Consider the following 60,948-nt stretch of genomic DNA (forward strand, 5'->3'; position numbering starts at 1 on the left):
CAACCAAATTTAGGTAAGACCAGCTCACCTACTTTTGATTACCTACCGACTAAAAGTCAGAAAAATTTGAAAGCGAGTGCATTCATTTGTTGTGTAGGTACCAAGTTTAAAAAAAAAGCTCTATAGCTCTGCACTCGATAGAGATAGAAATGTCATTTTTTTTAGCAAAATTGTTTATCTTTACATTTTCTATAACTTTGCCGAAGAAGTCACGTGTCTATCTACTAACACAAAAAAATGGACGTTATATATGCTCTATAGTTCAGCACTCGATAAAGATAGAAATTTTATTTCTTCAGCAAAGTTGCTTGTTTTTACAATATTTACAACTTTGCCAAAGAAACTATGTCTGTATTTCCTAACAAAAAAAATTATTTTTTTATTTTCATTATAGTAAGCGGTGACCGGACGAGAGCCATAAATACGATAGCCATACGGACGGTTGCCATACGTACGAATGCCATATAGACGATTGCCATAATGTATGTTTGCCATAATAGACGGAAGCCATACAGACGAATGCCATAATGTATGTTTGCCATAATGGACGGAAGCCATAATGTACGTTTGCCATAATTCATATTTTTTGGAATGGAGGCCCAGAACTACACTTCGACCAGTTCAAAGCTTAAAGGACCAGCGCGACCAAGTCGCAAGAGGCCTAACTGATTCAGATTAAAAAAGCGGCTTTGCGAATAGACTTAGACAGATGTGATTTCTGCGGGGGCTGCCCCCCCGCAGTGGCCGGCACTTCCGACGGGAGCCATAATGTACGTTTGTCATAATCCATATATTTAACGTTTCCTAGATGATTCAGGGCGAGCCGGCCGCAGGCAACGGCGAGTGTTCGCTGGTGACCCGCCGTCGGAAGCGCCGGCCACTGCGGGGGGGCAGCCCCCCCGCAGAAATCACATCTGTCTAGGTCTATTCGTTTTCCTAGGTTTACCGTCCTCTAGTTAGTTTTCCCTAGTCCTCGCGTCGAGATACACTTTTATAAAATAAAAGCGGCAAAGCCGCTTTTTTTTTGACTGAATATTGTGCGCGCATTCCCTTACTGGACACGACGGTTGAAACAGTCGTGTTTCTGAACGGTCGTAAAAAGGGTCGTTTGTAGCTTTTGACAGATAAAATGTCAAATTGTGTCATCATCGCTATTTCATTATAGGGCTTTTGCTACACACACATGCAAGACATCTGTTGGGCACACATTGCATATTTTCCTATTCGATGCAGCAAAAACGTGCTGGATCAAATTATCATTTTTTCTAAAATTATTTATCATTTTAAAGCAACTAATAGTCAAAGTAACCGACAAATGTTCCCTGAAATATATGCTGACTTTTGGTAACTAGGATTTCGGTGAATTCGCGTTAAATCGGTGTCCCAAATATACTGTTTTTGTAGCAATATGCGGCATAGGCCAAGTTGAAAGTAACGGAATATAAAATTGGTTTTAGCATAATAAATTACTTTCTTAGCCGAAAGCAACTGCTGGCTATTGATATTTGTTTAATTTTATCCCGCTAACTTAGGTCATAGTTACATTTTTGATCATTGCTACCGCGTCTTAGCTTATTTGTTGAAAATAATTTTTTTATTTAGTAAACAGATATATTACCTTGTCATATGTATGAAGCAATTTGTAATTTCTGTTTTAAATGAAGAAAATAAATCATTTAAAAAATTTTGCTCTTCCCAGCCCGTGTGTTTTATATGGAGCTGTCACTTTTGCCTGCCCAACAGATCTCCAATACAAATGCACTCTGCAAACACCCTATTGGAACCAATCGAGCAAAGTAAATAAACCTAGGAATTACCGTTCTATCAGAAGAAACGGAACGAAATTTAGCATGAAATGAATTTGTATTTTCAACGCCGGTTTGCCGAAATTTTATAGTGAATAAAGCGTAGTTTATCCTTCATTATCCAAACAAGCAATAACAAAGCAATAACGTTCGTATTCGAAAACAATTTGTTTAATGCTTTTGTATGATTAACACGAAGTCACGATCAAGGTTGCGACAGAAACGCAATGAGTCTGTGCTGCCAGTTATGGCGATAAAACATTACGAGCTGTTATGCCAATTTAGTCATTTTTTTACCTTTGGAACGTTTGAAACAGTACCTGAACTCTCCTCGGAATCCATCGATCAAGTAAATGCACAATAAATTGTTCGGTGTTAAGTCAGACCGAACCAAGCCGCAAAATTTAAAACAATGGGTTAATGACACCAAACGACTGACAATTTCCCAAGCTACATTTTACTCTAATCAGATTACATAAATATTACAGCCAGAGATATGAGATGATTTCGAAATATTGAAAACCAAAAACAATGCAGAGTAGCAAACGTTAAATTCGTTCTCAAAATCAGAAATTTGTTACTTGGTAGAATTGGCACTGGGCACCGATCAACTAGGCCTCTAGCGATATGCTCATGCTGGTTCTTAAAACTTTGAACTGGTCGAAATGCTCTGGGCCATCATACCAAAAAAGCCGAATATATGAATTATGGCAAACGTACATTATGGCTCCCGTCCATTATGGCAAACATACATTATGGCATTCGTCTTTATGGCATTCGTCTTTATGGCTTCCGTCCATTATGGCAAACATACATTATGGCATTCGTCTTTATGGCATTCGTACGTATGGCAACCGTCCGTATGGCTATCGTATTTATGGCTAATGGGGTGTCGTCATAGTAAGCGATGACAGTTTTAGATTAAGGAGGATATTCCTACTAACAAAAGTGTTGAAAACCATAAATAATAAAATGGAAGCAAAAGACACTAGGAAAAAAGTTCCGCTTTTCCCCCTTTTGGACCACTGCACTGTAGCACAGTACATATCGTATTTCTATAACTTTTTGGGCTCAATTACGGAAATGAAAAGTGCAAATACTCGTTGTGGAAGTAGCAGGGGTGAAATTATAGGAATTCTCTGCCATGCCGGTGCAACAGTAGCGTTGTGAGGCATCCAATTTTTTAAAAGAATCTTTTGGCCTGGAAAATCGAGCGATTGTAGGGTGGCGAATCTATTGTTATTTACCACAAAAATACTCCAAACTTACGGATGCAACTAGATTTAGAATCAAATTTCGGGTTCGAAACTAGATTTGGAACTGTACGGGAAATGAGAGCTGAACTTGACAAAGGGCATTAAATTAGACTTGAATTTGTACTTCAACTTGTAGTAATTTGGTTGGACATGAAATCGCACTTAAAAGAGGATTTGAAGTTTCTTACTTGAAATTTGAATTCGATTGAAAGTTCACTAAAATTGAAGATGAAATTGGATTGGATTCGAAATCAAGCTAAAAATTGAACTTACAATTGGATTTCAATTAGACTTGAATTTGGATATGGACACGAAATTAGAAACGAAGTTTTAATTGAAATTAGTCGACTCTCTGACACGTATTACCTCTTTTTTGTTCCTTTTTCTTTTTCCTGTCCCATTTTTCTATTTTTTATTTTTTCTATCCCATTGTCTCATCTGTTTTCTATTTCATTACTCCGTTTTTCTTCGTTCACTGTCCCATTTTTCATTCCCAGTTTTACGTTTAACTCGAATACCTAATTGCTAATATTCGTTCAATAAACATCAAAATTACTGTTTCTCCACAGGGATGTACCGTGACCGCACATAATTGCGATCAGCTCCTAATTCCGATCACTCAACCTAAATGGTCAATGGTCGTAATAAGTAAAGCCGTTCTAATTTTCATCATTTGTTGGATGGATTTAATAAATACTCCAAAAGTTTTTGTGCTGATTTGACTAAAACATACTTACCTTCCGATCCGTGAACTTTGAAATCACTGAAAAGCGACTATTAAAGCATATTATTGAAATTAGGCAACTGACTTTATTGCTAAAATTCGTCGTACCGTTTTAAAATCCGTCCATCAAAATTTTTCATCGTCCGAACGAAAAATTCACAACAATGTTTACGAAGCTAACGCGTAGGTATTTATGTAGGACGGCATGACAAATGTTATTCTGCAAATTTTCTGCAGGTCAGGCAAGTTTTTCTGGCTGTAGAATAACGACAATGCCTTGCGTGAGTTATTTTCATTTATGAATGACGGAAATTAAAACGATTAGTCGACATTGTCTTCTTCGTCGCACGAAAAAACGTAGGAAATTTGGCTGGTAGGGCTTCTTTAATGATAAAAAGCATTTAAATAGATCTCAGCTCACTTTGATTGATCGCGTATGATAGACAACAAAGTAAATTATTGGGGAATAACTAGTTTTGCGTTGTGTGTCATAAAAATGCTGATATTTTTAATAATTTGTGTTGGATAGGACGGGAATAGGCAATTACGACGATGTAGCAACATACCCTACTAACACAAAAAAATGGACGAGTGTCGTGCCTTTAGCGAATGCGAAACACATAAAACATATGCTTGCCGTACTCTTATTTGGGTGGTTGGGGACAAGCGGAGCCCGTACAAGTTTATAGTACTCGACTTAAGCTTTAAGATGAAGCGGTGATTTCATACAAAAGTGCTGAAGACCATAAAAAATGTTGACACTAGGAAAAAAGTTCCTCGTTTCGCCCATTTGGACTACTGTGCATTGGGCTCTAAGCTAGGTAGATTTTACGAAATCAGCGAGTTGTCATCGTTCAGTCCAGGTCACCGCGATTATGGTGTTGGTACGTACTCTCGAACATGGCATTCTCAGAGGCATTTGGGTACTGGTGGGAGCTTTGAGCGTGTCGGACGAACGAAGATTCTCGGGGTCATCTTGACATGGTGCTTCTCTCTTTATCGGATGTCGTCCCTTCGTGTCTCGTAATGGCGTTTCCGCGACTTATTGGCTGCACATCCAGGCCTCGTCGGTTATGGTGATTGAAATTTGCCACATTTGCTGTATCCTCGGGTTGTCGTCTACCGGTATGACCAGCTCTCGACACTCTCGACACTCTCTACTCCCTAATACTAATACCACGTCTCGGTTCTTCTAACGTTGAGCCCGTTGCTGTTTAGCGCGAGAATTCGCCCCAGTTTACTCTTAAGTCCTACCGACCTCAAATAAATCTAGTTGCTTATAAATGTATTTACCTGGTCGTAAATTCCGGTTGATTCGTTTTATAGGAAATCGGTCATCTTGATACAACGTAAATCATTTTTTTCTGAGTAATGTTTATGGGAAATTCGCTGTCGATGTGGAGCTATACAAACTGTTGAATGCAAATCAAATGTTGTAATTGTTTCTAGCAAACTCGTCACATGTAATTTTTGTTGCTACCTGATGTTTTATATAACAGGAAAAGCTAATAAAAGTAATGAAATTCTAGATCGCACCTTGTAAAAATGCATTAAGCCGTATGAATAAAAATGAGCATTTACTCAGATTTGCTAAATTAGAGCAGTCGAGTAGTCGCCAAAAGTATTTGCTCAAGTTGATATGATAAAAGTCTTTGCTCTGACAGCTATTTTCTCCGTGGTAGAGTTTACTTTTCGAACATCGGATTCCGTATGAATAAAACAAGTTACTCGGAGTAAATTCTCAGCAAATCCTTAGTAAAGCTCATAAAATCTAAAGCATGCTCGGTAGCATGCTCAATCGAGTGAAATTTTTTAGAATTGTTAAATTTTGCAAGTAAATAAAAAAATTGTAATTTTTTAGTATTTCTAGTGCAAAATAAATGAAAAGTGTTCTGCTTTAGCTTTTCGATTAGGACTGTCGTCTGAATAAAACTATGTGCACATTCGGCGATTCGAACGCCTTTCTGTATCTTAAGCGGAACTTCTGCAGGCGTGCCATCTGACCGGGCATTTTATCTCTAGCCAACATTATTGCAGATTACAAAAAAAAATCCTCACATAGCGGTTATCTTGATTGTTGAACCAAACCATCATAAGATCGCCGCAGAACTGATTTCGGTAATTAAATGCACGCAAATTTACTAAATCAATTATTTTTCATCAAAACCATACTACTAAACCGTTTTTTTGTAGAACTGCAAACTATAAAACCTAAATGTTATAGTTTAATTTTTGCCAGGAAGAAAAAGGAGGATCGAGCTCCCCTTAAAGTAGTCAGGAAAAAGAGGAGCAAAAGCGATGCCGTTATCCTCAAAACCGAGGGGCCGAAATATTCGGAAGTTTTGAAGGCCATGAGAGGGGATGATTAGTTGAAGGGCCTTGGCGCGGATGTGCGGAATATCCACCGCTCTCGCACGGGTGACATGATCCTTGAGCTCAAAAAGAATGCCACTGAAAAGGGTTCTACCTACAAAGTGCTGTCCGCTTTTACACAGGTCTCGTCGTCCATAACGTAGCAGTGTGGTTTTGTCAGCTTTTGATCGTATAACTTCCGGGCACGGCTTTTCGCGATCGTATGCGGTTTTTCGTCACGGTTTGAGACCTTCTGTACCTTGAATGTACGGAATCCAGCTCCAGTTCAATCAAACGGCAGCGATCCGGGTAAAGGGGAAGATTGGTAGGATCTCGCCAGGGTAAATCGCGCTGGTGCGGGGCCCAAACCACAAATACATTTTCCAGTACAGTCACCTAAGTGACCCCCCTCACCTGGGTGACTGTACAAATCAAACGGGGAGCTGTTAGGTGAGGTGAGCTGACTGTAAGAATAGGGCGCGTGAGAGAAGTAAGGTGAGGTGAAGTGACTGTGAGAATAAGGCCCCAGCTTTCTGTCAAGAATGACGCCAAGATCATTAAAATGATCCACTCTGTTTAAAGCTTGCCCATTAATAGCATACTCGAAGACACCCTTTAGGTGTTCCCCGTCAATTAAAATGCATATATCGAATACGTAAAGTATACTAAATTGAGATAGGTTGAGCTGTTAAGTCGACCTTTATGTCGATACTTTATTAAGGTTTGTTTGCATCAATATAAGCATAAAATATACGTAGCTTTTATTTTAAGTTCTAGTTCAGTATCTTTAAGACATATTTGCAGCATACTAATAATAATTGCCCTAAAATGGCCTTGAAAGAAATCATGTAGCAGCAAATAAGCTAAGAAAATAGTCTTGAAGATGTGAATTAAGTTATCAAATTTCTTGTCTACACGGTGATTCGGGCATTTCTACGGCACGCTTGTTTCATCTGCTTTAGATTTGTGTAGAAAATATTCAAGTGAAATCTCGTTGTTTGAAGAGTAAAGTGTTCAATTTCACCACTCGTTCGTAGAACTTAATCTCCAACGTTTTGCCACCTAGATTGTTACCGCAAATAATAAACAAAATTATATTTTCAGTGTTACATCTAAGTAAAACTTAGGAAATAACTAACCTATAGAATTAAGGTATTCCGAATTTGCAAGATTCCCAGCTATTTCACCGAAATAACTAGCGTAACGGTTTTTTTCTACTAGTTTACTCTAATTTATTATAAATGCAAATTACTTGTTTGGAAGCTCTTTGGTAAATGACAGCGTTTTGACAGAGTGAACTCTATGTTCGAAAGTTCGAACTTACTATGATTCTTGTTGAGTAAAGTAAACGTTTATTCATACGGAATTGAGTAAATGCTCTGAAACTTTATTTTACTCTGATTCGAGGTGAGTAAAAGTTTGCAGAGTAAATGCTCATTTTTATTCATACTGCTTATTATGACCAAAAGTGACAGCGATGAAAAGTGGGACTTTTGCTTGCTGCGATGATGGGCGTCGCATACTATGATGGTAGGTACATCCTTGTCAAATTGTACTATTTATGATAATACAAGCAAACAATCTTAGATTTCGCTTACTTCAATCTATTTTTATATTCCGACAATACATAGTTCCTGACTTCATATCCTAAGACACAAACAGTAAATTATGCCACCGATTTGTATAATTATCCCAATTATATTCGGCCATAAAACCGGCCGAATTTGATTCGATTTAATTTATACGCCTAAGTGAGAAATACAAACCATGCCGTGCACCGCTCGCTTCCATCACCTCCCGCCCCCCGGGCGGCGCCGCGCCAAGTGCCTCCTTCTTCGCTGGGAGGCAGTCAAAAGCCGGGTGCTTCAAAAATTTCGCTACTTGTAAAATTAATCGCAGCTCACTTATCAACGAGCCCTCAAGAAACCAATTTCGTTCACTTTGTACTATCGTCGCCCCGTTGCGCCGCCACCGAGTCGCCACCACCCCCACCACGGTCGTCGGCGTCGTCGTCGTCATCGTCGTCCACAACCATTTTCCACGGAGGAAAGCACTTTCGCTATTCGTTTCGTGCCATCCTTTTGCTGAGGGACCGCATAATCCATCCGCCGGATGAATGTGCCTCTCAGCGAAGGGCCCTTGTCTTGCCTTTCGTTCGCCACCCGACGACGACGACGAGGACGACGAGAGCAGATAGTAGAACAAGGATCAGCAAATGAGAGGACACATTGCCTGGTGCGGAACAGATGCGAAAAACGGAAGCGGATTTTCTTCTCTCGCCATTGACTTGATTCCAGCGGTGCACGAATGCATGCAATGTGCCAGTAAATAGCACGAATGTAAAACCGTAGTGAAACAAAAGCGGCATTCGCAAATCCCTCCCTCCCGCGGCCGTTTTGCACAACTTGTTAGTGTTGTTGAAGCATTTGTGAAGCGCTGCGTTGCACCGACGAAGATGCATAAATTTTATAAGCTTTATCTCATCATCATTAACCACATCCCTTGGAATATTTTATAAGCCCAGAAGCCACGTAAACCATCATCGACATCATCATAATCATCATCAATTGTCATTCACAAAAAAGGGTGCAGCAGGGTTGCTTTGATGGGCTTTCGGCATGCAACGTCGCCGTCACTATCACGCCGGTGGGGTTGGTCAAATGTTGTGCAGTTGCACGCAGGGGTGCACAAACAAAATACCTACCTACTTGCTTGCCGGGTTCAATGCAGCTCTGCGTGGTTATTGTTCTGCATGATTCCACGAACGAGTGCGAGAGGGGATCGAAAAAAAGGACTCGAAAATTATAGGCCATGCATTTTCTTCGTAATTTACTGACTAATGAGTCTGGCATGAGCCTACTACCTAGATGAGCGTATCGGCTGGGTGGTGTCTGCAATGCAAACGTGGTTGTTCTCGTAAATGTCCGTTTGAATGGTCGTTTACTGTCAGTTCGATGGTACTTGGTACTACTGTGCGATGATCAAGTATCGGTTCGCCAGTTTCTTTTGTCCATTACGCATGGCACGCACGCGGCGCGATAGGATAGGACGGGATAGGATGCAAAATCGATTTCATGGCGTGCTGAATTGCATCTAGTCAGCATAGCACAGCACACGTCGCGCTGCACGCGATCGGAATAGCATGGCCTGCTCGACGGGAAAAGGGCGATTTTGTTACCTATCGGCTATCATCACCGTCGGTCGCTGGCAGTGGTGCCGGGGGATATTTCCATTTTCGTGATTGTAGTTTTTGTTTTGGTAAACTAGGTTTATGGTGCTGTTAAAGTATGGAATAATAACTATTCGTGCAGACACACCGGTGAGGCATTTGATTGCGCTTCAAAATAGTTCTATTCGAACAGGGACTTGGGTTACCTTAGGCCGAAATATCACTGATTTTGTTTTCAGATTTTGGTTCCACAGACTCTTCCGCTTGTTTTGATACTCACGACCGTGGGAGATGGATGAAATGGATGTGCGGCATAATCGTCGTTTCTGTAGAAACATCCCAAGAAACATTTATGCGCTGAATAAACATTTTAGCAGCCATTATTATTCAGCCATAGCTGAAAATGCATCGAATAAAATTTATGTAAACAACTGTACAATACTTATTCAGCCGAAATTGGAGAACTTATACAACCTATTTTATTCGAGGCGGAAAAACACTTACTAAGCAGTTGAATCGCCTCTCTGCACCTTGTTTCCAGCATTGCGCAAATTGGTTATTAAAAAACGCACAAAACCCTCTATTAAGCTACATTACAGCTTCAAAGCAGCTATTAGCAAGCCCGAAGCTTTACTTAGATGTTTAAGAGCTGAAAAAAAGTTTTTATTTCTAATACTAAACCATAGTTCAGCCTCAGGTTGAATAAATTCAGCTAAAAAACGTTTGATCAGCCTGGAATTGTTACTTGGGTAGCTGTTTTCAAAGCTGCAATGTAGCTTAATAGAGGCTTTTACGCGTTTTTTAATAACCATTTTGCGCAAAGCTGGAACCAAGGCGCACAGAGGTTATATAAAGGGCGATATAATAACTTAACAAGTGTTTTTTCTGCCTCAAACGAAATAGGTTGTATAAGTTCTCCAATTTCGGCTGGAAATGGGACCTAAAATTGGATTGGATAAAAACTGAATTTAAATTGGGAATAATTGGGACTGAGGGTTTTACTTGTAATTAGACGTAAAATCGGACTTGAGTTAAATTTGAAATTAAAGTTAAAATTGGGCATGAAACTGGTTTTAATATTATTGTGGAAATTGAACTCAAAATTGAAATTCGACGTAAATTGGAGTTAAATAGGACTTGAGCTGAAACAGCACTTTGAAATTAGGCTTCAAATTGGAACTATGAGAAATCAGTTTACCGCACCGAAAGTGCTATCAACATATTCGATTCGTTTGAAATCGCGCGCGGTCAGTTATTAAATACCGATTGACATTTGTTGCTATGGACGAAAGCTGTCTTGAGACAAACGTGTCTATTTGGCTATTCATCAAAAACATTGACTGCACGAAATACCTTTTGGCTTCCTTCGATCGTAGAACTTGCTTAAAAACTCTGACTACTTGATTAGGGAGCTGTATAAAAGCTATCAAGCTTTTGATATTGGATAATCATATAATAGAAATAACGCGCGATTTTCCTAAGTAACCGATGTCTCGATTAAAATGCACGTTTATAAGATTTCAGTAAAAGTTCCGGTTAGTAATCACACCATTGCTAAGTGTGCTCAAATGAATTCAAAATGGCCGCTGTCGGAAAACTGCATCGAGCGAGACACGAAAGCAAACGATGCTGATTACCATACGAAACGATTCTCAGCATGTAAGCATCGGTTGTATGAGACTAACCGGATTATTCGGAAATTTTCTCGTAAAGTCAGTATAATTAAGAACATTAAGATCAAGGATACACGTTATAAATGAAATATAATGGTAATGGTACTACATAATGAACCATAGTTTGAAAATTTATATCGAGAAATATTATGCACATGCGGGGTTTACGGTGGCTCGAAAACCTCCTGACAAACTTAAATTTATTATTCAGGTAAATTAAAAAATCACGTGACATCGAGCATGCAACTCGACTTAAAATTGAATTTGACATTGGACATTAAATTAGACTTGAATAAGGACGGAATTTTACTCAAAATTATGATTTAGATATTTCTCACAAGTTTTACTTCTATTCTGTTTCTATTTTTCTCTTGTCCAGTCCCGTTTTCTTTACTTTTTGCCCCGTTTCTTCTTCTTTTCTGTTTTTGCTATAACTTTTCTACTCTTTCTCTTATGTTGCATTTTTTATATCCCGTGTTTTCTGTTTGATTTTTCTGTTTTTGTATTGTTCTCTGTCCAATTTTATTATGTTTTTCTGATGTTCCTCTTGTTTTGCACTATTTTTTTATATTTCGCTTTTTTCTAACTCTCCTCTTTCTCGTAATTCGTCTTCGTCTGTTATGTTTTCCCTCTTTTAGAAGCCCCGTTTTTTCTTCTTTTAGGTCACCTTGACTCTGTTTTGCCGCCCTTTTTCCCTCTGCTCTCCGGTTTTCCTTTTTTTCGTTCGTTTTTCGACGTTTTCTTTACAGTTTTATGTTGTTTCTTTAACACGTTTACCTTGCTTTTCGTTTCTTCTATTTCTGTCTCATTTTCCCTTCCAATTTCCACTTCTCATTCCCATTTTATTCCATATTTCTCGTTTATATATCCCGTTTGACCTCTCTTAACCATTTTTTTTTGTTTCCTCAATCGGGTTTCTTTTTTCTCTCTTGCGAATCTTGTTTGGCTTCTCTTGTTTTCTGCTCCGTTTTCTTCCTCTTTCCGTTTTTTTTCTTTTCCGTCACGTTTCTTGTCTGTTTCTGTTTCTTCTTCCTCCTATTTGTCTCGCTTTTCCCTGCTCTTCCGGCTTCTCGCTGTCTCCCACTTCCTCTTTGCAAATCGATTTGAAATTAAGCTTGACGTTGGACATTAAATTAAACTTTTTTTTGTTAGATTATAGTCACTTCAACAGCATGGGTCATTCGTGACTTCTGCGGGGTTGGGATTTGAACCCGGGTCCTCGGCCGGAGAGGCGTGAATGCTAACCACTACACCGGGACTGACCGCACTTAAATTAGACTTGAATTGGGACTTGGACATGAAATTTTACTTGAAATTATAATTGACATATTTCGTCTGACTGTTTAACATGTTTTACCTGTTAAAGTAGTGTTTTGTTTATTTTTGTACCGTTTTCTTACGTTTTTTCCCTCTTTTTCTGTTGTTTTTCTCAAGTTTTGTTTTTTTTGTGTCCACTTCTTTGTTCCGTTTTTGACGTAGGACTACGTCTTACGGCAAGTTTTGAGACAGGGTGTCATTTCAAAAAATCGAAAAATGCGAGCGTCACGAAAAATGAAAGGTTTTGAGCGCTAATAGCTCAGTGGTTTTCCGATCGATTTTCAATATTCTTACACCAATCGATCGGAAAATCTTCTAAGAATTGACCCAAATGAAAAAAAGCATGGATTCTTGATGTTGAACTATTGAAAAATTGAAAATAATGAACCTATGTTTTACCAGAATTCTCGCTTTGTGATTGGTTGGAAGATTCTTTACGATGATCTAAACCTATACAAATTTGATATCTGTGCTTGGGAAGTAAGCCAAAACAAGTGACAAAGTTTTCTCATTTCAACAAGATTTCTTAACACCGCGGTTAAACCTAGACCGTTTTGATGTCCTTGCTTGGGAAGTATGCCAGAAAGAGTGACAAGGCCCCCTCGTACCAACAAATTACTTACGAAAGCGATTAAACTTAGACCAATTTGATGTCTGTGTTAGGGAAGTGCGCCAGAAAAAATGACACAAGTTCATTGTCCTAACAGATCGCAAATTCTTTACTGCGAGACGATTAAACCTCGGCGAATTTGATATCTGTGTTGGAAAAATGTGCTACAGCTGTAGTGTTCGGTTATAATACGACTCTGTATGAATACGCATGCTTGCCATTCCATTAGAAGTGTAGTGAAAAGATATGCTGTTGATAAAATAGGATTGAATTGGTAAAATCCCTTCAACGTGGGGAATCATGGGTAATAAAAACAATCTTTAATTTCAGTAAGGCAGCAGGAAAGCAATAGTTTGTGTTTTTGATTTTGTTAAATTGTTTTCAAATGTACAATCTTTTGAGAATTGAACGTATGCAATGTTACTACTTTGATAAATGTTACATACAACGCATGTAGCATGTATATATGTTGCATATAGCATGTATACATGAAGAATCGAATCATTACAAGCATGAATACATGCTACTATCACTACAAAGACACTTACGTAGTCCTGCGTCACCTGTATATGCGGTCGTGTCTTGTACACAACCCCTCTGATTTTTCTTCGTTTGCTGTTCCATATTTTCTCGTTTTTCATCTTCGTCTTTAAATTCTACTATGTATATTTATTCGTGACCGATACGTATTTCGCCTACGACTTGCAGGCTTCATCAGTGTCTTCGAAAACAGAATATTTTGTAGGCGAAATATGCATCTGTGAAGAATTATTTGTACATTTTTTCATTTTTTGTTTTGTTCTTCGGTTTTTCTCGTGATTCGTCTCCAGTTTGACCATTCTTTTCTGCCCCTTTTTCCCATCCCATTTTGTTCATCTTTCTCCGTTTATCTCCCGTTCAACCTCGTTTGCCCGTCTACGTTAATTTCTTCTATCGGTTTTCTTTTTTTTATTTCGCTCGGCTTTTTCCTTTGGGTTTTTTAAGTTTTACATACCTTTTCCCTTTTTTCTGGTATTGTGTTCTACCTTTCTTTTTTTTCTGTTCCATTTTCTATTCTATCTCGTTTGACTTCTGTTTTCATTTTTTTTCTCAAGAAAAATTGGAAATTTTTTGTTCTTGTTCCACAATTGGTGTGTTTTCGTTTCCGTAATTTCTACTTTTCTTAAAAATAAAAAAGGAAAAATGGAATATGAAAATTAAAACTAAAAAACCTCACAGAACGGGAGTAATAACGGAGCATGAAAAGAGAAAAAAGTGGAAAAAAGTAAATGGGAGAAGGGGAGAGGGAAAAGTGGCAAAAAAGAAGATAGCAAAAAGAAAAGAAAAGAAATAAAAACGAGGACAGAAAAAATGGATAGAAAAAAAACTAGGAGCAGGAGAAATGAGAACAGATTGCGAAAAAATTTCAAATTGAGAGAAAATATGAAAAAGGAAGACAAAAGAAAATGGAAAAGAAAACGTGACAAAAAAGAGTATAAGGAGGGAACGAAAAATAGAAAAAGGGAAAAAAGACGAAGCAAGATTCAAAATGAGAGAAAAATCGAAAAGAAAAGATCAAAAACTAGGGGAAAAGAGTAATAGAAAAAAAGACAAGAGAAAAAGAGGAAACAGCGGACAGAAAAAAGAAGAAACAAGAGAAAAAGAAGGGAAAACGAGACGGAATAAAGTACTGAAAGAGAAAAACGAGAGGAATAAAGTACTGAAAGAGAAAAAATAATGTTAGAAAATATAACAAAACTGGTAAGAAAAAGTGACAAGAAAGGGAAAACGAAACCGAAAACAAGTGAAACCAAATGAGAAAAGAATAGCGAAAGAGAGAAAGAAAAAAAATGAGGAAGCGAGGAAAACGGGAAAGAGATGCCAAAGGGGATATACCGTGACCGCTCCTAATTCTGCGCATTTTTCTTTACATAAGTATTTTTTAACATTGTGCATTGTGATCATTGCGTTTTTTATAAATGTCTGTTGAATATTACGCCATTATTCACAAACGGGACATAATATTTGAGAGCGAAATAATTTAACGTGAAACTGAAAGTATTTTATATGGCAGAAAACATCGTCGTTAGCAACAACGCTAAGAAAATTAACAAATTTATGATCTAAATTCTTTGCAATGATCAAATTACCCAGCATAATTAAAAAGAATAATTAGTTTTAGTCATGTTTTAGAAAAAAAGAGTGATTGCATGCATTGCTTTCCTTAGAAAAATGCGATGTAATTATGCGCAGATTTAGGCACAAATTTTTTATTTATGTTCCAAATTCTGAGCAGTAATGTATCCTACGAAGAAATCGCGAAAGAATACGCAACCTCACCCAAATGGTTGAGGTATAGAGGCGTGAAAATTCAAGTAGAATCTTTAACTTGCATTGATTGGCATCCTGTGCTGTGTCTCGGGGTCCGAACCTACGTGCGCTAATTCATGCAACCATGTCTGCTATTTTTTTAAATGTCCAACCTCATGGGGCTGTCAGAGAGTGGGGAAGTGGTTTCTATATGAAAACACAATTTTTAGTATTAGTCTACAGCGTAATGTTCAGTATGCAGAAAACCCGAATCAATTCGCCCTTCACGTTATCGAGAATAAAATATTTAAAATGAGGCAATCAAACTGATAACAATATTCCTTTGCCACCCGGACAGCACAAGAAGGCCGGATCATGGATTTAATTATGGTAATGGCTAATGCCGGATTTTTTGGTGTGCTTTCCGCGTATAAAGACATAAACAGCATGGCAGGAGTATTTATTTTCTTTTTTTGGGTGCGGAGCAAACATGCGCAAAATTAGGAACATGGGCGAGAAAGTGCGCTGAATTAGGCACCGTGGATAAGTTTACAAAACGAAAAATATGTTCAATTGTTGGCCGACTTATAATTCCCATATTTTTTACCAGATATTATAGACCGTAGCACTACACGTTGCTGCTATCCACGTTGTTAATTTAAATCTAGAATACTTAGAATAGCGGAAGAATCATAAAAATGTCTTAACTGCGCAAAATATGGTACGTTCACGGTATTTCGTCTGACGCTTTGACAGATTTTACTTCTGTTTTGTTAGGTTTTTCTTCTTTTTTGTACCGCTATCTCGGTGCTCTCACTTTCCTTGTGTTTTTCCTCTTTTCGTGTTGTTTTGCGCTCGTTTTGTTTTTTTCTGTCCTGTGTTTTCTGCTTCATTGTCCCGTTTTTCTTCGTTTGCTGTCCCATATTTTCAATACTGTATTTCCCTTTGTTTTTCACTCTTTTTTCCATTTTCTGTCTTATTTCTTCCGCATTTCCTTTTTTCGTTTCCACTTTTCGTCTTTTTTAACGCTTTTCTTTCTCGTTTTTCGTTTTCGTTTTTTGTTCTTTTAGATGTCTCGTTTTTTTTCTTTTCTGTCACGTTTTTTTCTGTTTTTGGCTCCCATTTTTCGTTTCCTACTTTGCTTTTTATTTTCCGTGGTACGTCACCAGTTTGAACTCTTCTTCGATTCGTTTTTCCTGTTGTTTTTTCCTTTTTTTCCCATTTGGCTCTATCGGTTTTCTTTTTCCTCTCTGGCTTCCCTCTTTTTGTCTTGTTTTCCATCCTTTTCTCTTTCGTTTATTTTTGTCTGTTCTGTTAAGCCCTTTGCAAATATTTTTTTATTCGTCTGTTCTGTCCTCTTATTGTGTTTTGCCCTTTTTTCTTTTAAGCCACATTTTCTATTTTATTTCGTTTGTCTTCCGTTTTCATTTTTTTTCCAGAAAAAGTGGAAATTTTCAGTTCTCGTTTCTCAATTTCACTGCTTCCTGCTTTTTTTTTCTACTTTTCTATTCTTTATTTTCTTTTTTGTTCTCTCTCCTCTGTTCAGTTTCTTGTGTTCCTTCCTTTGTCTCATTTTTCTTCTTTTCTTTCATTTCTCATTCGTTCTTTTTCTGTCTAGTCCAGAGAGAGTGAGAGAGAGAGAAACAATAGTGAAAAATGGTATAAAAAGCAAAAAACGTAACAGAATGAGAAAAAAGGGGCATAGAAAGAGAAAAAAGTGGAAAGCATTATTAAATGGGAGAAAAAAGACGGAAGAAGTGGCAAAAATCGTAGGTTGGAAAAAAGAAAACAAAATAAACGAAAAAAGAAAATGAGGGAATAAAAATGGGATAGAAAAGGAAGAAAAAGAGCAGGAGAAATGGGAAGAGAACCAAAGTGAGTTAATGCTGTGAACGATAAGATGGTGGCAGAATGCAAGGAAAAACAGGACGCTCTTTGATGAATAGATCCAATCCCAATCCCAAAACGCGAATTATCTAACTTGCTTCCAGAAGATTTACGGCTGATCTCCCTAGCGTGTTGTAACAGTAAGTTTTTAGAAAAAATGGTTAATCGGCGACCAGTCTACTGGTTACAAAACACCGATTGTTTGGACTACAACCAACACGTCTTTCCCGGCTGTGGAACGGGAGCTTATTTTGCCACTCTAGTACAGGCCCTAAATGAGAGCCTTGACAACGGCCACATTGTGACAGCAACGTTGGACTTTGCCAGAGCGAGTTTGAACACCGCTAATCAGCGCTCGCATGTTAAAAAATGTGGAGGTTTCGAAATACGAATTTGGATGTCCAACTCACCGGCAGTAGTAGCTGCGCTAGACGGAAAAGAAACCAAGGAAAAGAACCCGAGCATTGGAGAAGCAGACACAACTGAAAAAGTGCTCGGAATGTGGTGGGATGCCACAACGCAACGGACTGCTTTACGTACAAGCTATCGTCCTGCCATGAAGCTGACCTGCTGTCTGGACGTAAATGGCCTACAAAGCGCGAATCTGCTGACGGTCTTCGACCCGCTCGGGCTAATCCGTCACTTTCTGATGTTTCTTAGAAGCCTACTGTAGGAGACCTGGAGAGCAAGCGATTGGGATAAACAGATTCACGACTTCTACTTCGAAAAGTGGCTCACATGGCTACGAGTCCTCCCACGAGTCTTGAAATTTGTTTCCCTAGCACACTCTGAACTACAAGTGGTCATTCTTGGAGTCAGACTGGCGGGCCCAATCCTAGGATCCCACTATACTTGGACAGGTTCCAGGCATGTCTCATACTGGATGCACTCAAATCATCGGTGCTACAGCCAGTATATGGGCGCACGGATCAACTAGATCCTTGAAACGACGAATCTACGAGAATGGCAATGGGTTCCTACCAAGTTGAACGCGACTGACGACCGAACCAAATGGAAGAGTACTCCTGACCTGAGCAACTCTAGCCGATGGTTTCGTGGACCTGATTTCCTTTGGAAGACACAAAAGGAATGTCCAGGAACGCCGCAATCCATCAAAGTCACCGATACGGACCTTCGACCACACCTTCACATTCGCTTCAAGGTTTTCAAGCCGACCATCAATAATGAACCGCTTCAGTAAATGGTTTGTCCTATTGAAGACTACAGCGTGCGTGTTCCAAGCTATGAGCAACATGCGGCGAACAATGTGAAAGACTTCCAAAGCCTGCGGAACACTGCAGAGCTGCTACCTGATAGCACAAAGGACCGCGTGCTGGGAGCTGGTAATCCTATCTTCACTTCAAAAATCACGTAGAATGAAAATCCCTAAGAGCAGCCCTCTGTTCCACCTCTGTCCGTTTATGGACGAGTAGGGACTCCTTGAGATTCGTGAACGAACCAACTCTTGCCAGTTCATCGACGGTAGCACCGCTAATCCCATTATCCTTCCTCGGGAGCACAGCATCATCAGACTCGTCGTGCTGGCGGTTCCTGCACCAGAACCATGAGACCATTCTAAATGAGCATTTCAGAATGAAAGCAAAAAAGGCAAAGCCTTAGGTTTATGGCGTCTTTAGAGATCCTACTGACTCTATCTAGCAAGCAATGAAATCAAGACCTGCCCAAACGAACAAGTTCGTTCAGAAGGGCCGTTGATAAGTGATTTGCCACCGTTACGCCTCGCAGCCTACAGCTACAACATATTCCACCAATCTACCGACAGACCACAGCCAGTCAACCACATGGGGGTGGATTACTTCGGCCCAATGACAGTATCCATTGGACGTAGAGTGGAAAACGCTGAGAGATCTTATTCAGAATGCAACTCGCTGCAGATGACTTGGAGTTTCATTCCTCTCATGTCTCCTCACATGGGTGGATCTTGGGAGAGGTTGATTCACACCGTTAAACAGAACCTACAGAAACTACAACCCTAACGATTGCCATCCGATGGAACACTGCAGATTTCATCTATTCAAGTGGAAAACATCGTGGACTCGAGGCCTTTGACTGATATTACCATCGAACTGCCACCGACCATCGGAGGGTTCGGATGTCTAAATGACGTTTCAGTAATACAAACCGAAACAGAACAAATTGAACACTAGTGAAACTAGTGCTAAAGTTTGTAACTCCTACTTAAATATAAAAGAATAACTATATTAATGTTCATCTTTTTCTCTTTTTACTCAAATAATTGGTAAGGCATCTACAGTTAAATTAAATCTATCGAAAATTATGTATTACTAGAAGACCCGGCAAACTTCGTACTGCCACAAATTGGGCTAAATATACGATATGTAAACTTCAGATGAACTCCTGCTGCGTTTTAGAAAAAGGGATATTTTCTAGGTATAAGTTCAGTTTTGCCGTTGTCTAAGGAGTTCTGCGTTTGGTTTATTAAACGCTGGGATTTCAGAGAATGTCTAAATTTAACAACTGTATTAAGTCATTAGTAAGAAATGCATATCGCTGTAAAAGTTGGTTAGCCAATCCCCGCAATTTACCTGTCCTGTTTGTGGTAGTTGCATTGAGTCTTGTTTTATAAACTCTGCTGGTTAAAAATAGTAATACTGGATGTTAATATATTTGTTGTAAAATTTGGTACGACGGCTAATATCGTCTGCTGCAACTTTGGAATTTCTTGATAATTTAAGGGCCAATTTTATATTCTGATATGTATTCAATATCAATAGTTATCAGATTTTTATTTTTTTTGATTCATAAATCTATTGATAAGAATTACCCAAAGGAATTGCATCGCTGAATCTCGATAACTGTTATTCTCAATTCTCAAAACAAACTAAATTTTATTATTCCACAAAATCAATTGATCGCTGTATTGTTCCTTTGGTAATTCACGCACTAAAACAATTTAACATAAAAGCGTCATTTTATAAACCTTTTTACACTTCTAAAGAGTCTAATACGAAATGAAATCGACTGAAAGTTAAATACGATTGTTTTTTGTTTTGATTATAGTCACTTTAACCAGCTTGGGTCATTCGTGACTTCTGCGGGGTTGGGATTTGAACCCGGGTCCTCGGCGTGAAAGGCGTGAATGCTAACCACTACGCCGGGACTGATCCCTTAAATACGATGTATAATAGTTGCTTCGTTCACTTTTTTTTAAATGCTCTTACTGTTGATTTATTAGCTTGATATTCAGTTAAACCGAATATGCTCATAATCCGTTAACATATGCAAAATGTATTCTTCATTTGACAATTGGGAAGTGGCAATTTAGTGAATTTAGTGCTTAAACCTTTTGTTAACCTGCATCTTCTGGCTACGCATCCGATGTAAAAAGGAATAAAAATGATTCGTGTTTGTTTCATAAATTTGATATGAATGAACGAACGAATGAAATTAACGAACTTTATTGCTGACACTTTAGGCTTGAGTTTAGGTTGATTAATAAGTTGGACCTATTGATTGGTTATTTTCTGAAATTGTAAACCTCCAAAATGTTTAATAGCATTGTTAGATGTGGCGATTCCAATAAAGGTAACCACGTGTTTGTTTGAATACGACAACGGTGCTGCAAAAAATCGTACGATGATCATAGCAGCCAACGACATGGCGCATACAATGCGTAGCGGGTTTTATATGGAAAACTAATTTTTCGAGTTTTCCTATCTTCCGAGTAAATTTTTCAACTTTTCTCGCCGTAAAAACATAGCGGTGGTGGAAACGAACACAATAAAAAAAAGACGGCTCAAATCGGACGCTCCGTTCTCAAGTGATGCGCGGTCGAACTTTTTCACTTCCATTTTTATATATAAGCTAACTACTTAAAAACTAAGAATCGCTGAAAATTTGAAAATTAGAGGACCTGCCCAATGTGGTACCATATGCAAATCATAAAAAACTGCTAAATGTTATTGTTTCTGCATTGATCAGGAAAAGGTCTCTCTAGCAAATTGTACAGCGGTAGCGAAGAATCTATTACAGTAAAACCCACGTTAGAAGATTTTATAGTTCAACGGAACTTTAGAGCTAAACAAAGCAATAAAACCTGATTAAAATCATCATCAAGTTTATAACCAATAATCAGGTGCCGTATCCGGCAACACTGATGCGAAAAAACCAACCTTACACTAACACACTTCAATCAATCCGCTCACGGCAGGCATCGAATACGGCTAGACATCTATTTTTTCCAAATCGCATGACTGCCTCCGAAAAAAAAACGAAGCAACCCGAGGGTCGCGTGTCGGACGATGAAATCCCCTAATGGTGTACACCAATTTCGGCACTGTCCGCGCTGGCACCCACACCCACCCACAAGCATCTGTAAAAATTGCCATCGCGTAATGACGGTCTGGTCTGGGTTGGTCTGGTGATGCCGGCGACTGCCTAGCCTACGGTCCCTGATAATTTTGTTTACGTTCGCTGCTTGCTCGTCGTCCGACAGGGGGTTTCCCCTACTGGATTTAGGGCTACTCGCGTAACCATCAGAATGCGGTGCGGTGCAACATACAAACGCACTCCTGCTGCTTAGTAGGCCGGAAAACAGTCCGGATGCAGACAAGAGTTCCGTTTCGTTTTTCCTGTAGCAATGTAGCACAACACAACGCAGCAGCGGTTACAATGTGCCGAGTGCCGCATCGCTACGCAAAGCAGTTTGCAAGCTGATGTTGAGAGTTTTGTTTTTATCTTCTGTGTTACACCTTGTTTCCTTTACCACCTGTACCGCCCGGCATCTTTGCGTCTGTCCTCCTTTGTGATGCTAATATGCAGAAAAGTTCCGATTGTTGTCTCCGTATCCGCACTCGACTACTTCACCGCGGGGATCTAAGTAGGCGATTTCATTTAATTTGACTCTCTTGTTGCTTGTTGTTGTTGCTTCTCGTGATGAAGATGAAAGCAATAGCTCTGCCGAGGGGCTCTAGAATAGTTATTTTCCCGAATGGTTCGCAGAAGAATTGAAATAGATTCTCCGGATGCACACGGACGAGCACAGGTGCATGGGATGATTAGTTGCATCCTCCGCTTTGGTTGCAGAACTATGCCATACTCTGGTACGTACCAGATTCCGTTCTTCTCGTCGCACTATGGGGCAGAACCCGAAAAAGCTCGGACAAAACCTCAAAATTTTTATTTGAGATATTCTATCAAACTTAATATTCTACGTATAGTAGACACATAATCTATAAGAAATATACATAAATTGTTTTAATAAGTAGTTTTTCAATAGGCATTAAAGAAGGTGAAACACAGTGTAAAAAAATTTTGATAAATGAAAAAATAAATATCATTTAATCTTTTAGTATCTGGCTACCATGCTGCTTAAAATTCTATACTTTTAAAGGACAATTCACATTAAAGGGATTATAAACTAATAGTTTAGGTGATATTAAGACAGATTTTTTACTAGTAGGCTTTGTTCTGACGAAGTGTTTTAGAACAAAATATTTGTTATTTTTGTCAATTTTCAATAGCGTGTAGAAAAAGATTTCCACAGATTTCCGCTCTGACACTACCATAAAATCAACATTCAGGGTGTTAACTAGTAACAAGCAAAAAATTAGCTGCTACTAGTTGCGATGTTCGGAGATATTCAAGTTTTTCGAATGCATGTTTTCCGGCATTTTAGGCTACAAATTAGTAAATGCGCGCACCAGTGCGAAGTTCATTCCTGCTGTACGTTAAATAGTCATGCTTGTGTATGTAAGACATAGCATTATTATCGTTATGAGATACATCGGAATCGATAAGGGGAATTCAGGACATTGTAAAGGCGACTACTTAACAAATTTTTCCCAATTAGCTCTGTTTCAAGTCAAGTTGGCAGTAGAATATGTTCGATTGGACTTTCAGCTCGATTCAGCTAGCCTCCATTTTGTTTATTTAGAGTCGAACATGTTGATACGTGTTTGCAGGATAAACGGATTGCTACACTCTGTCAGTTACTCGTTATTTTTTATGCCTTCTGCCAGGATTTGGCTGAGGCCGATGACAGCCTATTTCGCCACTCATATCCTTTTGCTGCGTATGGCCAAACTAATGAATTAAAAAAATTACATGAATGCACTAAAGCAGGTAGTAGGGTAAGTTAACCTATATAGTAAACCCTCTACCTGTAATGGACACTCGGATAAAATTTTGGTATTTATTAGCTTATACTTCTTATTTCTGAGGATATATAACATGAAACAGAACGTACTAAACATAACACACATTTGAGTTGATAAAATTTTGGCTGCATTTCAGTATTAATGCTTTAAAATTGACGTTTTCAACAAGTGGGTCCATTATATACAATGAAAAAAATGTCGCCATTACCGGACTCTCTCCATGCAAAATACACTAAAATTCCTATAATGGATCCGGTCGTTATTCTATTGTAAACCGCAAGGGTCCATAAAAGGAAAATGGACATTCAAATCTGTTTTAAAAAATCTGTAAAATATAGATTTGCATCAGAAATTGATATATTTAGGCTTATTCGAAAGTTACTAATATTGTAAGTGCCATTGGTTGGGTGTTTAGCGTAACGAGTTCAAAATAATGTATAGAAAGGTCCACAAATGGTTGATTTACCCTATACCAGAATAATAATACTAAATTACTCTTGATATACAGATTGTGATAATTTGTATAGGAGGTCGTCAGACTACCAATTTCGACTAAAAAAATGTGTTTGAGTATTTAAAATATTTATAACTTGATTCTCGTAAGTCCTACAATTTTGGTATGTTCAGTAACTTTACGTAACTTTACAGGACAAACAACTTTTCTGAAGACACAATATTTCTAAAGTCATTATTTAAAAAGTTAGATCTCAACGCCATCTATAGGAATAAAAATACAACTACTTAAAATTTACAGAAAGATGCGCAATTTTATTACAAACAATGTTGCTGAAGACAATAAAGCTTTACGAAGCATATGAAAGAAGTTATGAGGTTTTGTCCGAGCGCCGGATCAATCTGCCCCACTGTGCGTCGTCGCTGTATGTGGGCATATTATCTCGTGAATCTCGAAGTCAACAAACGAGGAAAATCATGACGCGTGCTGTGATAACATCCAATCTTTTCCTTCAATTCAGAACATGCTGGAAGCGCTGGCAGGGGCTGGTTGGCGGCGAATGAAAGCGGTGAAATCAAGCAATGAACTGCACGAGGAAGAGACTCCGAGTGTGGAAGCATCCCGACCGCTCGCCCTCCCCTGTGCACAGTTGTCAGTCGTGGTTTATATTTTCAACAAGCACTGGTCGCACGTGACGGTGCGATGAAGACTGGATGGATGGAAATAGTGTGTTGTGTGGAAAACAACCGGCCTACTGTGGGGTGCAGCAAGCAATAGCTCACTTCAGCTACAGGGTAAAATGGAAGCAGTCAATTTCGAGGGGGAGTTTACTCCGTATCGTAACGAAGACAACGGCTAGGGAGACGAAATGACAATCTACCGTAACGCAATATTTGTGTTAATTCTGATCCTAAATTAATAATTTATTGCATTCGGCTGGCTGGTTGGTTGGTTGGTTGGTGATTTGGGAGGTTGAAGCCCAAAGTTGGGGGCTACAGAAACGACCGTCGCCAGCCGACGCCGATGATGACGCCGTTGCTGTGGAATATAGCACAGGATGCACAGGATCAATCTCATGCTTGTGGCTTTTCGAGTGTAAGGATATCCCCCACAAGAAAATTACATTAGAGCCAATGTCTAGCCTAGCTAACCTTGCTACGGGGGACCGTCGTCGACTGGATGAAGATGTGTTGCCTGAAACAACGTAAGCAAATTGATACACATCGGCAGACTCGCTTCGTAAGGTTGTTGTTTTAACTTGGGACAAAAAAAGTTTTCGGATGTAGGGAAAGCGATTCCAAAACGCACTGCTATGGAATAACAGTCTATTGTTTAGTTATTTCACCATTAAATGACAAGAACACTTCTGTATGAATCTCAGTAAGCCTTTCTTAACATAACTTGATTTAAATTCGGTAAAAGGGTCGACAATTTACCGGAATGATTAATGTACACCGAGTCAGGATTTATCATCACTGTACTAAATTCAAGCCCGAAAATATACATTCGCAAACATATTAGTCAGGAAAAGCGGAATATTTATTTTATTTGTGCGCTTTCGGCGCTGTGTCCTCCGTTCCCGAAGCACCCCAGCTCAGCTGTAGGATATAGCTTGATCCTGAGCGAACGATACGGTACGTCCGGAGACGCTAAAAGCTTTCTGGTACCGAGGCGAAATGGGTACATAAAACCGACGGAATTAACACTTTTGCGAAACACCGTCGGTCGTCGGCCGTCGGTCCTCGGTGGTGCGCGGGTGATGGTGGAAGCACGAAGAGATGCGAAAAATTTTTAACACAAAAGACACCGCTTTTTTTCCTCCGTTTGCCACCGTGTCGATTTCGGTGAACGGAAGGAAATGAACTGAATTCCAACACACAACCTGAATATCTCTGAATGCCCTATCTAGGTGGTAGATTGCTGCTTGTGCGAGGCGATAATTCGTGCTACTTCTTTTATAGGGCCGCTATAAAAAGAAATGTCTGAATTTGTCACAAGCTCCTCGGCACTGGTACTGTACTGGCACTGGCGCTGGCACTTTTCACCCTCTACTACTCTTAGAGCAAACACAAAAACCCACTTCCGAGCCCGCTTTGTAATTTCGCTTCCCAAGAATCTCAATTCCGGCCCATAAATTAAATCCAAGCAAACATTATTGTTTGTTGATCACTGTTCCAAGGCCTCCTGCGGGGTGGCATACTCACCGTTAGCGTTCCCAGACACTAATAAAAGGAGGGGCCCCCGACTTTTCAGAAAAAATAAAACCGATTTCATAATCGAACTTGAAATTTTACTTGGAATTGGATTTTAAATTATGCTCAAAATTGAACGTAAAATTGGATTTGAAATTGGATTTAAATTGGGAATTTGACTGGGAATTCAAATTTTTCTAGAAATAAGACTTGAATCTTACGTAATTGAAGTTAAGACTTGAAATCGAAGTTTAAATTTGACTTAAAGAGCAAAACCTGGGACTTAACCGTCTTTCAAAGACTTGACACTTCTTTATCGGCACAGGCCGGCTGTTATAGTACAGGACAATTACGAGGCTAGTACAATGATCTAACTGATTCTATCTAGCAGTACCGCTCAGCCGTGATTCGAACATGCGACGACTGGTTTGTTTAAACAGTATCGTACCGTACCGTACCAGCTAGCTGGGGTTTGTCTTAAAATTAGAATGAAACTAGACTTGAAATCGGGCTTAAAATTAAAAACCCAATTGGCCTTGAAATTGAACTTGACATTGGATATTCAATTAGACTTAACTTTGGAATGGGACACAAAGTTTGACTTGCAATTAGGATAGCTTGATCCTGTTTTACCTCTTTTCGGTTCCCTTTTTTTCTCTTTTCCAGTCCCAATTTTATACTTTTCGTTCCGTTTTTTCTTCTGTTTTGAACCATTTTCTTAATTTTTGCTCTCACTTTCCTTTCGTTTTCGTCTTTTTTCTCGTTTTTCTTTTTTTATGTCCCGCGTTTTCCATCTTTTCTTCTCCCTTTCTTCTGTTCTCGTTTCCAATTTTCGTCTTTTTTCTAACTCTCCTTCTCGTTTTTCGTCTTCGTTTGTTCTGTTTTCCCTTTTTTAGTTGCCTCGTTTTTCTTCTTTTCTGTTACGTGTGTTCTGTTTTTGGTCCACGTGTGTTCTGTTTAGATGACAATTATATAAACCTTTGCACGGTGCCTAACCTCAACTCTGGTTTGAAGTTTTTGTGTGGTTTGTTTTGATTCCCTTTGTAACCTAAATTTATTGCTAGTGGGGTTATTACTAGTAATTCGTACCACTTGTTTGCGGAAACCGGAAATGTCCGGACTTTTCCGAAGCAGAAAAATGATTTCAGTTCTGCACAACATATATTTTTGTAATTTTTGCAGTTTTTTGCTTCTGGGTCTTGCGAATAAGTAACAAACCCCACAACACTGTCAAACCTGGGACGAAAAGACACACTGACATCTGCGTGCAATGCTTTATTAACGAAGCTAATTCTTGCGCTTAATTCTTGACATTTCGGAAGCGTTGCCAGAAAATTGAATTCTAAAACACGCTAAACCTACATATACCGGAAGGTTGGTTCACATAAAGTTCACATAAGGTGTACTACACATTTTTTCCGTTCTCTTTTAAAAAAAAGCAGAGCCTAGGTGTTACATTCCGTTATCGAAAATTTCTGTTTTTATACGACAGACTTCGCAGTCAGCCAGTAGAGTACAGGACAATTGCAGAGCCAGTTGCAACGATCCTATTGACTCTAACAGCCTCTCCCAGCCGAGAGTCGAACATACGACCTGGCTTATTAGGCCAGCCATCATACCTCGAGGTATGAACTGGGAGGCATAAGAGGCATTCTTTTCTTCTAATTCTGTCCAATTTTCTCGTCCCATTCCCATTTAGTCTCGTCTATCGCCTTTTATATCCTTTCAGATCCTCTTATTCCAGTTTTCCTCATTTTTGCTGTCTGTATTCTTTTTTCTCTATTACTCTATCACGTATTAAGAATACTTTTCCCGTTTGGTTTCTCTTGATATCTTTTCCGTTTTCCCTTTCATTTCTGTTTTTCATGTCTGTTTTCTTCTCTTTTTCACTCGCGTTTTCCTATTATTCTAACCCGTTTGTCCAATTTTCGTAACGATTTTCCGTCGTTTCTTTTTTTTTGAGGAGCAGCAAGATCCATCGATAATCAATCTATGAATATGCTAAGACAACAAATTATCATGAAAATTTTATTAGTAGATGCTCCAGTAGTTGTGGTAGTACCAGTAGTGGTGGAACGCGAAATATTGCATTTTTGAAGATTTTGGTACAAGTTTGATACTTACCAAATGATACTGATATTGGTATTTTGATACTTATCAAACTTCTACCAAAATCTGCAAAAAATAATGGAATAATTCGAGTTTCCACCTCTACTGGTACTATCACAACTACTGGACCTATTAAAAAATTAGAAATGGACAAATAAGGAAAAAATATTTCAAAAAATTTCCATGTGACAGAACCAGGAGGTTTCCAACAGTTTTGATTATCACTTTCCTTTGAAAAATGTTTGTTTATTGTTTATTGTTTATTTATTGTACATCATCTGACATAAAAGTCTTAATGAAGCGACTAAAATGAATTACTATTAGCTAATCTATTTTTAACCGTTATGTGTGCGACAAAAAAAACACCTTTAGCAGGGCGACAAGGGTACCCGGGTACCCAAAATTGATATTGTTATAACATCAACAATTTTAAACCGATTTCGACGAAATAGGTGTCATTTGATTCGTTTATTTATCTAGTTTTGAATCATTTGGCCATTTGGCCACTAAAAGACATACGGGGCCCGAAAATCCGGAATTCCGACAGAGTGTCCGCTGTGAGGAAGAGAAATGATTGTATTGCAGGAAAATCAGTCATGCGGATATAAAAACTCTAAAAATTCATACAATGTACTATTTCATATAATGAGATGAATCAGGTTGACCATTCCGGAGTAGGTTCCTGTGGGGTCATGGGTGGCCAGTCCAGGATTGGAGGTAAAACCTAGCAATATGGGTATCAAAGTTCTTGGAATTAATTCGGTAGGTGATATTTTTTACATTTCGATGTATTTTGATTGGTTATTTCGAAAATGGCTTCTACGGGGTCACAGATGATACCGCAGGATTCAAGATAATGCTTAGCATTATCAGAACCGTTCAAAACGTAGAACCATCCGTTATACATTTGGAACCAGTTCCGAAATTATCAATCAGTACTAAACTGACCATTTCAGTTCAAAACATCTAAAAGATCCGCTAAACCAATTCTAATATTGGATTAGGCACCCAACTCGCCATCTGTATCCCTACAGGAACCAAATTCAGGAGTGGCCAATGCGATCTAAAGTCACCAATTTATATAATTAGATTAAAAAAGGGTCCACAGTGTCAAGTTCAAAGCTAATAGGTTTACTGAAAGCTGATATTCTTTCAAAACATGCGGCTTCCCACGTTTTACCGGATGTTGCTCCGGAACTACCGATTCCCGGGAACTACTTGTCATTTGATGGCCAAACGCTTTATCTAATCAAAACTAGATAAATGTACGAATCAAATGCCACCGGTTTCATCCAAATCGGTTCAACATAACTAAAGTTATGAAGATAGCAAATCATGGGTACCCGGGTACCCTTGTCGCCCTCCTACGTAATAAAAAAATTCAAGTGACTCTCATTGCTAAACCCCTTTATGGATATGCACCAAAAAAACCTCAATTACTTAAGATCAACGAGTTTTACGATGTCGCAAAATTTCAATGACGTATGTTTTAAATTGAATGAGTTATAACTATTTTAAAACTGAAAAGGTACCCGGGTACCCTGTCGCACACATAACGGTTAAACATATAAATGGGTTCGCCAAATTCGAAGAGATGTTCAACATTATTAAAAATTCTCACACAAAACGCTGTTGGTTCAAAATAACCGAAGTTCGTCCGGTGAAACTGGTTTACAAGCATCGAGGATGGTCGCAGCACACGTTGTGAAGCACGGAAGTTCATCATAGACAGCAGTTTTGGGGAGTCTATTTCACCGTTAAGCACTTTCACCACGAGTAAGGCCTGTTGTAATTTGCGACGTCGTTCAAGTGTGTCCAAACCAATTAAACGGCAATGATCCGGGTAAGAGGGCAGGTTGGCAGGATCTCGCCAGGGTAAATCCCTCAACGCTAAACGAACGAATCTTCTCTGCACACGCTCAATCCGCAAGTTCCAATCGAGCTGGTGCGGGGTTCAAACCGCACATACATTTCCCAGTATCGGCCGTACAAGAAAGCAGTACAAGGCTTTCAGGCAATGAGGATCCTTGAAGTCCCGTCCTATTCTAGCGATGAACCCTAATTGTCTACTCGCTTTAGACACGATCGCCGTGCGGTGCCTGTCGAATGTCAGCTTTCTGTCAAGAATAACACCAAGGTCATTCACGTGATCCACTCTCTTGAGCGCTTGCCCATTAATCGCATACTCGAAGAGAATCGGCGCTTGAGTTCGGTAAAAAGTAATTACTTCACATTTAGCAGTGCTTATAAGCATGGAATTCAGTTTACACCACGTCGTAAATTTATCTATTAAAAGCTGCAGACGATAACAATCTTCTAAGCTACGAATCGTCAAGTAGATTTTGAAGTCATCGGTGTAAACAAGTCGACATCCATTGTCTATAGCATGAGCTGCGTCATTGAAAACTATAATAAAGAGAAGTGGGCCAAGAATGCTACCCTGCGGTACTCCAGATTCGTTTGTGAATGCAGGTGATAAATCCGATCCAAGCTTGACTTGTAAAACTCTATTACACAGGAATGATTTCAGCCACGTGACAAACTGCTGAGTAGCACCCAAGCGCAAAATTTTAGTGCAGTGTAAGGTGATCAATAGGGTCAAACGCTGCTTTCAAATCCGTATATATTACGTCAACTTGTGCTTTACGTTCGGTTTCCAATATACAGTTCGACACGAAATCCAAAAAGTTTGTAGTCACGGAACGACCAGGTACAAATCCATGCTGATCGGGATCTATGTAGTTCTTAGTGGTACTCATTATAACTGTGCTAACAACTATTTCAAATAATTTGGAAGCAGCCGATAAGTTAGTTATGCCACGGTAATTCTTTACATTCCGACGGTCACCACTCTTGAAGATCGGGAACATATAAGAATATTTCCAGATATTCGGGAATTTGCCCTGCATGAACGATTTGTTGAAAATGCAGCAGAGAGGAGCAACTAGAGTTTCAATGCAACGACACAAAATAACAGCCGGAATCCCATCCGGGCCAGCCGAATACGAACATTTCAATTTTCTCGCAGCAGTAGTAATCATTTGTGGTGTAATTTCAACTATATCAAGATCAATAAGGTCAGCAGGAACGTTTTCAGCAGCACGCAAAGTACTATCATCTGAAGCAGACTCAGCGGCGAATACCGAAGAAAAAACCTTGCGAAAAGCTCACACGCAGCAGATCCCGAGCATGATTCCTCATCATCGAGGTACACATCAGTAGGAGTTGAGCGGCATTTTCGTTTTGAATTTACAAAATTCCAAAATTTTTTCGGATTCCAGCGCAAATCTGTTTGGATTCTCAAAACATATGATTTGTAAAGACTGGAATTCAACCTACGGTATTCATCGCTAGAACGCTTAAAATCATTTTTTGTCGCTGCAGATTTCCAACGACGAAACTTGCGCAAGCATGCGTTTCGCTTCCGTTTCAGTACTCTCAAAAGACGGTTACTCCACGCAGGAGGGTGCGGCTGTCTAACAACTGGCACGTTGTCACTAAGCCATGAACGAATAATTTCACAAAAACGTTCGGCCATCCAGTCAACATTGTCGCTGTGCAGTAAATCAAACCAGTCTATACTAGTGATATATGCAGAAAAGGCAACCAAATCGATCCTGCGGTAATTCAACTCACGCATCACAGAAATAGCATAAGAACGAGCAGCATCATGGTGTATACCAGACGGAAGCGAAATAGTCAGCGGGGGATGGTGTAAGTCCACTGGCAGCAACGGAGCAACACACCTATCGACTGTGACATCACACTCGGAAGAGTGAAATATTAAATCCAACACACGACCAAGATGATTGCGGTGTAAATTAGCCTGGTTCAAATTCAGGAAATCTATGCCGTCGAAAAGTGCGGCGCTCGCAGTGGAGAGTGTCGTGGAATTATAATGCCTAATAGCACCATCGCTGTAGTTCCAAACAATACGGGGTTGGTTGTAATCACCGCAAACTAATGTAGTACAATGATCATCGCAGCACTCACAAAAATCGCGGACAGAAGCGACGTGTGCATCGATGATTGCTTTATCATTACTCTTGTCCGGGGGAATATATATAGCACACAGCTTCAAACCGTTGATAGTTGCTCGTACGCAAATTTGCTCCAGACATCTACCGTGGGCACTTTCGAAGATCGTGCTCGTGTGTTGTCGTGCGACGGCAATCAAAACACCACCAAAAGAACGTTTATTTCTGTTCGATGAACTGCGATCGCAACGAAGGACGTTGAAGCCACTACCAAAGAACTGCACTGAAAGGATGTTATCGTCGAACCCGGTTTCAGTAAACATGATGACGTCGAAGTTACAGTCGTTGATCGCCAAGAAAGCATCATCAATTTTAGTTCTCAATCCGCATTCACGCCTCTCACGCCGAGGACCCGGGTTCAAATCCCAAGTTGCCTTAAATGCTACTTAAATGCTATTTTGGCAAAATATGCGGCTACTTTACTGCTAGCCCTCTTATAGTGCTGACAATGCTTATTTGCAGCTAGTTACCAACAAGAAGAATTTAAATAGAATTGTGGATGCCAATTTACAACAGTTATGCAGTCAAAAACAACAACCTGCAGTATAAAACGCCAGGGATGCTAATAAACGACTGATTTACTGCTTATTTTAATGCTTATTGGTTACCTGGGAAGTTCTGCGTGTTGCTTTTTTGTTTATATTTCTGGTGATTAAACCAGCAGAACCTGAAACCATTGGAGATTAATTTTTATTTCACTTGAATAAATTTAATCCTCGCACATTTCTAATTACAAATATAAATTAGAATGTAATGCTCTTCATTATTGTGTTGTGTAGCATATGCTGTCGGTATCTCACTACTACAGTTAATTGCCTGGTTCCAAACTTTATGTTCTATAATTAACTCGCGCTGCATAAAGCTGCTGCAAGTTCTAAATCGAACTTTTAATTAACAACTCATTGGCAAAATTCACATCGCTTGTATACGACAAAGGTGACGCAGTGGATCGGTATAGGTTTACAACGCGGGGCACCCGGGTTCAAACCCAACAGCAGGCAAATGCAACGAATATAGAAGTTAGGTAGAAGTATAAAAATAGAACATAGAAGTGCTGCGAAATTTGTTTTTTCTTAGTTTTTGACAGTTTATTTCGAAGCTGCTTAGCGTTCTATGCAGTGAACCCAAGACAGCTTGAAAGTTCGGTTAATTACTTAAAAGTGACGCTGCTTAGCAAGTTATAGATTGATATACATAAAGCTGTTTAACCCTTGTTAGACACCATTATTCGAACTCTTGGTTACTTGGGTCTGGCTAGCTGCTGGATTTTCACTTTATGAATCACATAACGACGTCTTTATGTGTGTTGAGCGGTGTCGAAAAAAGCTAAACTAGAGCCGGTAGTTTTGCTCTCGTAGGAGTACAGTGCCACCCGATCACCACTCCTCGAACTCGACGGTCCGCAGTAAATCTCAAAGTTCCACCTCGGCACCGACCGCAATCGTTTGCGAGACGGAGGCTTCCTCGTCGGATGCCTGCGACAAGCGTTGGTTATCGGTTCGGGTGGAACTAGCCGAAGTGTCCACCGTGCATTCGTTCGAGCCAAATGTGCCCGTGGATGCGTTGGTGCTCGCGCTGTTGTTGCTGCCTGCACTACTACTGCTACTTCCGGTGGAGGCAGTAGAAGTGTTCTGCCGGTCAGATTTCTTATCCGATTCAGTCGACTGACGTTTAGCTGCATTTATGAGCGATGCGATCGTGCAACGCTCTTCGCTGTCACTACCGTCGTCTTCGGAAGAGACCTCTGAAAAAGACGGTGAACCAGGCGGCTTTTCTGCTGCCTCCTCCGGAGGAGTCGGCAGCAGTTCGCTAACGGCTACCGATGCTGAAACGATGGGTGGTTCTTCTTCAGCGGAAAAGTCTGTACTGGAGATTAGTTCCGAACAGATGGGCACTTTGCGTCGCTTTTTCGGAACCGGTTGAACGCTAGTTTCCGGTTTTACGACGGCACTTCGCAGCTTTCGCTTTCTCGGTGAATCATTTAACCTTAGCTTAGGTGATGTATTGCTTCCACTGGGCAGAGATTCCGGCAAGGGAACGCTAGCAGTCCGCTGTTCGATTGAGCTGTTTGCCGATTTGGACGCCGTTTTCGAACGTTTACGACTGGTCCTGCTAGGGAGGGATTTCTGCTTTTTCACTTTGGATCACTTCTTCAATTTGCTTTGACGACGCTTGGAGGAACTGCTGCGCAGCTGGCGAAGTTTCGTTTTGGAGGTTCGGTTTTTTACGGCCACTTTGGTGGTTCGTCGAACTTTGAAGTCACTCTCGCTGCCGCTGTCCGAGCTCCAGCTAGAACTGGTAATTGGAAAACTACTACTACTGTTGGGAGAAATTTCCACGTCAGAAGTTGAACTCTGGTCACTGCTTTCGTCACTGGTTTGCGCAGACGTTACCGGACGTCGTTTGGTAGCTTTTCTCCTGCGATCCGCGGCTGCGGCTTTGCTACGGCTATTGTGTTTTTCTTCTGCGTGACTAGACGAATCGGAATCGGCTTGCGTGCACGAATTTTCACTTTTTTCGACGATTCACTTGCTTCGTAAATACTCTTGAGGCCCTGGCCATTCGAAGGTCGGTTGAGGTCGGTTCCAAACCCTGTTGATCCACTGGAACAATCACCAATGGTACTGGTTCTTCTCTACGATTTACGTCGTCGTTCACAAACACCACGTCACTGTCACTTACAGACTCAAGACTAACTATTGCTCCGTCATCTAAACGGCTTACAGGGGCCGGTGCTGGCAATGACGTTAACGGATGCATACGGCTTAAATCTGGGAAACCAGAGCTGCTACTACCACCTCCAACATTATCATTCGTTTGCGTGCCAGACGTCGAAACCGACACAATTCCGCTGACTCCTGCCCCACCGACGGACCCTGTCATTAATACGGTTTGATCGGAAGATCTCGTCTCGATGGTGAACTGCGTTCTGCCTCTTCTGCTGCTGCCACTCGGACCACCGGTCGATTCAACCGTTCTAGACGTCCCGGGAACTAGTTTCATTATTCTAACCACATCATCCTCTCCATCGGAACCCTCGGACACGGACGACGTAGAAGATCCCGAAGACGACGACGAGGACGAAAGCACGACAACACTATTGTAGTAGGGATCGTACTGAACGCTTCGATCGTAACCGATCATGTCGTACGGTGAGCGTGCGAAATTCAACAGTTCATGGATAAAGTGGACGGTTCTGCTGCGGCCCCAGTAGGAGACTCGTTCACGAAACGTCGTCGATGTGATGTCATGCGTCATTAGAAGATTGGGGAAATCTTCCATAATCAAAGTAATTTGTGACGGATTCCCACGGCACAACGCAATCAACTCCCGATTAATCCACGGCATCAGTCGGTGAATTTGAGCTGGGTTTTCCCTATAACAGGCCGCACTGCATTTCCGCAACCGACCGTTGATATCGGGCAGTGGCCTAGCGTGCAGCCTTCGATGGTAACGCTGTACATCTCCCGACTGATGCAAAAACAGTTGCTGCAGCCGTTCGCTTTAACTCGGCTGAACCCGCAGCGTTGCACTGTAGGTGAACCGGGGCGACTGCGAGAGGGTAAAATCCAACCGGTGGTAAACCTGAGGCGCTCGTACTGCACCGGAACCACCGACCGATCCATCCCGGCTAGAGGCTAACGGGGGCGATCCCGGTGGGACAATTCCGACGATTTGCTCCTCGTAGCGGTCGAACATTTTCTGCTTATAGATGATGGACCGGAAGACCTGCTTGCACAGTGGACATTCGGCTTTGATCTTACTCCACTCGAGCAGACAGCGATAGCAAAATTGATGACGACACGAGTCAGTGTAGCACTTTTGACGGCACTTGCCCAGGCAAATTGCGCACTTGGGCGGTGGCGAACTGCGGCCACTTTCGGCCGTTCGTTCCTCGGTTCGCGTGGAATAACCGACGTCCACCTTTTCGGCCGACAAAGAGCTGTCCAGCATGTCCAGCAGCGAACTGGACGGTGGAGTGCTAGAAGGTAGGAGAATCTCCGGAGTCGGAGGACAATCGATTACTTGAACTTCTTCCATTGCGTTCGGCATTCGTTGTCCGGTTTTTACGTAAAAAATTAAACACTGAGCACACTACTTTAAATCACGGTAAACGAAAAGAAAAGTCATATTTCGGTCATAAATCATCGCGCTCCTTTGGTATTTTACGCCATTAGGGTGCAATCGTCTGAAGGAAAACTTTGACCTTTTTTCTCGACTTTTGATCAATTTCTCCAAACGCAACTAAACTAAACCACCGTTTCACTGAATATCGATACCAAAGAACATAAACCACATTTCGGCAGCAGCAGTTCGAATCCTAAATGGGTATGAATCAGAGCAAATTGTTTTTCAAAACCAACACCATTTTCTTCGCATTCCCTTTTTCTTCTACAGAAATGTCCGCTACCAGCAAAACCAGCAAAACCTCCAGTCGGGTGACTGTGAAAATCGCGAATTGTCACCTCACCTGAAAAATTTAGGTGAGGTGACTGTGAGAATAGGGCCCTCTGTTTTTATACGACAGACTTCGCAGTCAGCCATTAGAGTACAGGACAATTGCAGAGCCAGTTGCTACGATCCTATTGACTCTAACAGCCTCTTCCAGCCGAGACTCAAACATACGACCTGGCTTATTTGGCCGGCATCATACCTCGAGGCCAACTGGGAGGCATAAGAGGCATTCTTTTCTTCTAATTCTGCCCGATATTCCCATCCCATTCCCATTTAATCTCGTCTTTCGCCTTTTATATCCTATCAGATCCTCCTATTCCAGTTTTCCTCATTTGTACTGTTTGTCTTCTTCATGTATTAAGGATACTTTTCCCTTTCGGTTTCTCTTGATATCTTTTCCGCTCAAAGTGAAGGTTTTCTGACTCAAAGTCGTCGGCTTCTGTCTGGTTTAGTGTTCGATATTGGATAACCGGACCGGACCGGAACCCGGACTTCAATTTCCGTTCCGATGTCGAACACTAGTGGGGTTTCCTGCTGAATATTGTTTTAGCTAGTCTCTCATCCGGCATCCTTGCTACGTGGCCTGCCGTATTTTATCCGTCTCACAATATACGCATCTTTGCATACTTGGCATATATTATGATTCATTCGCCTGCGCCACACCCATACTTCTAATAAGCCGCCAAGAATTGATCTTAGGATCTTACGCTCAAAACACCAAAAGTCACTAACGTGCCATGGGAAACAAATTTGACGACCTCTTCAAAAATATCTCCATCTATCACTGCCACCCGAAGGCTACCACGCTCTCTACCAGCCACCAAATACTTTGTTTTGGCATTTTTCACTACCACTTAACTTAAAATAGGACTTAAAATTTAAAATGAAATAAACGTCTTTTGAATTGAACTTGGAACTGTGTTCGAAATCGGTCTTGAAGTTGAACTTGAAACCATTTAAAATTGGACATGAAATCGGACTTGAAGCTGTTGAAGTACAGCACTCGTGCGCTAATTGCACGTCCGCTAACTGCACGATCGTGCAACTAAAAAGCAGTTATCTGTCAAACTACACGTGGTTTCCCAGGTGGTTGCTATAAACAAAAATGCAGCGTTGCCGAATGCAAACTCTCTATCTCTGCATTACGTAGATACATTACAAACAAATTCATGCAAATTTGGCTAAACTTTGACTAATTAAACACATTTTCATTAGGCTTTTAGTTCGTTTGTAAAAATTTAAATGTTTTTCCCAAAATTTAGCCTACGTGTGAATGCATGTGAAGAGTTCTTTACAGTGATAACGCATCACGTTTTACAATAAATATTGGCAACCATCGTGCAATTAAAAAACGAAATTCGCTAATTCGCGTTGACGAACGTAAGCTGCTGCCACCTCCAAAAGTTTACTGTAGGGGTGAAGCGGAATAGGGATTTCTTAAAGAGCGCAAGAGTTCGAAACATTTTGGCAGATTTTCACCCACACGTACATACGGGCATTTCTATGAGTGTGCAAGAGATCGTTTAATGCCGTCAACGCGAATCGCATCGCCGCATTCGTGCTGTACTTACTGGTCGGACTTGATTATACAGTACCGCCCCGCTAATCCGACAAATTTATAGCCGGATTAGCGAACTTTAACTCGATATTCCGACAGTCAAACTGACGTCAGCGTGAGTTTGAAATGTGGTTTTGTTTACATCCATACGTAAACAACTCCGGAAATTTTTGAAAATATTTGTCGTAAGTACGCAATAACTATGTTTTATACTCGGTAATACTCAATTTCGTCAACAAAATACTTTAAAATTCTTAGTTAGTGTCGAAATAAGCGCAAGCACATCAGTCTATTGAGAATAGCAATGAAAATATTATAGCCATGGCAAAAGTGAACGTAGTTAGAAGCAGCACCATGTACCATTTCCATTTAGTTAGAAAGAGTGCCATTCTGACTTTAACGGAGACGCCAAACGAAGGTAGTGTTCGATTGAAAGAAGTCAAGTACAATACGTTTTAATTCGGAATTTTCCGGATTAGCGAGATCCGGACTATCGAGTCGTCGGATTATTGGGTGTCGGATTAGCGGGGGGATACTGTATAGAGACTCGATTATAAACAGACTTGATTATATCAAGGTGAGTTAAAATAGGTGATCTAGTTTTCACAGTTTGTAGAACAGAAGTGCGCGGAACGATTGGTTAGCAACCATCGACGCTGTTTATACATTCAACAGTTTCCGCTTTGAAAATTTCGGTGATCGTCAAGGGTAACCCAGCGGGGGTGAAAAACAAATTTGAACATCAGAAAACCTATCTTGACTAACCTTGGATTATATATACAGGTATACCTCGATAGTACGTACACCCGCCAGTGTTACCAGGTCGATTGCCCATTTTCCCGCTGCCCAGAGGTTGATTTCCCGCTGAAATCCCGCTGTCTAGAGTCTATTTCCCTCTAGAAATCCCGCTGAATCAAAAGTCACATTATTCTTTCGTTTCTGGTACAGAATTAAAATTATTCAAAAAAATTCAAAATCAATTCAAAAAAATATTCATTTCAGTAAGGCTTGCATTTGAAATCAAGATGATCTGCTGAAATTGAGCGGTTTCAATTGAATGAACATTATGCAAATTTGCTGCATTTATGTTGACGAAGCTTCAGGAAACAGAAAAAGAAATATCTTGTTTTTCTTCATTGACACCGCTATTCTATATTTCGAACGAATTGGTTATTCGAACGAAATTTCCGCCAGCAAAATCAAATGGGCAAAACATCTCGTTCGAAACAAGTCGAACGAAATAAAGGTTTGTTCGAAACACAGAATAGGGGTTATAATGACAATTTAGTACGAAATTTCGTAAGAATTATAACACTAAGGAGTCTAAGAACACATGCGAAAATTTCGAAAGAAGCTTTTAGCACAAATTCTCTTTCTTTGTCTAGCTATGATAAAATCATGCAAAATTTCAGCAACTCTGGCAAATGGTTATGGTTTTTGGTGACAAAAAAAGACATGTTTCAATTTTTATAAGCAGCCAAAGTTCAAAAATATCTGTAAAACGCATCGGCTCTTTGTTCTCGCTGATGTTTTGTTTTAGCAAAAATGTACCGATTTGTCTTTTAGACTTCGGTTTTATCGGCTCATCAGTCGATTTGTTTTGGTTTTGTTATCATACAAATGCTGCGGTATATAGCAAACTATGATGTATATAGATACATAAGTTGTTTGTGTTGTTTTGTTTCCAATTCATGAATCAGTTGGATTTTGCCATTCGCAACGAATTAATTTGTGAAAAAATTAGGAATACGCAAAACGGATTGGTTTGGGGCTTTTCAGTAAGTTCTAATGAGTATTTGTCAGAACTGATTCCATTCTAGGTAAAAAACACGGAGTTTTCTAAACAACAGAATATACTGAACTATCTGCCAATACACGAGCAGACATTAGAGTGTCAATAAACGAAGTTTTTTGCTGTCAACCTCTCTTTCAGCACTCTTTTTGCCTACCAAATATCACTAAATCGAGATCCCGCTAAAATCCCGCTGAGTTATTTAAAAAACCGCTAGATTCCCGCTAGCCGCTGTTTGGTTAATAAGTCCCGCTATCCGACTTGAAATCCCGCTAAATCTAGCGGGAAAACCGCTGATCTGGCATTGCTGACACCCGCGCATCGTTTAGCGTACGTACTATCGAAACGTACGTAATATCGAATCACAATTTTTAATGTAAAGTATTATTGTTATTATGCTAAATATTGTCTAAAATTTCCGAATTTTAATATATTATAAAATAAATAATTATTTTGGGAGCGTGTAGGGCGCTATATCTTTACATATTTGCGTTGGTAAGAGGAAATGCTTATCAACTTAGGGACCAATTGCTTCAAGAAATGGTTAATTGGTTTCACTGTTCCTGGTTTTTGCTGTCAGGTATTGTGACCAGTTAGCAATGTGTGATTATCTACGTCTTCATTAAAATTGCCAAGAATTTGGAATGGTTTCGCAATGGTCAATGTTCCTAATTTAATTCTAATGATTATTGAAGCAAATTTTTATTCTCAGTTTTCGTTAATAGTGTTTGAGGTGTTCAAGTTCGGAATATTTTATTGCAAGGGATCAGCATCGCTTGCTTTCGTGTCTCGTTTGTTGTAAAACTGTGACAACAAAATTTTTTCGGAGCCGTGACAATTACCCAGTTTTAAATTCGAGCCAACTTTGGAATAGTAGTTTGCATTGTAATTTACAATAATATTTGACTCAGGTGTTTTTAATAATTATTGAAGCATATTTTTATTCTCAGTTTTCGTTAATAGTGCTGAGGTGTTCAAGTTGAGTGTTTTATTGCAAGGGATCAGCATCGCTTGCTTTCGTGTCTCGTTCGTTGCAAAAACTTTGACAGGTAAATTTTTTCGAAGCCGTGACAATTACCCAGTTTTAAGGTCGGTCGTGGTGGCGGTAAATTCGTGGGGTAGAAAATTTTTATATGTAACGGTTTGTAAACGAATTAGAACGCGTGATTTCGATGACCACCTCGATGTCGCTATCTTAATTTTGCGAGAAACCTCATCCTCATCTAACAAGACGGATGCAATATTATTCGCCCACACAGTGGATTCGCGCGGGACTAGTTTATGTTTTGTTTACGGAAATAAATGTCCAAGGCATAATATTCATATCATCGAAACGAATTCAGGCCCGAATACGTCGCTAACGCTTTCTAAACGACTAGTTATTTGCAATGATGATCGTGAAAAGTTGAGATGAAATGTAAATGTAAATGTTCGTTGGACATATCATCTACCAAGATGAACCCTGATCTGTACCTTCCCATACTAACATAAATCCTCTCCCGTGATACTTGTGGAGATGCAGTGGTACCCGCGGTCTCTGGCAACAACAAGTATCGGACTAATATTCCTTCCTTTTCCCATATAGTACAGCCTTTTGGTCGTGGCCGGCGGCATTATTGGTCAATTTTCAAAGTATTGAATCAGTAGAAGTTGCACAACGAGTATGTCATGCTACTCCCAAGCACCATTCAATTGGTTCTTTGTGCAATCTTACTGGTTCGGCCAATCACGGAGTGCAACTACGGGTAGTCTACCTAAGCTAAGCTAATTATAAAATAAATAATTATCTTGGTAAAATTATTTTAGAAAAAACACTACAAATGTCAAAAAATATTTGAAAAGTAAAGCAAAAGGAATCCAAAAAACATTTAGTTTTTTGCAAAATTCTCTCTCAAATTGAAAATTTACATATTTTAATCGAATAAATCTAGGTAAAGGTTTGGTACATAGTTGTCAATATAACCCTCTAACGGGCAACATCGTAAAAACGATGCGATCAAGCTAAAGACTGTTTTATCATGAAAGTACACTCAAAAGAACCTTAAGTTCTGATTTTCATGCAAAAATAATTATCTGGAGGAGCGCCAGGTTAGAAAAAGTCCAATTTCTCTTATTCGTTTTTCATGTCTAATGCTCTACCCAGATATTTTTTCAATTCAAATACATTGCAAAATTGATATAAAGCATGAAGTTTACTCATAGAAAAATTTTAAGGTCAATCATTTCGTTCTAGATGTGCTTTTTGATCAAAAGTAAAAAAGGAAATATTCGTGCATTAATTATTTTCGAAATTTTTCGGAATTTTTGTTTTTGAAAAATGATAACTTTTGTATGCATAGTCAGAATGTTGTGATATTAATATCAAAATGTCAAGAAATCTGTTCTGAACACATTTTGCATATTGTCAATTTAAAACAAATTTCGTATGCGGCTCTGGAGCTGCAAAAACGAAGGCCGTCTACAGACGGCCTTACCCGTTAGAGGGATAAGCTGAAATGCTCGCATCTCGGCTAGGCGGTGCTGCTAGATAGAGTCAGTAGGATTGGTGCACTAGCCCCGTAACTGTCCTGTACTTTAACAGCCGGCTGCGAAGTCTGTCGATAAAGAAGGGTCAAATCTTAGAAAGATGTGTAAGCCCAAGGCTATGCTTTATGGGACAGACGTGCTTTTATTTAGCAACTTGCGCTTGTAAATAAAAGCTTAACTGACCAATCTTCGAAATTTAAAAAAAAATATGCATTTGAGTTTAACTTTACAACAAAGTTAATATGGATAGTTTAATTACTAGCGCAACGTGATTTTTCCTCCAAAGAAAGTAAAATAATTCTCGTATAATAATGCACAACATATATTTATAAATTAGTTAGTTGCTTACAGTCTCATTTTTCCACACTTCACTTTTGTCCACATGGGACAGTTACGCTTTTATAAGTAGTAATCATATTACACGTATTTGACAAAAACCAGTATCTGCAAACAAACGAATATAACATTGCCTGCTGTTCCCCCCATCGCAGTTGGAAAGATTGTGAATCACAGAAAAGGTTAATTCCCTGAGCAGAAATCTGCAAAATCAGAATGCTAAAAAATAACTGTTATTTAGAACGTATATTTGATTAATTTACTATTTAGGAACTGTTTTTAATTTTAAAATAATGGTTGTTACATAACAGAAATAACTGATATTCAAATATTTAGAATTATTGAATACGTATTTGCTTGTATTGACTCATAAATATTCATAAAAAAGATTCTGCTTTAAATAGAAAGTAAAAAAAATCATTGCTGGAAAATGTACGTACTATCGAGGCAAAATGTACGTATTATGGAGGGTACGTATTATCGAGGGTACGTACTAACGAGGGTACGTACTATGGAGGTATACCTGTATTTATATAGTAGTAAGATCAGCGCAGGATAGAGAGCAGGTGTAAACGATCAGTGAAACCACTTCTTGTAAGTAACAAGTAATTAATTTCTAAATTTAATTTGATGAAAAAATATATATTACAGTTTGAGCATTACCGAAAAATAATCGGTTGCTACAAAAAACTGGTTCATATCCGAACACAATTTATTTTTCTTCAGTTTCAATATAACACATTGATGTGTTCTGCAAAGTTTTGCTGAAGACAGTAACCTTCTATCTTTTCACCAAAGAGAGAAAAATCCTATTTCTCATAAATGAAAAATCACTATAAAAATACCCCAATTTTGACCCCGAATTACTCGCAAGAAGGCATCATTTTATTCAAAAACTTTCCCCAGAGAATCAAAATAGTTTCAAGCAGGCTGAAAAGTTTTATAAATTATGTTTAAAAGCACTGAAGCTGAACAAAATTTACAGGCTGACAAAATCGAGATAAAAAGCTGATAAAATCGGGGGTAGACAAAATCGAGAGCTGACAAAATAGGAACATTACTGTATTACCTGCCTTCCTTCATCATTACTTTTGAACTACAGGACTGATTTAAAACGTTGACGCAGCAAATGAAAGCTATTTTAATAGGCTTTCTAGAAAAAAAAATTCAGGTAGGAAGGTTAGTCAAAATCGCGTTTTATGAGACCGCTCTAACTCAAAAAGAGTCACACTAGGCGCCAAATAAAAAAGTACGAATCTTATTATTTTCAAAAGGGAAAAAGTACAGCGAGTTTGAAGAAAATCGGGTCAATTTTATTTCGATAGTACTTTTCTGCGGAATTGTTGTATATTCATATTCATTTTTAATGTGTAGAAAGGTATATTCTGGCTTTAAGGTGAGAGCCAAAAATAAAATTTTTCTTTTACGTTAAAAAAACACAAAATTATGTATATAAAACTATGAAAAAATTTTTTTTTCTTGTTTCGATTATATATGGTAACAAGGGGTAAGAAGGCCCGGCGGGGTAAGAGGGACCACATCGATTTCTCCAAGAAATCCTTAAATTTTCTACAAATGCCCCAGTATGTTTTGTTTATTAGACTATCTAAACACTTTCGAGACAACCTGTGGCACTCGGCCGTATGAAACGTCAAAACTAGAATCAAAACAAACTATTCGTTCGCAGTGTCTTCATGCGATATAATTTCAGCAGCAACAAATTTAAGGTTTTCAGCAAAAAAAAGCTATGTATTTTGTCGTTTCTGTTACCACTGACTTTAATTGGACAATTCTTGTTCTGCGTATGGCGGAAAAGGTATATAAATAGTACGGATTGAGAGATAAAAGTAAAATAATGTAAATTGTTAACTAGGGGTAAGACGGGCTATTTTTCACGGGGTAAAAGGGCCATACTTCATAGTGCTCATAATTGCCTAAAGTTCTTCCTTTTAGTGTCTTAATAGATTTTAAAAATATTGAATGAAAAAAACAACTTTTTTCCTGTTGAATTTGACTAACTTTTTTATTATTCTGACAGATACGCATTTCGTTTACGACTTGCAGGCTTCATCAGTGTCTTTTTCGAAATACCTGTAATAAAAATTATTCCTGAATCTGAGATCATCCTGTCTAAGACAGAGCCTCCCACGTCAAAAGAAGCCAACAAGTGCCATTCGAATAACAAAATCAATGTAAATTTGGATCTAACGGAATCAAAATTCGATGATCCCAAGTCACTTAACGGCTCATTTAATGTGTTGCCTTCTTTGCCTTCACCTAAAGTGAAGCGTATTCAAAGAGTAAAGGTCTTGCTGACAAATCAACAAAATAACGCCAAGAAAAGAGTAAATAAAAACCAGTGGAGTAAAATAACGTCTACTCTTATTTTCAAAATTGAACTAGTAGTAAAATTCCTTCTTTTAGCAGGTCTCTAAATTAAACTATACCTTCTTTTAGCATGTACCTAAAACCCCTTAAGAACTTGTTCTTACTTAGTTAATAATATTGAAATTGTGTTTACAACTCAAAGAAACCTTCAAATCTGCCACAATCCGCCATGGTCCGTCTTACCCCTCTGGTGGTCCTTCTTACCCCGCCTGGTTGTGAACGATTAATTTTTAGACGTTTCGAAAATTGATGAAAAATCACGGAAAAATAGACTAATTAATTCTTTACATAATTTTTAATGGTAGATAAATCAATGCTTTTCCATGTGTGGAACAAGAAAAGGTGAATTTCCGTACACATTTTATGCTAGCAATTTATTCGCTTAGGGGGGCCGTCTTACCCCGTCTTCCCCTAGAGGATTCGATTATATGCAGTGAAAAAATTCTGTCCGACTTGTACTTCAAACCTAAATTCATGTCCATTGCCAAATCAAGGACAAGGTCGTCAGAGTCCATTTATGGCAGTCAGTATGGCACCGAATATCACACCCTTCCGTTCCCTTCTTCAGTGTATCAACATGCTCCCATAGACTCGGGAAACCATCACAAAAAAATAAAATTAGTTCAACTAACCTGCTAGCCGTAATTTGGTCTTGCAACTCGAAGCACTAAACATTGCATTCTATAGGTTCTATTACTTTTTGGGGCATAATTTACACTAAATACTGAGATTTCTCACTATATTTTCACTTTTTCGCCGTCGATTTTTCTTTAATTTTTTTCGGCCGTTCCACTCATCACATCACTCGCAAAACTTAACTTGAAACACAGAAAACTTTAATTTACCACCCGAACAGTTATCTGGTAAAATATAATGATTTTGCCCAAACTATTCACTTGAATTGATATGAAAAACTTTACTTCATTTCGATTGCAATTCCGAATCTGTGACCGTCGTTGTTGATACGTTACCAAGGAAACGGGAGTGATGCCATATTTACGTTGAGCGTGAAATTGGCTAATAATTTTCACTATTAAATTAACGGTCGTAAAGTGTCGAAAATATACTTATAAAATTCTCTGACAATAAAATTCATCGTAAACAATATTTTATGTGATAGAATTGCTGTCGGATCTAGTTCAACAGCAAAAATAGATACGCGATTCTACGTTTCATAATTGTTCATAACAGATTATTAGCTACTACTAGCAACTTAGCATAAACAAAACGATAGAGGAAACAAGTACTGAAATCAGTAAAAAAGCAGCTGGCATCTGACGACCTTCAACTTTTAATTTAGGTCCAACTTCAAATCTAGTTTCAAGTCCAGTTAGTTTGAACCAATTCATTCCAAGTCCAATTTAAAATAAAATGATAGTGGTAATCTACACAGAAAAGTCGAAAGTTATGCCCTGTCACAAGGAATTTTGTTTGAAATTTGATGACAAACTGCTCAGAAAATGAGATAAAACAAAACAACAAAAGCGAAAAAACGTAATAGAAACGGGAAACAGAAAAACGGGAAAACGGAAGACATAAAGAAAATAAAAGTATAAAAAGCAGAACATAATAAGGAGACGAACGGAACAGACTAAAACGAAAAACAAGCTACAAAAGGAATAAAATAGCGAAAAAAGACGAAACTGGTCAGAAAATGACAAAAAACAAATCAGGAAAAGAGGAAAAACGGGCCTGAAAACATAGAAACGAAAGAAGGAAAACAGTTGAAAACAGAGCAGAGCAAAAGAGTGAAAGAACGAGACAGGAAAGTAAGAGAAAACTCTCTCATCTACGTCTGTCAAGTCAACAGGATTTTTTTTTATAAAAGTCGGCTTTTATGAAAAAGTAGTTTTTTTTCTTAATACCTGTACTGGCTCACTGCCTGCATCAAAAAAATTTAAAATTGCTTGGATGTTCAATTTATACAACTCGGCTAAAAGCATTCTTAATATTGACCGGGCGGAAACATTTAAAACCATCCCCGTTGTGCGTAAAATAGCAGGAGCAACTTTGGCGGTGGTAGTAGAGAAGTTAAACGATTTTGCACCTGGGAATCTGGCTGAAAAGTGGGATAATGTAGGCTTGTTAATCGAACCTTACACTAAAAGCTAAACCAAACTACAATACCAATTTTCCGGATTTCCACGATGAGCGAGTCACGGATGAGCGTCGAGCAGATAACGGATGATAAGGATCTGAAAGTACAAAGCAACTCTGTCGAAGATGCTCGTTCATGTACCACTCCGGAAAAGGCGGACGATGGTAGAGATGAGTACGGTGATGACGACGACATCAACGTAACATTAATATCAACGCCATTCTCGAGAGTGCCAAAACAGCTCCAGGAACATGCAATGGAGCAATCTTGCGGCCCACTTAACGATAAAAGGAAAAGGTTAAGTGGAGCAGGCCAAAAGCGTCTCAAGAGACTAGTCGATAGTGGGTACAGCCGGCAGGAGGCATTCCGAATGGCTCAAACCCCACAAGAACAATCCGACGTAACCAAACGTCCCAGGAATTCCGACTTAAATGGGTCAAACACTAGTGGCAATCCCCGTCCACAAAAAATACGACGTCAGAATTGGAAAGCTAACATTCCCTCAGCATCCACTTCTGTACAGCAACGCATCGATATGATTAGACACTCAGGGCAATCAAGAGGAACTGAGGATAAGATGCAACCATTATACCGAAACGTTGTCAGTGGTGTAAAGTTAGGTATTCTTCCAAGAAGCTATCCAAACATAGAACTCACCACACAACAAGTAATAGCTACGCAAAATGTAATTTTGATTAGAGTAGAAAAGCAAAGAAAAGATACTCTAAAACCTAAGTTTGGATACTGTGCGTTCAAATCGAGCTATCTTGTGATCTTTTGCAAAAACCAGGAAATAGCAACCTGACTAAAAACTATCGTTCCGTCCATTAAACCTTAGGAGGGAGCAGAACTTGTAGCAGTAGACGAGAAAGATATTCCTCGTCCAGAAATACTGATTGGGTTCTTCCCATGGAGTGCAGTAGACAGTAATGAGAGAATTCTTACACTTCTAGAGAGCCAGAATGATGGATTAGCGGTTGATGCGTGGAGAATACTTCAACGCAACATCGTAAATCAACATTTGGAACTAATTTTTACTGTCGATGGAGTCTCTATGAACTCGATCAAGAGCAGTAAGTTTGTGCTCGACTTCAAATTCGGGAATGCACAAATCAGAAAAAAGTTTCACAAAAGAAATCCAACGGAAACGAAGCCAGGCGAAGAAAAAAAAACAATTAAGTGGGGTGTCAGCGCTCAGGAGTAACCCTAGCGTCATTGAGACCCACGAAGAAACTGGTGATACTGAAATGATCAGTGATATCCCAGGATCAAGTGGTGTCCAAGATGCGGGGCTAAATCCGGAGCAATCTGCTCGTACCACAAAAGTCGAAATGGCAAATCAGGGATCAGCACCGGAGTATAGAGAAATAAATCTCCATGCTAATCCAAATATTGGCAACCGCGGAGCTAACGTAGGGAAGCAAAGTCTACCATACCAACGCGGCAACCCAAACAAAATAATTCAGTAAAAATATAAAATTTGTTCAAGTGAATCTTCATCATGCAAAGGGGGCAACTGCTGTACTTTGGAGAAAATTCACAGAAAGCAAACTGGATGTAGCACTGATCCAGGAGCCATGGACTAATAAAAGTAGGATACAAGGAATCCCTATAAATTCATGTAAGTTTCTTTACGCTGAGAGCCAACTCTCGCCCAGAGCTGCAATTTTGGTAAACGAAAGGGCAAATTTCTTTCCTATTACAGAATTAATTACAAAAGATACCGTAGCAATCATGATGGAGGTGCCAACGACCCATGGCACAACTGAAATTTGTATTGCATCAGCGTACTTTCCAGGAGACATGGGAGAAGTACCTCCACCGGAGGTTGTAAATCTGGTCTCTTATTGTAAGAGACATAACAAGGCATTTATCATTGGATGTGATGCAAACGCGCATCATACAGTGTGGAGCAGCACAGATACCAACCAGAGAGTTGAGTACCTTTTAGATTTTATATCATCGCATGAAATCGATATATGTAATAAATGGGACAAACCAACTTTCGTAAATAGAATAAGACAAGAGGTTCTTGATCTGACATTATGCAGTCCAACGGTGACTGATAGAATAAAGAACTGGCATGTTTCGGACGAAGAATCCCTGTCCGATCACAAGCAAATTATATTTGATTACGAAGCTAATCAACAACTGAAGGAAATTATAAGAGATCCTAGGAAAACAAACTGGGAGCAATAGGATTTGAATCTCAAAGTAGGAGTCAATAGCTTGAAAGGTTGCTCAAAAACGTATGAAGAGCTAGAAAACAACTCAACGTAACTTTCAAGCCTGATCCTACAAGCGTATCATAAAAGCTGTTCTACAAAGGAACGCTCTACTAATAGAGATGTACCTTGGTGGAACAAAACCTTAGATAAATTTCGGAAGAAAACCCGAAAACTGTTCAACCAGGCCAAAACGTACACAACAGTGGGAAGCATATAAGCAAACCCTCACTGCCTATAATAAAGAAATAAGGAGATCAAAGAGGATACACTGGAGGCATACATGTGAGAACATTGAAAATACACCAGCAACAGCAATATTGCAGAAAATCCTCGCTAAAGATCATTCAAATGGGTTAGGTACCTTGAAAAAAGAGGATGGCTCTTTTACTAAATCTACTAAAGAAACATTAGAGCTAATGATGAAAGCACAATTTCCCTGCTCATTCATTAACTCATACGAAGACCAAAGTACACCGGCATTGAGAACTGTAACTCTTGAAACCAGGACAGACATTCACGAAATAATGAATGAAATAACTGGGCTAGACAGAAACAGGAATGATGCATGCACTTTGGTCAAAAAAATTTTTACGAGAAGCAAAGTGGAATGGGCGATTGACTCCTTTGAACCCTTCAAATCACCGGGTAGGGATGGAATCTTTCCTGTACTACTACAGAAGGGCAAGGCGTTTTTAACACCTACTCTGACAAACCTTTATCAGTCCAGCCTGATACTAGGCCATATTCCACCAGCATGGCGACAAGTGCGAGTCACTTTTATCCCGAAGGCCAATAAAAAGGACAAGACTTCGCCAAAGTCCTTTAGGCCGATAAGCCTTTCGTCTGTTCTGCTGAAAATAATGGAAAAAATACTCGATGAGCATATAAAATCATCATATTTAGTTAAAAACCCTCTGAGCAAATATCAATTTGCATATCTAGAAGGTAAATCTTCAGTAACAGCATTACGTACGGTTGTAAGGAAACTAGAAAAGCCTTCTGAAGTGAAAGAAATATCACTAGCAGCCTTCCTAGATATAGAAGGCGCATTTGATAACTCATCCCATAGTTCAATGATTGCGGCTATGATGAAACGTGGTTTCGATGTTTCTGTTATCCACTGGATTGGCGAAATGTTATCAAAACGAGATATATCAGCAAAACTTGGAAGTACATCCATTAGCGTTAGAGCAATGAAAGGGTACCCACAAGGAGGCGTAATATCACCTCTATTGTGGTCTTTAATAGTTGATGATCTTCTTCAACAGTTGACAGCCTTAGGCTTTGAAATAATTGGCTTCGCAAATGATATAGTCGTAATTGTTCGTGGGAAATTTGATTCTATCATCGCCGACCGAATGCAAATTGCTTTGAATGTTATTTCATCATGGTGTGATAGGCAGGGCCTCAACATTAATGCCAATAAAACTACTATCATACCATTTACGAGAAGAAAAAAAGTTACATTGAGTAACATAAGTTTGAAAGGAACACTCTTGAAACTTTCAGACACTGTCAAATACCTTGGAGTATTTCTTGACAGACAACTCAATTGGAATACACATCTAGAGCAAGCAGTAAACAAAGCAACAAATGCTCTATGGATATGTAAAAGAACGTTTGGTAAGCAATGGGGACTGAAACCGAAGATGATCTAGTGGAGCTATTCGGCTATTGTGAAACCCAGGATTACCTATGCCTCGTTGGTCTGGTGGCCAAAAACAAAAGAGAAAGCTACTCAGAAAAAGCTAGAAAGACTTCAAAGGCTAGCCACTCTCTCAATAACAGGTGCAATGAGAAGTACACCATCGAAGGCATTGGATGCTTTACTTTATATGCTTTCACTGCATTAGTTCATACAATTAGAAGCTGAAAAGAGTGCTCTGAGGATCAAAAGATCTATGAACCTCTTTGATGGTGATCTTACAGGTCATCTCAGTATTCTAAAGACGATTAGTATTAATTCTCTGGTAATCAATAATGAAGACTGGATGGCGAAAAAATACAACTTTGACCGAATTTTTCGTGTATTTGAGCCTAGGCGTGATTCCTGGAAAGACGGTGGTCCCGATCTTCGCCAAGCCTCGACGGTTTTTTACACAGATGGTTCAAAAATGGACAACCAAGTGGGAGCAGGAGTAACTGGCCCAGGAATAGACATGTCAATTTCTATGGGAAGATGGCCAACTGTGTTCCAAGCTGAAATTCAAGCAATTCTAGAGTGTTCTACTGTGTGCTTGCGCAGAAACTATAGACATTCAAATATATGCATCATGTCCGATAGTCAAGCAGCTCTAAATGCTTTAATGTCGGCGACATGCACATCAAAACACGTCTGGGAATGTATTCAATCACTCCAAAAATTGTCTCGTCGTAACCAAGTCAACTTATATTAGGTCCCAGGTCACTGTGGAATTGATGGAAATGAAAGGGCTGATGCGCTTGCAAGATTCGGATCTTCTCATCAATTTATAGCAAGCACCTGAGCCCTTTTGCGGCCTATCTGCTTCTGTTTTAAAAATGGAGCTGAAGGCATGGGAATGTAGGAAAGTGGAATCAAATTGGAATAACACCTTCAATGCTAGGCAGTCGAAACGGTTTATCTCTCGAAACATTTCTATGACTCGCAAAATACTGGAGCTTTCAAAGAAAGATCTAAGCATCTATACTGGTCTAATAACAGAACATTGTCCGAGCCGCTATCATCTGAAGCAAATGGGAAAACTTCAAGATGATATATGTCGCTTCTGTGGCATAGAAAAGGAAGACTCGGAACACCTGTTATGCCGATGTCCGGCAATTTTTAATAAAAGATTGAGGTTCTTCGACAGAGGGCTGTTAGAACCCTTTGATATTTGGAGAACAATTCCCAGTACGGTAGTGCACTTTATCCGAAATGTATCACCGGACTGGACAAATGCTATTAGTCAAACAATGACGGTCGCTTCTAATAGTGGTGCGTCATCTTGACAACATAGCTATAGTAAAATGGGGGATATATCACAATAGATCAAACAAATGGTCGCAGTGATAAAAATACCCAACATGAAAAAAAAGGAAACTAGAGAGAGAGAGAGAGAGAGAGAGAGAGAGAAAAAGAAGGAAAACGGGACAAGAAAAGCGAAAGAAAATAGAAAACCGATAATGGAAACGGAAGAAAGGAAAAATGTGAAACGGAAACTAGAGAAAATTATTATTTTTTGAAACGGTAATGAAATTTTAGAGTGATGGAGAAAGAGCTGAAAGGTGAGAGAGGACCGAAAATAAAAAAAATGGACAAGAGAATGAAGAAAAACGGAACAATGAAACAGGAAACACGGAACAGAAAAAAAGGAAACGAAAGAAAAACAGGAAGAAAGGGGAAAAAACAGAAAATGAGAAAAAACGGAACAAGAAGTGGCAAAACGGGACTGGAACTGGATAAAACGGAACAGAAAAGAGCTAAAACGCATGAGAAAATAAGACAAAAAATGTCAATCCTAATGTTCTTGTTTAGAGTAATTTGAAATTAAAATTTGTCCAAACTCAAGTCTAATTTAATTATTGCCTAATTAAATTTTAATTCTAGGCTCAATTTTATGTTAAATCTGTTAAATTTTATCTTGCACTAGCCCTGTATTCTAAATAGCCGGCTGTGAAGTCTGTCGGTAAAGAAGGGTCAAGTCTTAAAAAGACGTTTAAGCCCAAGGACTTTTTTAAGTTAAATTTAAACTCGACCAATTTCAAGAACAATTTGAATACTAACAGTCCAATTTCAAATGTAATTCCATTTAAATCCAAATAATATCCAATTTCGAGTCCAATTTCAAAACCAACTATTAGTTTCATTTCAGGCATATTTTCAAATCCAATTTTAACTTAAATTTCAAATGTAATTCCTAGCCTAATAAATTCCAATTTCAAATAAAAACTTCAAATGCTGTTCTAAATTGAAGTCCGATTTCATTTAATTGTCAGCAGTTAATTGTAAGTTCCAACCAAATTACTCTAAATTTCAGCCAATTTCAAATCCAATTTCCAGTTCAATTGGAACAAATTAGTTCAAATTTAAGTCTATTTTACAGAACTCATTTTGTTTTATATTAGTTTTCAAACAGAACAAGGGGTACCCACCCCCGACGTGCTCCAGCCTGGGCACGCCAGTGCACACTCGAGAGGACAAACTCAAAATCCGCAACAGCCCCCTTTCAGCAGAACAAAGCAGAGAATTGGGTGGCTTCCGAAGGGAACCCTAAATCTACGATGACGACACAAAAGATAAATTTATGAATCGACGCGATAATAATAAAACTTTTCTCGTTTCGACGACGAAGCGGTTGGGAAAATAATTTACATAAAGATGGCGCAAGTTTTGTTATTTAATAACGCCGCAACAAATTGGTAAACACTTTGCCCCCGTCCGCTTGCGATCCAACGCCAACCGTGAGTGCGTCGCGATGCGAGACAAGAAAAACTGTAGCAACACTTCAATTGCTGCTAATCCCAACCAACAGTTCCAAAAACAAACACACACTCACTTGGCTTGGCACACAGTAGGCCGGTTCCGTTTCGGGCTGAAACACGTGTTGTCGCTGCTGTGTTTGCGGATTTAGTTAATAAACACCCCGAAGGGCGATGGCAGTAAAAGTTTCGATCCACCATCCGAATTTAGTAAGTTAAGTTTGAAAATTGATGGACTAACTCGATTAGGTGCTTCCCCAGCTATCCCTAAACATGCGACCCAGAGGAATTTGACGAACTCGCTCGAGACGAGACGAGTGATAAACTCTCGTTAAACGGCAATTCCGCTCTGCTGGATAATTGATGTGTACCAACCCGAGTATCGCGCGCCGTATATTATGCAGCATGAAAATTTAACGAAGCACATCCTTTGTTCCGGTCCGAGTCAGAGCCTGCTTAGTTTCGCTGTCGGTAGTATATTTTCAGACTCCTGGCCAACCAACCAACCAACGTCGCTGCTTTCGTGCATTCAGGTTTGAAGCCTCCTGAAGGTTCATGACGAGCTGAAAGGAATAATTAAGTGCTGCTCGTACCTGGACCCGTTCTGCTGTTGAAGAAGTAAACGGACGCCATCGCCAGGTAATCAACTGATACGTAGCTCTCGTAAAAGTCAAATGTCGGAATGGAAAGTTTGTCACGTGCCGAAATGTGCCCCATGTCAAGCAGTTCGATTTGAATTCATCTCCAAGGAGGGTGCTTTGAGTTGTTTGTCGAGAGCAATTTAGGGTGAGTGGATGTCGTTGTGGCATCTTTCTGGGTAGGTTTTTAGGTTAGGCTGTCATCCAACTGCCTGGGTGATTTGAAAAATTTCTCTGTACCTTAAAAAGACAGGATAAACTATTGCCAGGTAATAATTCATACCGTTTTCACAAAAGCCTATAAAAATTACCTGCAGAAGTAGTACCGGTCTGCCGGTGTGCACCGATCAGTTCTGTTTCATCAGTTGTCAAACACAAGTTGCAGTTCAAACCAGTGAATCGAATCAGCATGGAGTCATCGTGGACCGAGCAGTACGCCAACGTTCCGGTTCATATTTTCGAGAAGATATTCCAGCCCCTGAGTGTTCCGGATCAATTAAGTGCTTCGCAAGTCTGCAAAAACTGGCAGTCGGAGTTGTTTAGTTCGCGATACTTTTTACGTGAGGCTTTTTCCGTGAATCTGTATCGCTGCCAGAAAGGCGTAATACAAGTGATCGACGAAAGAATTATTGAAGACAACAAAAGGAAATTACAGAGAATACGTTTTCCCAAAACTGATAAAAGGAGGCTCGACTGGAATAAGATGTACGCTATAATCGATTTTCTTGATAATCGACGCCACATTCTCTCGGCAAAGATAGCAGACTTCCGCTCCTTTCAAAGCCCTATTTCAATACTTCTGTTGGGTACAAACTTACCGCATCTACAACATTTAAATATCGACATCCATTTTACCTGCATGACTGCTTCGTCGAATGACGACTGGTCAATGATGTTTCAGACGTTACGAAATCTAACCAGTCTTACCATGCACCGCGGTCACAGTCAGGTCCTCGCTGCTGCTCAAAACAACTGCCTGAATCTCACTAAATTAAAACTGATAAAGTTTGTTCTGACCGATTCCAGAGCAATCGTTTTTCCTGAGCTTCAAGAGCTGATCATTGATGAAATGGACATTTTACCGAACGAACACTTGCGTTTGCCGCTTGGTCTGCATCAGATTCATCTGCCAAAGGTAAAACACTTAACGGTGCTGCTCACAAGTTTCGCCCGACTCGACTACCAATTGGAATTTCACGCTCCTTCCGTAGAGAGCATGATAGTCTCGTACGAGGCCTTCGGATTGATCTATTTTGCCGAATCAAACAATATTCGCTCACTGACGTTGATTCTTAACAGCTGCACGGCACCTCACTATACTCATTCGTTGAATAAGTCATGGGCTCGAAGACTACAGCACGATGTACCACCCGACTTTATTAATAACCCGCGTCGATTGCGGCTGGCAAGGTTAACGTACAACTTACATCATTTTCGTTGGTACGGAGAGCTGGAGCAACTAACCGTTATTTCGGGTACTGCCGCGTCCCGCATGCCCGTACTATTGCTGTTAATTGCGCTTTACTGTCCTAGGCTTAAGCGACTAACAACAGATCAACCGATCATTTCGGACATACAGACAGCCTTCGCTGGGCTAGAGGTGCATCTAGTAGAGCATACGAGCCGCGAGTGGGCGCTACTTTACCGTACAAAACCACGTAAATTCTGGGTATGTCGTTCCAAGCGCGCTCAGGGCTTACAGCCCTGATCAGTGATTAGATTATTAACTGTGAAATGATTCGAGATGAAATCCCAATCAAAAATTTTGTGTAATTTTTAACAATAATTGTATTACAATACCAGACACTAGAATCTTTATCCGCTACTTAAACTGTATCCACGGTATTCATATTCAGAAGGCTAGAACTTTCCAAAAACTTAGAAACATGATTGTTAGCAAATAATTATACTAGATTTTCCCATTATTAAGCAAATAAAGATTTTAACTAGCAAGGAATTTGTTTTTTGTTTTTGTTTTTGATTTAAGATCCACAACAGGTTACGCGCAGCCCGCAGGGCAACTGAGTCTGCTTTAATCAGCGAATGGCAGTGGATTTGAATCTCAAGTGTTGACTGGCCAAAGGAACGCAGAGAGTGCTTGCCGGGGACGGCTCACTCAGCCAACAGCAATTAAGTAGTAAAAGAAAATGCAGTGCAGGTTCAGGGCCTGTTCCACGTCCGAATTATCCCCATTAACCCCACCCATAAGATTTTGTACGACCTCAAAATCGGCATATTTATCTATTCCTTCGTTTCGTCAACTGGTGTGACTACTTTAGGATGTTTCAGAACATTCTGCTTCAAAATTCTCGATTACGGTTAAAATCTTTCGGCACGGCTGGTCCCTTCGAGTATCTTTCAGGTCATGTATAATGCCAGATCTACGGATTTATCCGTAGTTCTACGGACCTACGGATCAAGTACTCAAATCTACGGATTTTAATAAACTTGGCGGAAAAGATTGAAAGTTTCATTTAGTGGCAAAAAGTATGTGTGGGTTACATGAAATGAATAATATCCCGAAAAGCATAACTTTATTCTTTCTGAGAGAAAAAAGCGAATAGAATACTTTTCTTTAATAAGAAGTGTATTAAAAATGGAAGATTTGCTTTATTGCTGTTAATAAAAACTAGCATTTTTCGCTTTGACGGCAGATATTTATAGCAACACTATACTGATATTTTCCTGGTTGAAGTGCGGCAAAATGGTTATTAAATACAGTCGATATTTGTATAACGCGGGTAATTGGTACCGCGTTATAAGAAGCGCGTTATACAAGTACACGTAGCATATGGAAATTGAGTTAATTGGGGCTATACCTGAATTTTACGAAATTTCGAATCAATACGACCATGGTTCCTTTGGGAAAGATTACAAGTATATATTTTTCCATCTTACAGATGCTTGGTGAGACAGAAAAAATCGCCTCTTGGTCTTCCAGAGCTTCCGGAACATCCGGTAAATTTTCATTTCTGTGAAGTCTTCTCATAGCTTCAAAATTCTTTTTAAAGTCCCTATGGCTTATTATTTGGCGTAATATAAGTAAAGTAAACAATACGTGCTATTGAAAAGCCAACATGCGATTCTCCGACAAATACGGAACATCCGTAAAAGTGGTCAACGAGCGAAAATTGTTCTTTGAGTTCGGAATTATGTTCATCCAACCTCGAATTGAACAATGTGAAATGGGAATATAAATTCAGCGGTTTATGACTAAACCTGGCCATTATGAAATGCATCAAAAGATCCGATATTAAATAATTAAAATTGATGATCAGCGGCTTCGAACTGCTTATCGCGTTGACGAAAGCAACAAAGTTTTCGTAGCCTGTTCGCTCTTACAAGAAGCCCCATTCCGAATTGTCCAGGAAAAGGTGAAAACAAAAGCAATAACACTTCTCTCTCACTTTTTCTCAGGCAAAACCCATAAAAATATTAGATACCGTCAACGCGGATTTCGGAATGGCCATGGCTAACTACGATGGTTAGATTTCTGTAAAAATTTTCTCAGAAGTGCACAATACTTGGTGAAGAGCTCATACAAAAGTTGATATATTTGCTATTAGATTTGTAAGTATAGTAAATGTTACCAGAAATTCAGTTTACTATACCACATCTATCAAATTACACTAGCAAAATTGGTAATTTCAACAAACTTGCGAAATAACCTCGTTTATTTGTCAGCGAACATTTTATATCAAACCTTTTTCAAATTGTAGCGCGGACTTCAACATGAATTTTCACTTATTGTTCACTTTGACGGCAAATCCTAATTTTGCAGTGAACGTTTTGGCGGCTATGTCGACTCGTGTCGTGAGCGGCCTATTTAGTTGAGGATTACTGATATTCCATTTCATTTTGATCTGTTACAAATTAAAAAAAATTGCATTTCCAGTGACCAATTTCAGGAAAGCTTTGAATTTTCTCCCGGTAAACCATCCAATGGCCAAATTGAGTCACAAATAGTCGAAATATACTTCTAGTGTAGTCAAATTACACTCGAAATATTCACGATATCTGCTGAATTTTTCGGAGGACCACCTTATTGGCTTTCTAAGGTCGCTTATTTATTGCTTTTATTTTTAATTCGTATCAATTACCCGACTTTAGTTACTTCAAAAATATTTTACCAATTTTAACCAACTTTACCAATACGATAATTTCAACGGATATTCCGGAATCTCCAGCAGGCCAACCCGTAACTTTGTGGTTTCCGTATATCACTTAGAGAGTCAACTGTTACATGCCCTACAACTTCTTAAAAGACATCATGGTCATATCTGTTCAAAAACGCTCAAAATTCGAGTTTAGCCCCAATTAACTCAATATCCATATGCTACGAGTATTTGTTATACGCGGAAAACCGCGTTATAGAAATATCATGGTACCCGCGCTATAGAAATCCGCGTTATAGAAATCTCTACTGTATGTTCATTTTTATTTTGACGTAGGACTACGTCTTACTTTAATAGGGTGGCACGTTGGAGTAGCAAAAATGACCGCGACACGACAAAGTGATAGATTTTGAACGCTTATACCTCAGCCAATTCTGAATATATTTTTATGGTTTGCATACCATTCGAATCACAAAATATCAGCCTTTTATATAGTTTTTATTAGAAGATTGTATTTTGTATGAAACTTTTGGAATTTCCACGTAAAGTTGAACAATCTTTCCAAATTCCCTACAGTATTCGTTCAATCGTCGCCATAGTTACCATATGAAATTGTTATTAATAACATACAATCAATTTAAGTGAGAAGTGAGTGATTTTGTGCATCTGATTTTACAATGTCTCAATTGCTTCAAGCAAAATATATGCGTAAATACCGCAAGCGAGTCCGCGAGCAGGCATTATTAACTGGACCAGCAAGAGGCCACCGTTGACGGTGGCAGAGCACTGTAAATTCTACCATTTGAGAAGAAAAGGAGATCGTAGTGATTCAATGTATTCTGAAGTGGGCAATGCATCGTTAGATGGTGCATCGCACGAAATAGCTGGTCCCTCCAACGTTGAAGTGTTGCGTGAGGTGACCGCTCCGGTGCACGTAGAGGCCAGTGTATCGCCTAACGTAACAGGTGAGTCCTATAGAAGCCGAAAAGATGTAAAAATGTAGGGTAAGGGATCAGTCATCAAACATTTTCGGCTTGTTTATGGATATACCATTCCATGCTTTCAACTTGCCGGATAGAATATTATAAAAAATAATGTAGGTTCAAAATATTAATATGTGAAATACTCGCAACCTGTGCTTTATTATCATTGCTCAAATTTGAAAACGACCTCATTGGAAAGGTCTTGCGAGTCAAATCGAGGCCCGCTGTGTACTCTAAGCATGACGTTTTTCAGCCCGATTGGACACCTATTGAAAAGCGATCTGCAAATATTAAGCTAAGTAGTAGCATTAAGTGCAAACGTATACAATTTCTTTTAGTAGGCGCGAATGCTCTTACTGTACACAAGAGTCAAGGCGGCACATTTTCTAAAATCGCGTACGAGTATGGCAAGGGACAAGAACAGCAGTTGGTGTACGTGGGAATATCAAGAGTTACATCGATTGAAAGATTGTACTTGGCGAATAACAGAGGCATATTAAAGTTTTACCATGCCAAGGAAACTGCAATACCGAGAATCCAGGAATTACGGACGGAACTTAGGCGCCTGGAAAACCACAAATTGATTACTTTAGGTACTGTGTACTGAACTTCTAGAATTTATATCTAACGTAAGCCATTTTGCTGTATTGCTGAGCCTGAATGTACAGAGTCTAAACGCACGCACATTCAGCAGATATTTCAACCGATGCGGTTCTCAGACAGGCAGATATCCTTGCACTCAGCGAAACATGGATGGACAGTAATGAAGTTATTTCCATATCGACATTAGTGCCAGGAGCTTTTCCTTACCAACCGGTAAGGAGATGACACCATGTACCTGATTTTAACGGCTGATTTAACGGTTTCTGATTAGCCAAATCAATTTTTTTAATAATTGTTACTCTGTAGTGTTAATTCACCACTATCTTAACCAGAGACAATGTGATTTCTTCCCTTGAACCCTTTAAACAATCCAGTTGAAATATTCGGACAAGCGACATCAACAGATGTAAGAAAAAGAATGTCATTTATAATTATACCATACATTACTTTAATTCACAGTGTCAAACAGAAAACTTAAATTATCAGCATTATCATGATGTCTGATTTCGACCCCACGCTGCTCTAAATAACGGTTTAGCATGTGCCAGATTGCTTATAATTTACACGATGCGAAGTTCTGCAATATGTAATGTAATGGATCAAAATCTGATCCAAAATCTGGTTCAAGGTCAAAATTATAGTTCAAAGCAAGGTAAAATATGGTCCAAAAGCAGTTCCAAGATGCCCAACATATGGGCCAAAATGTGGTCTAAAATACGATCCAAAATCTGGTCCAGAATTTAGTGCAAGTTTATTCCAAAATCAGGAAAAAAA

General features: G+C 39.4%; 1 protein-coding gene across 1 annotated transcript; it reads right to left on the reverse strand.

The window, feature by feature from the left end:
- Window positions 1–33,426: 33,426 nt before the first annotated feature.
- Window positions 33,427–36,055, reverse strand: LOC128743972 (E3 ubiquitin-protein ligase Topors-like). Its single transcript, XM_053840688.1, is given in 4 exon segments — window positions 33,427–34,078; window positions 34,163–34,526; window positions 34,529–34,649; window positions 34,697–36,055. Coding segments are annotated over 4 exon segments (2,496 nt in total).
- Window positions 36,056–60,948: the final 24,893 nt, after the last annotated feature.

The sequence above is a fragment of the Sabethes cyaneus genome, chromosome 3, assembly GCF_943734655.1.
Source record: "Sabethes cyaneus chromosome 3, idSabCyanKW18_F2, whole genome shotgun sequence".
Lineage (NCBI taxonomy): Eukaryota > Metazoa > Arthropoda > Insecta > Diptera > Culicidae > Sabethes > Sabethes cyaneus.